The sequence below is a fragment of the Pocillopora verrucosa genome, chromosome 7 (assembly GCF_036669915.1).
Source record: "Pocillopora verrucosa isolate sample1 chromosome 7, ASM3666991v2, whole genome shotgun sequence".
NCBI lineage: Eukaryota > Metazoa > Cnidaria > Anthozoa > Scleractinia > Pocilloporidae > Pocillopora > Pocillopora verrucosa.
The window spans coordinates 15619708-15691796 of record NC_089318.1 but is presented as its reverse complement, the minus strand read 5'-3'; the positions used below and the strand labels follow the sequence as shown (position 1 = coordinate 15691796).

The following is a 72089-nucleotide window of genomic DNA, read 5'->3' as shown; positions in this document are numbered from 1 at the left end:
GCTTATTTTTAGTGTCATGAGCTGTGTTTCTTGCAGGTAGCTCTCCACATATACAGATAGCTCATATATGTTAGACCTGCAATAATCATTGACATCTGGTTCACCTTTTGTTGATGTAAATAGAGACGCATTCTTTTTGTAAAGATATCGCTACCGTGAATACTGAGAGAAACAACTTTAAATAAAGAAGGAGCTCGAGGGATGATAATTTTCAGTTTTTTAAACAAATCTCATCTCAACTGCATCATTTTTTCTCAACTGCGTATGAATTTTGTTCATCTTCTGGTAAATAACAGGTCCTTCTTACCTTATAATCCCTGCGGTAAATGAATGAATTTAAAGAACTGTAGATATATTCACGCCCGTTTTAGACCAGGTAACCGTTTTGGACTTCTACTTTTCTAAATCAGAGCCAAGCTAAGTTAACCACTAACTGCATCTATTACCTCAGCAGTCTTCTGGCCTTTAATTTTCATTGGGAAAACAAATGTTGAAGGAATCAAGATTTTTGCCCTGGCATTTACTCGAAATATATTGATTCACAAAGCGATGAGATTTAAGACTCCTGAGGAAGATTTAGCAGAAAAATGCCCTGGTTATGTCGTTCCATTCATATCATATCGCAGAAAAGTACGTTACGTATGACAGCGGCAAGTGATTTACAAACTCTCAATGTCCTAGTTCAGGTTTTTGCCACCAAATATGACTTCGCAGTAAGCAACAATAAACGTCATCGTCAAAACATTGCACAACGTAAACTGTTGCGGTAAACTTAGCGAAAAATGCTTTCTTTGAATATGATTAGGAGTTCTATCACGGTCTTATAACGAATTTCGGCTATTAAATGACTGTGCAGTGTCTTCGCTTGTTTTCGGTCAGTTCATGGTTAAGTTAATTACTACAAATCAAAGTCCTTGTGTGATATCGTAAACGGAAGGGGTCTAGATCGAGATTTGCTCCTAAAATAGAAATAAGCATGCCAAATTTTACAAAACTTTATACATGCCCGGGGAGTTGTTACGCTGTTTATTAAAAGATGAAAGCCAGCCAACTGTGTTTTAACCAATGAATCTTATTTGTTAATCCCCCCCCTACATGGAGTAACCATACCAATGTATTGTTTCATACTTTATTTAACTGATGATTTTAAAACATTCCATTTAGGGAGTGATCTAGAAAATACCTCAACTGCTTTACACAAGAGCGCTGGTTAAAAATTTATCATCTACCTTACCATTTCGAAGAAGTTTCGGTGAAGAAACTGTTAAAGGCAGAGTCAATGCTTTTAAGTTGGCGATAGACAGATAAAATTGTGTTTAAAACTTCCAAAATCAAGCAAGTATGCAAACTTTAACATTTCTTTATGGAGCGAAGGTGAGTTTTCTGTTTTCAAAGTGCGCGAATTGAAGTTTCGCCGGATTAAATAAAGAAAAATATGAAATAAGCTTTCGTTGGACTTTTCAAACTTTTATTTCATATTCAGCTACTCGTCAGATTAAGTTGTGCGTCAGGTAAATAACCACAATGACCTTCGGTATTTCATTTTTAGGAAGTGGCTCTTTTCATTTCCCTCAGATCAATGATAGTGATCATGAATGCTGCCATCAATAACGCAGGTTTGTCTACGATTTCTTGTAAATGCGCTATATCCATGAAACATACTTATCTCTTTTTTCCTCCATATTTTTGTTATTAATGTTGAAACATATTAAATCCCTAGAATAATCTTTACAGAAAGTACTATGTTAACCTTGGCTGTTTGTATTGGTATCTGGGGCTTCACTTCCACTTAGTGTTTGTTTAGTTTTCATACACACCTTGTCTTAATTTGCATAGGATTACTTCAATTTTCCATGATCATTATTAAAACGACGAAAGGTTCGGCACTAATATTCGCACCTCCTTTGCGGACCAAATTTATTTTCAAAAAGTTTCCAAATTTTCAGTGAGTTCTCTTTTGATCGTCATATCTCCAAAATTATTTAACATGTTTTGATAATTCTTGTACCGGTTTACTTGTAATTAAATTTTTATTCTTAAAAACAAACATGTGATTTCAAAGAACGTCACTATGATGTCATAAGACTGGTTAATATTTAACCAGAAACAAAACCTTGACTAATTCTCCTATTTTGCCATAAAAATAAATGAAAAGTGATAAGCTTGAAAAATTGATTTTATGGCCAATTCTTTTCTACAGCTCCTGACTATTCATTTGATACCAAATACACTAAGTATATACATATATAGAGAAATAAAACTTCCACTTTTTCCGAACAGGGTCATCGTCTAAAAAAAACTGAAAAAAGAGGTAAAGCAATACAAGAGCTGAAATTTTTTTCTGTCATGTTTTTTTTAATCTATACTATCAATTAACATTAAAATGATCAGATGCACAAAATCTCACTGATTGGAAGTATCCCCGTCCTTTTGTTAATTTTGCTGGTGATAAATTAGACAGCATGGGGCAGCAAATAATCCCACATCACAATCAGGACAATAAAAATTAGTTTTCCTCTTTGTTATGTTGGTTGTGCATACTATGCACCTCCTTTCAAATCTCTTCCCACTTTCGTTGCAAGGAAGATAAGAAGGAAGATATCTTTCCACAAATCTGGCCTGAGGCTATTCAAGGGATGCTCTACCCCTCTTCTGACGAGCTGAAAAACTGCCAATCAGATCTTTCACCGAATAAAATCGAAAGCTATTTAGTTCTTTCTTCCCATGGTTTGGCAATTCATTATGGAGAATAAGGCTATTTTAGATAGCCCTGTCTGTGAGGTCAAATGACAACCTCGTCCACCACATCTTCTAGAGATAGAGAGTTGTTAATACGACTTCATCTGATCATTTTTGTTGACCCAACCAATATACTTGTTGTACATCAATACTATGGGTGGGTATGTCACTGCCTGCAAGTTTCCATCCTTAGCCTTCCTTTGTACTTCTGAGAGATAAGCAGGAGGAGTATGTAGAATGGAGCCTTTCATTCTTCACAACGCACTAACCCGAGGCAAAGTCTTTATTGTGATCTTGTGGAATAGTACACAGGGAAATCCCTTTCAGTTCTGTCGGACAGTTCCACAACAAAGTGCTTTTTAACTGTACAGGTTTCCCATAAGTTTTCAAGAAGTAAAGAAATTGTAAAAAAAGACAATACCATTTGCTCGTCATGTTTTTCCAAAGACTCCACACAACAGTGTAGCCCAAGCCATGCTGAACTCTGCTGGGCTGTTTACCTGTATAAACATCAAATGCACACAAATATCCGGTTATGCTGTCTGCTCGACACCATAACTTGATGCCTCTTTTCATGGGCTTCAATGACATGTATTGCTTCAAAGAGGTTATCCCTTTCTGTGTCACCATCGCCTTATCAACAGCGTGCTGCCGGTGAGGTTTCTATTACATTGACCCAGCAGCTGACATTTTTTAGTTGCCATCTACATGCATGTTGTATAGCAAATCAAGAAATCGTGTTCGAGTCATTACCTTTGTGAATGCAGGCATGCCAAGAATCCAATCTTCACTCCTCAAATCTTTCAATGAAGGTAGAGAGTGGAAATTCATTGCAATAAGAGGCCCTAAGAATGCTTTTACTCCTGTCAAATCAACCCGTCTTCAAAGTGATGAGTCTTTCCCAGACTCTTCCAGCTTTTGTTTCGCATATTATCTTGTTTGTTTCAAGAATGATTTTGTTTAGCATTGTAATGCATTAGGACAGCGGTAGTTCGCAAATGTATCCGGGAACTTAAAGTATGTGCGAACTTAAGCGTATGCCTTTTGGCGTGCATTTGCTTCACCACAATACAAGCATCCTGTCATCCACTAGCAAGGAGAAAAGTCTTTTGCTGTAGCCTTAGTAGGGCCGACATTACTTCTCGAAATTCAGGAATATCGAACTAACTCCTCTCATCACTCCACTCAAACGTGCCAGAAGGCCACGCTCTCTCCCTTCTTCAGCAGAATCTCCGTTGTTTTCATCAGAGTCATCGTCTTCATCTTCACTGTTGTATTCAGGAAACCGTGGAAAATCGTCTTCATCCTCTTCCTTTGGAATTGAATCTAAGGACTCTGCCGCGTCAGAAAGATCGTCTTCGAAGTCTTCGATGTCCGATCTGGCTCCGTCACAAGGAATATCAAAGATTCCCTCGAAATGGTCGATCAAATTTTGAGTAGTTTACATTATTCTCCTTCATGACATGTTGTAAAAATGTCACTGAAGATCAAAACCCAGCAAATATTGGTAATATTTGGTAATAATGAAAGAATCGCGAAAATGCTCGCAAATGAAAGCTGCAGGCGTTGTAAACAAAAAATAACCGTGGAGGCCTGGTAACATTTATTTAAGATAGCCGCTGAGAGAAAAACTGCAGTCACGCAATATATACGATATATCGGACATTGGTCAACAAAGGGTTAAAAACTTATCGGTTTGAGGAAGGTAGAGAAAACTCGGAAAAAATAAAAAGATGATGACAAACAAAGACCAAATTCTCAGCGAAGGATTTTAATAATAATAGTAATGGTAATAAAAATGATAATAGCACCAGTGATAGTGATAGTAATAATGATACTAATGTTGATAACAATGACAATGTCGATTTTGATAATGACGATAAAATCAAAACGACTACTACCAGAGATAATAAAAATGATAATAATATCAAGAACAACAATAACAGAAACGACGGCATTAACGTAAATATTATTTGCAAATTGACTAAGGCCAGGCTTAAAATTGGCAAACTTTCTCACTCCATACCTGCGCAGAACTCTTTTTGCATTAGTGAAAATGGCTCAACAAGTCCTCGAGATCTCTAAAGCTGAGTTATTCAGGTATACACATATAAGACGGCTAAATCGGAACAGATCTAACTTGGAATCTGTTTCTTTTCTTACTCTGGAGACATATTCTGAAATTGTCTTTTTTAAAAGAAGCTTTAGTTGAAGTGGGTAATTTTAAATTACTTTTCCTCAGATTCTGATGATGTCCCAGATGAATGTACATCGTACAACGTTTTCAATAAGCCGGGCAGATATTGGAGCAGTACTGGACATTCTATGATATGCGATGATAATCTTGCCAGTGATCATGACGGTTGGTACCGCTTCGAGGGTGCTGCTGGAATAATGATGGCTACTCATTGTATTCCAATACAAAGTTGCAATAGCCACATGGCGGGTTGGATCGGTGGTGGCGATCACCCCTCCTCAGCTTACCAGAAGGTGACGAGAACAGCGTATATGCATTACGGCTCAAGTTGTGAACATGTGGCTTACCCCGGGACGGAAATACGTAACTGTAGTGGATTCTACGTTTACAAACTGCAATCAGTTAACGGCTGTTACCAGCGGTATTGTGGTGTTAATGGTAAGTGTCACATCAAGAACATCAGGTTTTTTTTTTTAAAGAGCTGCACTGCATTGAGCAACTTTTCTGTAAATATTGTTCACCAGCCTTGTCTCATTGCTGGAGGTCGCCTGTGGGGTAGATCGCTACTTTCTCGGCCACCCCGTTTTCAATGTTGTTACATACTTTGGAGCGGGGTGGAAGGGGTGGGGGAAAAATAATGAACAAAGTTCGAGAAAGAAAAATGGTTCGATGGGAAATTAAAAGTCATCTAATTAAAAGGGTCACATCGACGCAAGAGGTACGGACCCAAAGATCCAGTAATATGGTAGATTTTTCTTTATAAAGAATTATAAAATGTTCCACTTTATGCAGTTTCAATTGGTTCTTGCGCAAATTGATGAATAAGTGCGAAGCATAAACAACCTTAGTGTCCCAAGCTTTTTTATAGAATTTCTTCCAATAATATTAACATAGGACTATCAATATTAAAAGAAAATCTACACATATTTTGTTGTGGTAAGAGTTGAAAAAACCTTGATCAATACTGATTTGGTATGAAAAAATGAAGCACTTCTAATGTTTGTGGGTACACGTGAGCGCTGTAGTGTCTGGTTTACTCATGATTAGTTGGGCATTAAGCCATTAAGTCATTTCTTAGTCAGAATGATTTCGTCTTCAACAGATGAGAACGATGCATGTCATGCCAATCCTGGCTCAACTGCATGTACCTGTCCATCTGGTTATTCAGGCACTCCTTGTCAAGGTACGTGTGTAAAATTAATTGATGGTAATCACTTACACTCCTTCATAGAACTTTAGTGTAGAGCCTTATCGTTCAGAAAAAAATAGAAAAGGTGTTTTTCTCCCTCTCATTTGCTAATTTGTTTTTTGTTTTCGTACTCAGTGCAAATTTGAGTAAATCTTCTCACTTTAGATTTTAAGTCAATCCTAGTGAAACGAGAAAGTTTGATCTTTAATGACGATAAAGGATAAGAGGCAATGGCCGTTGTGATTGATTTCTTCCCCGAATAAGGTTGTGTTCGATACCGATTATATCCCAATTTTTCCAACCTGTGGATTATATGAGTTAAAAAGATTATTGAATTCCCGCCGTTAAGAATTCACATAATTTCCCCACCAGTTTTTTTAACCATTCACTTTGGCCACGTCATGGTAAGGACAAACTTTTAATTGGTTGGTTGTATTTTCCGTGTCATTAGATACCAATGAATGTACCTCAGGAGGCCATAATTGTCACTCACAAGCCATATGTTCCAATACTCCTGGCACATTTACATGCTCTTGTAAAGCTGGTTTTACTGGCGACGGTGTATCTTGTAGCGGTTAGTGTTTGGGCATCTCTTACATCTTTTAAGGTTCTTTAGAGAATCAAGCTTAAAATGGTAGTGAGGTCTCCCCACATGCATATTCATCAACAATTCATATTTGGACAGGAAATAAGTTAAAATTGAAAGCTTGAAAAAGGTGATGGCAATCACTGGTGTTACAGCCACACATGTCGAGAAATCCAAGAATTTTGGTAGATTAAGCTGATTAAATGAACGGTGCAAGATGCTGAAAAAAAGGAAACTAGGAGATATCGTGAAAAAAAGTGACGAGGGGAAAGAAGAGATTCTATATATTATCGGCTTCTGCTGTGGTGTTATCTTTCAGAGGATTGTGGTATGTCCGAAGGTGAAAATGAACTTCTCTCATATGGGAGATCAGGGATTGATTGCCTGTAGCCAAAAGCGAGTTCTTCGGCCGGTAGATGGGAAAGATTGTTCGAAGATTGTTAATAATACTCAACCAAAACGAACGGGTGGAACTAAAAATAGCAGGACTACATTAAGATTGGTTGTTTGCTTATTTGCTGAATCACTCAGAGCTGTCAATTCGTGCGTAAATAACAATTGATAGCTAATAAATGGTCCACTTATGCTTGAGAGTGAAAAAATAGTTTTGGGGTACGTTATTATTCCACTCTATTCATCAAATTTCTTCTTTTAATGCAGAGTGAGTGATAGGCTGTAAACTGTTTATTAAAGCCATCATCATTCCATCGAATAGATATTGATAAGAGAGGTATTAGCAATATAAACTTACATAACCCTTGTTCTCATTATCTAAGATATCGACGAATGCACTAATGGTGCCCATGACTGTCACCAAGATGCTGATTGTGAAAACACAGAGGGTGTATTTACTTGTAGTTGTAAACATGGATTCACAGGAGATGGACGTCAATGCACAGGTGATAAATTCATAACTTTTATTCTCTCTCCCAATATAGGGCACTTGCATATATTTTGATCTTTAATGACTGAAAGGGAAAAAAAAACCAAATCAGCAATTTCTCCAGTTGGAGGCCGTTGGCAACAGTGTATTTTGCAGTTACTTAAAGGTTTTGAAAACGTTAAAAGGTCGATAGATGACCTCTTAGTAGCAAATCTTGATCCTAGATCTCAAAAATCTCTGAAAATGTTGATTCTTTCCTTCGATTGCAACACAGAAAGTCAGAGTTACACAAGTGTTATAGTTTGTGTGCACGGGCTGATTATATCTCCTTGCCGGTAGATGTTGATGAATGCACAGATGCCTCGCATAACTGTTATGCGAAAGCAGATTGTTCTAACACTCAAGGCTCTTTCGGCTGTGCTTGCATTCAAGGATATTCAGGAAATGGTGTTACATGTACAGGTATGATAGCATAAGAAAATTATTCTTTAACTATTACGGTCCGCCATTTATGCGCAACTAGTTTATTTGCCTGTAACGCGGTATATTGACTTTTTTCCTCAATTAATCTGAACCTTAAGCAGACTACACTGGCGACGTCAACAAGGAAATGGGAAACAATCAAATTAATTGGGTGGAACAATGGTTCACCTCGTGCTTTTACAACTTTGTAAACTTGTTCGCCGTTCTTTGAAAAACAACACCGTGAAATCAACCAAATTTTCGAAGGGAAACCCCCGACCAAAAGTTATCTAAGTTTCCACTTGAGAATCAATGTTGCTCTTACTTGTTTTGGTGAAGTTGAAGAGTGCCGCCTTACGAGACACATAATTCTAACAAAGCATATACATTTATTTTTCAATCGTCTTACTCGGTATTGCTGTCCAGATTGCTTAAGATACCCATTGATTAAGGGGAAACATGTGCCTACTGATCGCTTTATGTGTCCCGCTTTCCTCTCTCCAACCCGGAAACATGAAAATCACTGGAATATGTCTCTTTATAACTTCAGATATCGATGAATGCACCAGCAGCATTGATGACTGCCACAAAGACGCAGAATGTTCCAACACCGATGGTGCGTTTACTTGTAGTTGCAAAGGAGGATTTTCAGGAGATGGTCGACAGTGTGCAGGTGCGGTATCCTCGTATTTTCTTTCCATTTTCATCATCTTTTCTTTTCGTATTCTTCTTTTTTTAATCACTATCGTAGTAAACATTGTAGCAACAATATCATCGTTATAGTCTCGCTACGCACTAGACAATGCACAGGTGTGAAATCCTTAGATTTTATATCCATTTTTGTACTTGTTTTTTATTAAACTTTTCCTTTTTATCATTTTCGTTTTAAGACACTGTAGCAGCATTATCATCGCGTAAATTTCGCCCAGCCCCAACTGATATTAAATACCTGGATATCACCCCGATTTACATTGTATTTGGCGTATAGAGGGGAAAAAATCAGCAAAAACGAAATAAAACAAAACAGGACCACATTTTATTTGATAGGTATACTTAATTATACTTTGTCCATGTTAACTAAAAATTCCCAAATAACCAAATGTACTAAGCAGGCATTGCAGGTACCGTTTCCCTTTTGAATGTCAAATTTTGTGTAACGAGGTAATGCTGTGTCTGATTGCTTCAGATATTGATGAATGCACAGATGCAACTCACAACTGCCATTCAAATGCGGATTGTTCTAACACTTATGGTGGGTTCAACTGTACTTGTTTTCAAGGATATTCAGGAGATGGTGTTACATGTACTGGTATGAAAGTTGTTATAAATATTATCAATCTACAGCCATACAGCCATACACAGTGTACCTTAATATTTTTGATCGAGATCTCTGGATACTGAAAGTCTTTGCGGTCTAGAAGCTGCAGTTAATGCCTACAATTACCGAATGATCTGCAGAACAAGCGGAATAGTAAGCTATATGAAAGAAACAACATACAAACAAACAAACAAAATACGAGGAGCGAAGAAAAACAAACATGAAAAAAATAATTTACCGTTTTCATCGGCATAATTTATAAGCAAGTTTTCCTTCTACCTTGCCCACGATGCTGTATGGTTTGTTGTTATGAATTAGAACTTTGAACTAAACGATACAATCTCACAGATATTGATGAGTGTGCCACAGCAACTCACAACTGTCATGGTGTTGCTCACTGTTACAATAATGATGGATCATTCACCTGTGAGTGTAGGACTGACTACCAAGGAGACGGTATTTCTTGTGAGCCCTTTGGTGAGTGAGCTAGTTCTTCGTTTGATCACCATAAACTACAATTGATAATAACCCCCCACAAAAACTTATGATATATATAATATGTACTTTAGTTCATGCTACACAGTTTATCTCTTTTTCTCCTGATTGATTCATAAGAATACGTTTAACCCGTCCATTGGATCTTGTTTTACAGGAGATTTCTCTGTAACGATTAAAAACATATCCAAGGACAAATATTTGGCAACTACTGTCAAGCGGTCTGAAAAAAGTATCCATCAGGCAATCATCGAAGATCTTCCAGATAAACCTGTGTTGGAAAGTGTCATGGAATGGCGTTTAATTAGTGAACAGGAGCTGGTAGCTTCTGAATCACCAGTGGGAACTTTAGTCAGTCAGGGAACTGCACAGTGGACCATAAATAGGCGATCCGTTCCTTCTGGAAACTATCAAGTAAAATTTACTGCGTCTATTAAATTCGGTGATTCAGTATCCTCAGAAACTCTCAAGGCTTTTGATTACGGCTTTATCAAAGTTATTTCAGCTCCTTTGCGAGCCATAATCGATGGAGGAAGTAGCGTTCTTTGGGGCTCTAAAGACACTGTTACAGTGGATGGATCCCTTAGCTATGATGGAGATATTGGTCCTGGAAACTACAGTGGGCTGAAATTTACCTGGTCCTGTTATCTTCTTGGAGCTAATACTTCTTTCAAAGACAATTGCTTTGGTTCTTTCAAGGGAGACGTAACTCTAACATCCATAGGCATTATCCCTGATGTGCTTTATCTTAGAAAAAAATACGTTCTCAGACTAACAGTGTCCAAGGATGATCGAAGTCATTTTGCCGAAATTATTTTTGAGATAGCAGCTGGTGAGATACCTCAAGTTAGCTTAAGGTACTTTAAAAGGATTGTTTTATTCAATTCTTCCTCTCTTTCAGTCATCCTCTACACACAATCATTCTGTTTTGGTGAAACATTACAAAGTGGTGATTGCAGTGGCTTTGTTCTACCTTCAACCAATCACACGCAAAGCTGAGGCTTTTCTCGACTTGGCCTCAAGCAATGTTGAGTGGGTCAGGAATGTGACCCGTCTTTCATATCGTTGTTGTTGTTATTATTGTTGTCTTTTCCTCAGATCAATGCAAAATGAATTATAACAATCAATCTATTTTAATTCTCTTATTTTCATGCAGGTGTTTTGTGGATTGTGGTAAAATAGTCTCTGCTTCGAATAAGTTTCGAGTAACATCAGAGTGTCTCAATTCCCCCTGTATTGGTTCAGAGTATCTATGGCAATTAATGAGATTCAATAATGATTCAAATCAACTGGAACTCATAAATATTCTACCCAATATGACATCGACTGCTATAAATGCAACCAACATGATTATCAAAAAGAATTCCTTGCAGTCAAGCTCGAAATACACTCTGAACTTAACTGTGATACCCCCCGGTGGAACAGCTGGATTTGCAGTGCTCGAGTTTGAGACAGCTGGGCAGCCCCACAGTGGCTACTGCGTGCCATCAGCCGTTGTAGGTTTCTCTTTGGAAACAAAATTTTCATTTGAATGCTTTGAATGGCAAGATAAAAGTACACCACTATCTTACGAATTTCGTGTTGGGGACGAGCCAATATCCTATGGCACCTCTGCAAAATCTGTTTCGACAGTCTTGCCCTCTGGATTACCGGAAAACGATTATCAGCTGTCAATCAACATTATTATCAAGAATGCTGTTGGTGTGGCCCTTGTGGAGAAGCTCTCTGTGAAGGTAATGATAAAAACTGTATGCCTCTGACGGTTTCTCTAAAAGGACTATGGAATCTATCCAGTGTCACATGAGCACAACTATGATTGATGCGTAGAGTTGAATAGCGTACAAAGTCCTGAGGGATTGTTGCACCCTCCGCACCCAAGTATTAAGAAAACACAGACGTAGACTAAACGGGAAAAGTTTCACCACTCCAAAATTAAAGAAGGAAAAGAAGAATCGAAGCAAAACAATCAAGAAACGAGTAGTTTGCTGATTTAATAATTTTAGTGACCACTTTTGTTTCAAGTACAAGTGAATTTGAGCAATATGAGATTGCTTTAGTAGTCGAAAGGCGCAAAATACTTTTATAAAAAGTAAACTTTCATCCGCCACCTATTAAAGCTTTCAAACATTTGTTCTGTTTTCCACAAGGTGGTGCCATCATCCCAACTCGATCCTTGCCGTTCATCGGTAGAAGAAGTGTCTAAAAAATTGAAAGGTTTCGTCATTGGGGACGACAGCGACTTGGATAAATTTCTAAAGAAGGGTGAAATTAGTCAAGCCTCTCAACTTGCTATCACTGTTCTCAAATCAGCCAGCGAAGAAACAGAGTGTGGGCAGACGCTCAGCAAAGATACCAAAACACTAGTGGGTCCACTTACTGTAATGTTTTTTTTTATAAGCAGTGGAGAGCTGTGTGTTTGTTTGTTTGATTGATCATTTGTTTGCTTCTTACGCCATCGACAAGAGATTATCTAATACATGTATGTAAAAATTCGTTGTTGTATACCTGATATTAATCTGAGGTAACAATTTCAAAATTTTTTACTCCTTTTAAGCTTTTTTTAGCTCCCAAAAACTTTAGATATTTCATTTACTGGCGTAGATTTCAAGTACGTTAGTGGAAAAGTTTACCTCCATAAGGCCGGAGGACCTTCAGATGTCCCGAACTGTTATGGGTGTAGTCAAACTAGCAGGTGGTAACCAAGATGCTCAATCTTGCAATGACTGTGGAAATTCTGCGGTAAGAATCTAGCCTTCTCTTCTCTTACACAAGAACAGCAAAGTATTACAAAATACATGTACATTGTTTTGATCGTAATCAAATGCCTTTCTTTAGAATGAAACTATGAAACTAACGGATGCCACAACAGAACTACTTAAGTCTGTCCTTGGTGACTTAGAGGAGCCATTTTCTGATGAACTAGAAGAATCGGCTGTCAGTATCACCACGTGTCTAAAAAACGTTCTAAAGTCTTCCCCTGAATCAAGCAAAGAAAGTGGAGATTTAAGAAAGAGCACTGAATCTGAGAAGGTATGACAAAATTGGATTCACGAAATTAAGTAAACGAGAGTAACTCATATTATGTTATCCTGTACATATCAAGGAGTTTCACTGAAACGACATCTTGCGTAACTTAACTGCTCCAATTGTTTGCACGGAGATGAGGGTGTTTCTATCAAGATGAAATTTTCTGACCAAATTAAAATATGTGAGCACTAAAAATTAGCTACCACAGACAGAATCAAACAAATAACGCTTGCAAATTCCTAGTCAAGAAATTGATTATCGCTCGGAAATTACATTTAGTACAAAATTTTAACAGAAACTCTTTTTTACCACAGGAGAGTGTGAAGCAAGCTGCTAAAAAACTGGACGCTATGAACGACGCATTTTTCGCACGCCTGGTTCCCTCTGAAAATCTTGTCCTAAAAACGCCTGGCTTGACATCGACCCTTAAGAAGGTATCTGCTGACGGTATAAAGGGTCTTAATATGGAAGATGGACCAACAAAATTTAGACTACCAGGAAACCTAGGGAATATGGCTGATGGAAACATCAATGCAAAGGTATGGAGTTTTAAAGCGTAGATATACAACAAACCTGGCATTTTCAAAATTGAATGTCATTAGCAACTATCTGTCAACGCTTTTGACGTTTAGCGTTGCATCAAAAGTTTGAACCTTTTATTTTAAATTACTCTCCTTACGTCACTTATTGCTGCGAAATTGTATTCGATCCAATTGCTTTGATGACTAAGCGTTCCGAAACAATTTTTTTGTGTTTCTCAGTTGCAATGATGGCTTACACATTCTTTACTGCAGTATTGTAGAAAAGTCATACACACAAACTTCGAAATGTTTCTCCAAATACGTTTTATTTTCAGAATACGTGCTGGGTATATCACAGCAGGACACTGATTCTCAAAGTGTGAAACTAGAGGCTTGATCAACTGAATTGGCCACCTCAGATAGTTTCTAAACCTGACTTTTAGAGCGTCAGCCCTTCGTAAGAGCGAATAGTCTCGTTAGTAAATTATGCCTTTTAGTTGAAAAAGTATATCCTCTGTGTTCTGTTTTTGCAGATGAAAAGTGCTGACTTTAATCCCTTCTCTTGGGACAATAGCAGCAAGAAAGTCCAGTCCAGTGTCATTAGCCTCGAGCTTCAAACGGAAAATGCAACAAAACTGAATGTTTCAAACCTCGATAGTAACATTGAGATAGTTATACCTATTTCCACCCCACCTTCAAATACCAGCAACGGATCAGAGCATTATTTTCTAAAGCCAAACCAATTGACTATGAGGAGCTATTACGCCGACCTAGCAGATGTACCTGTTTCCATCAGCCTGGGTGTGGCAAAAGAGGAAACATTAGTTAAAATGTTTGTGAAATTTGGGTCAAGACCTTCCACAGAGGACTCTGACCTCAACTTTACGCTAAAGCTCACGTCAAAGTGCGGAAATGTGACAAAGAGCGCGGCCAACGAAACTTCGTGTATTCCAGAAGAGAGAATCGTTACCATACTTCCTATCGAACCAAGTCACATTTATATAGGTTTATTATATGAAGAATCGAAAAATGTAAGCGAGCATTCCAGAGAGACACGGTCATGCTTTGGCCATAGTCGCCAGAGACGATCATGCGTTGGCGTCAAAGATCCACCTCCGAAAGGGATCCTTCAGACGATTGTACCTCAATATAACCCACAAACTGATGTCAACTATACGTTTACTATAACCCAATCAAGTTGTTTGTATTGGTCTGAAGATGAGGAAAAGTGGACATCCGATGGTTGCAGAGTAAGTTTCAATAAAATCATGATTTCAAAAAAATTCTTAGAAAACAGGATAACCAGCCACATTACCCTACAAGGTGAGCTAAATCCTAGAAGGAAATCTATCGACATATACTGATGGCAGGTGTTTTTTTATATTTCCATGGCAGGTCGACGTGGGCTCTAATACCACACATCTCAAATGCCTCTGCAACCATCTGACGTCTTTCGGCGGAAACTTCATTCAAGCTCCCAATCCCATTGACTTCGACAAAGTTTTCACGGAGTTTGCTCGACTTAGCGAGTCGGGCAACATTTCAGTGCTCGTGACAATTGCATGTGCGTTCCTTATTTACTTTGTAGCTCTTATATTTGCAAGGAGGGCTGACAAAAGAGATGAAAGCAAGGTATGAATTTAAGTATTGCATGTAATATTTACGTACAAATCATCCCGCAGTAGTAATACAGTTAAGTGCTTACGATGAGAAATATGACCTTTTCCAATTTTTACTCTATACCAAAGTGTAGCTTTCTTCTTTATTGTCTCTTACATCCAAAGAAATGAAAGAATGTGTCAAGCAATGTGAAATCAAATTGAAACAGTCTCTTTAAGTTAAGGAGGTGTTTTCGCTGGACATTTCAATTGTTTAGCGGGGAAATAATCGAAAGTTCGGTCTCCCATCATCAGCTCAATGACGTTACTCTTTGTGTGGCACCACTACCATATTAACAAGGTAAACTATGTTATGTTTACTTGTTTTCGCAGATTTTCTCACCGCTACAAATAAATCTTGTTGAAGAAGGAACATACTACTACGACATGGTTATCAGCACTGGCGTCTGGAAAGATTCAGCAACAACGGCAAACGTAACGATGAGCATTAAAGGAGACAACGATGAACATGATCTCATTACTCTTCAAAAACATGGTGATTTACAGGAAGTTTTTGGTCGAGGAAGTATAAACGGTTTTGTTCTGGTTACAAACGAGTCATTAGGAAATCTAAACGAATTAACTTTGGAACAAGATAATTCAGGCGAAAATCCATCTTGGTTTGTAGAAACAGTGGTAATCAGAGACAGACAAACAGAAGAACGCTGGGTGTTCCCCATAAATAGATGGCTTGCACTTGAAAAACACGATGGGCAGATAGAAATTAGTGTAAAAAGCAAAGCAGTTACATCCTTTTCGGCGGAGGTGAGATCGCGTTTTGGGAGAAAGATAGCTGACAGCCATTTGTGGATGTCAGTCTTCAGTAAAGCGTGCAGTAGTACATTCACGCGCGTGCAAAGAGCGTCGTGTTGTCTTTCAGTTCTCTTCAGTGCAATGATAGCCAATGCCATGTTCTATAATATCGGCGGGGAGTCAGCGGGAGCAATACAAATTGGACCTTTCAAGTTTTCCTGGAGACAAATAGTCGTTGGAGTACAGAGTGCTATAATAGTTGCACCTGTAAACGTTCTGATAGTGTTTCTGTTTAAGTCTAGTAGAACAAAGGAGAAGAAAGAAGACAAATATAAAGATTCATTTCAGGCACAACAGCTCGTCGATGAAGTAAATGGTCAAGGCTGTATGCTACCACATTTCTGTGTATACATCGCTTGGTTTCTCTGCTTTGTCACCACTATGACAGCAGCAACATTTACGTTATTTTATAGTTTAATGTGGGGTAAGGAAGTCGCTGAGCAGTGGCTGGCCTCCATTCTTATTTCCAATGGACAAGACGTTTTTGTTATGCAACCAACAAAGGTCATGTTAGCAGTTATTTTAGTTTCCTTTCTTATGACTAGAAACAAACAGGATGATGTGGAAGAGGGAGATGTAAAAGATGGTGAACTTCGTGACGATAACGTGGATTTTTTAAGTGATAATCCTAAACAACGCTTTAAACAGAGCCTCATGGAGAAAATGCGCATACGAAGCAGAAAAGAGGCTCAGTTAGCAAGTAAAGCGAGGGAAATTGTCTTCCATTTATTATTTGTGTTTCTGCTGTCTGTAGTCTGTTATGGCAACAAGAATGAGAATCGTTTCTTGATGACAACAGAGATGAAAAATATTTTCGCAAGCTTTGATCAGGTATGAACCACTTTGTTTTTATATCTTTTAGAATTGAAAATCGATAACATTAAGGATAACAGTGATAGTGATAATAATGATAGAAATAACGATAACGATGATTAGTAATGGCAACTGAACTGAGTGGAGTCCAATTCGGTTTGTAATCAAGGAGTGATTTACTGCTTACCAGTATTAATACTGAGTGAATTGGGCGATATAAAATTTTGTTAGCAGAATTCAAACTATGACTAACTTTGAGAGAAAAACTCGGCATCTATGATTGCTTTGCAAAAAAAAAAAGAACAAACAAACAGACAAGCAAGCAATTTTTTTCTGACGAAATGCGCGACAATGGCGTGCACATATGACGAGTGCTATCTAATTACACAGGCAAGGCGCGCACACTGGTAAAAAAAACTGTGCAATTAAAAGCATGGCACTTACATTGTCCTAATTAATACCCAGACCGGGATGATGAGAATCAATCACGTTCGATAATTCTGTTACAAATAGACTTGATTACAATGATCATGATGAGAGTTATTTCATAATGAGTTAGAGTGGTGTAGTGAAGTAGGGAATGGTGTAGTCGCAGTGTATTTGGAACGGGTTTTTGTCGGACTTGATCAGACAAGGCTAATGAAGCCTGCTAATGATGATCTTAGTTCCCTCCTTCTACAGTTCTTATCATTTTCATTCATCTTTTTATTAGGTGAAACGAAGTAAAGGCGGCAGTACTAAATGCAGTGTAGAAGTTTGGTTATGTTAAGTTTCTGAATAACATATAAATCACTCCCTTTTACTTAACTTAACTTAACCCAATACAAGTCAATATTTAGTTCCTCAATCTAATTATGTGAACTTACTTTTGTGTTCCGTGTTAAGGTGACTGATTCGCGAAGACTGTCGAGATGGCTGGCAGAGAAGTTTCTACCAAACGTATACAACCAGGACTGGTATAATGGCCTCGAAGAACCAAATGATGTTTACATCGCCAATAAGATGTCCATACTGATTGGCATGCCTTGGATGCGACAGTTAAGAATTCTTAAAAGTACGTTTGATGATAATTACATTTGACTCAATTATAATACTATTTTTATACGATTAATTTTATTACGATTCGTTTCAAACTTCTGATTCCTTTTTTTCGTGTCCTGAAGGTCATTGTAAGTCACTTCCTGCAACTATACCAGACTGCTACTACGATTACTCTCCAGAGATAGAGGACACAACAGAGTTGAGTCTTCCAGGCTGGCGGCCACTTCCCTTTAATACATCCTGGCCAAAGGCACTTCGAATTTGTCCAAAACCCTGGCGTTACCAGACAGCTGAAACGCTGGACACTGATCCTGTAAAAGCCGTGTACAACACTTATGGAGGAGGTGGTTACGTAGCCGTCTTGGGATATGATGAGCAAACAGCACGTGGCGTTTTAGATGAAACCATTGGCCATGGATGGCTTGATCGAAGTACTCGATCAGTAATTGTGGAGCTTGCGACGTTCAATATCAATACAAATTTAATTAGCATTGCTACGTTTATCTACGAAATGATTGCAGCTGGTGCAGCCTACACAGTTATGAGAGTGGACACCCTTGAGTTGTACAGCACAGAGTCGGGGGCTCTCATGTTTTATCTCATTTGCCAGTTTTTATTCTTGGCAATGGTGCTATTCTACCTCATCATGATGTTGTTTCACCTTTACCGACAACGGTTGGGTTTTTTCAAGTCTGTCTGGAATATGGTTGATTTCTTGATGATCATCTCTTCTACAACGTCCGTTGCGTGCTACATGATGAGATCAAAGAAAATCTTAAACAGCATCAATGCAATTCAAAAAAATCCTTTCGAAATAATTCATTTTCATTCTGCTTTAAATTGGGCCAGCTGGGAAAATGCTTCTATTGCTCTCGCGATTTTTATGGTTACAGTGAAGCTCCTAAATCTTATTCGTTTTAATCCTTACGTCATATATTTGTTTTCATCTTTCCGCCAGTCTGCAGGCTACCAACTGTCCTATTTTGTTTTCTTTGTCATAGTATTCAACGCGTTTGTTATATCAGGAATGCAGCTTTTCGGAGGAGTAGTTTATCATTACTCTAGTTATCTGCATGCTGTCATTTCGCAATTTGAATTTCTGTTGGGTAAAGCAGTCCCAATTGCTGATCTTCGCAAAGACAAACCTTTTATCGGTCCAACTTTTGTTTTTTTTTTCATGTTAATGATGACGATATTTCTTATGAATATGTTGGTATCTGTCCTGAACGAATCCTACACTGACGCTAAGGATAACGCAGAAGGAAGTTCAGAAGAGCTCGAAATGGCGCGCTTCATTGGGGAACGTTTCATGGACTTATTTCAAGAAGGAAAAAGGCGACCAGAATTTAAATTATTTTGTGACGAAACAACTTTTGTCAACATGTGTCGTTCCGAGGCAGAACCGTTCTGTTTAAATTCTCAAAGTCTTCTTCAGTGCACGGAGGAACGGTTAGGAAAACTAGATAAAAGAATAAGCGCAGTCATGAGACGGACAGAGAACATCGATGGTGATGAACTAGAGGAGGAGGAAGAGTTTCATTCTCTGCTCTTGTTATTGATTAATTCTCATTAGTATTAAGATACGTTAACCTTCATTTTGAGCCGATTTTAGAAGGAACCAACTTTGTGAGATCTCGATTCTACAAGGCTTCAATTCTTTAAGTTTGAAGTAGTGACAATAATTTTGTCAGTGGACAAGCACGATCATCCCTACAACAGGAACCTAGAACAAGTTCGAGTTTATTGATTCTTCATAATAGGGTGCTTTTGGTTCCCGTACAGCTCTGGCTTATTTGGCTCACAATCGCAACGTTACTTATGGAATTCCCACATGATTTTTCAGATTAGATATAGGAAATCTGAAACTGAGTAAAGCAGGTCCATGCTCGACGAACACAAGGCGTATAAGTAACAGAACACACATTAAAAACGATCTCGTCAAGGCGCGCATCCCCTCCAAGACCCACTTCCTGTAAGATATGAAAATTCATGCAAAACTTTCGTAATCGCAAGAACTTCCTGACTGTATTTTCACCAATGAAACCTAAGTTTTACCGCATTGTCTTTTGTTAAATATCATGACGTCATTTGATATTGTGTCAGCAAGCTATGTATTCAATGTTGAGGTTTTTTTAATTTATTTTAACTAAGCGTTTAAGGAGTCGATTCAGTCGAGATAGTAATGAAAAAATAGCTGAATTAGGCAAGAGATGAAGGGAAATACATGCTTCCGATGGTAGACTTGCCCATTTATTTGTAGAATTAATTATCAGAAAAGGTTATGCCCTTATTAAGCCTAAAATCGACTATCGACCTGGACCACGACCACCTAACACATTCTACGATAACTCGTAATGTTGACTGCAAAGGAGATTATGAGACTAATCAGCCAGAATTGGAGGTGAAGCAGGAAATTTAGACCCTAAAGGTTTTTTCATTTGTTTTGCTTTGTTTTTCTGGTTAGCCTTTGACTTTAGATTATAACGAAGTACTTTTCTTTCTTTCCTTTTTTCCTCTCTGTTTTTTGCTTCGTGGCATAAATGTTATCATATCAAGTAATTTAAGACTTAAGTGTTAAAAGCTTATTGTAGAGGGGCAAGTTAAGAAATTAGCGCCTTCCTCTCAATAAGTTGGTACCATCGGTGAGTAAGGAGGTGGCCGATCTTCAAATTGAGAGTGCTCTTTCGAGATGTTTCCAATCTGTATATCACGCGAGATACGCAGAAAATTTTTGTTTCATCGGCCGATGTTGTCCTTTATATTTTTTTCTTTAAGTATATAGTTAGACATATAATAACTTATGTATCATTAAGTCCGACGATTAAAATGATTTTAAGATGATCATTTACTTTCAATTAATGTTACGTCATCAGTAATATGGTAACTAAATATTACGTAGTGATCGGTAGTATTGTAAATTAGGTAACTTAATTAGAGACACTGCGTAAGTGTTTTATCGTAGATTGTATTAGTCTTATATATTCCGCTTTATAAATAGTTTACAATGGTAATAGGATCGAGTGGAGTCGAAATCGGTCTGATTATTAAGTGATCATCATGAGTGATTAATTAAATCGAGCTATGAGTTCAAATGTGATTACAGATAGAATTGATCGATCTTATGAGTAGAATTGAACTGATGAGTTCGAGCATGATTTCAGATAGAATCGGACGACACGAATTATCATAATTGATTATAACCGTTACAATTTTAGAAAAAAAAAACAATATATTTAGGCCAAACATCTCCAGTAGAGTTCATGTTTAAAGTCAAAAATTCCCCTTTTTTTTTAGAACAAGTATTTGCTGCAATGGTTATTGAGTTCAATTCTGTGATTAGTAGATTTAGCTGAGAAGACTTAGCGTGATTGGCTGTTTCAACTATCCGATCACAGGTGTCCGATTACAGCCAACAGTCCGATTACATTGTCCGATTACAATTGTACAGAATGATTAGCGAACAATAAAGCAGCTAAAGCACCATTCACATTTGAGGAAATTGTAATGGTTAGGATTAGTTTTATAATTGGTATTTCCCATATGCTAAAACCTCAAACACATTATTTGTTCAGGTAGGATGAGGTCTTGCCTATTGGTTTATTTCACTCTGAAGATCGTTTAGTGAGTAAACAGGTGCATTCATTGGGCGCACTGTACTACATGATCCAGATTACCTTACGGAAAGGAAAACAAAAAGTTTTATCTTGACTAATTTGCACCCCTAAAAGAAAACTAAAATTGAAGGCATTGGAAGTTAATTTATCTAATAATCTGTCAAATGTTTGAATATTAACATTTAATTTGAGCCCTGTCGACGTGATCCTTGTACCAGCTAACTTTTTCTCTGCCATGTTTTCAATGTTCTTTCATAAAGGCATATTGATAAAAGGTGTCAGAAAAAAGGCACAGAAGGAGGAGAACAAGAGAAGGAGCACGGGAAAGGGAGCGGGAAATGATGATATTTTTTTCATGGTGGCATAGGTTCAGGGTGTGTAATGTTTCATGAAGCACCTTTGTAAAGAGCACGGACTCAATGAAACGATAGGATAAAGGATTTCGGTAAGAAGAAGAATGGTTAGAGAAGTTTTTCAGGAGCCAAAGGATTAGATAGTTCAATTTTGGAGAAGGGGAAAATAATAAAAAGAGACCAAACAAAAGCTACGGAGGCAAATGGGAAGAGATGTTTACAACCTTTGTAATATGTTAGAAGCTGCACTATTAGCATTTTGCTAGACATTTATCAGAAGGAGAGTGAACTTCCACCGTGGATTTTTCCGCCATTTCCCGATCTATAACCCTCCACAACTTTCATATGTAGAGTATCACGAGGCTTTAGACAAGAAGGGCTACCATGAATACCAGTTTTCAAAGGAGTTGAATAACCATTCCACAGATTGGAGTCTGCAATGTTGTATTTCTATCAAGGATTCATTCACCAGTTCAACCAGAGGAAACAGAACAATACAATTGGAGTATTTCAATAGAAATTAACTGATTCCATTTTGGGTAGTTTTTCCAATGATCATTAGGGCAACAAACTCTGTTCTATCTTAATAGTGATGATAATTAAAAGAGAGAACAGATGTAATAATGTCTCAAAAAAAGATGCATTATGCAGAGATCACCTCATCTTAACTATATATAATGATATTTAAACAGGAAGCTCTCTCACCCATACGTGATCTACAGAGAGGTCCTAATCCAAAATTACATTAAATTGTTAAAAGTATATAAAAATTGCAGATATTAAAAAAGTACAAAACTAAGCTATAGATTAAAAGATTTAAAATTTTTTTTCCTAAACTGACATATAGTGCCAGAGTTCTTCAAGTCACTGTCCAAGGCATTCGAGTCTTTAAAGGCATGATAACAGGTTCTTTGTTTACCTCAGTTCCGTTTAACTGATGGAAGTCTAAGATGATCTTTGCAACGAGTGTTGTATCTATGTACATCGCTGTTTCTAGATAATTCCAATTTGTAAGATGTAGTTCCATTCACGCATTTATAAACATACAAGCAGCGATGGAAGTGCCTGCGTTGTTTTAAATTTAGCCAGCCGAGCTGATTGAGAGCATCGGTTGCAGAAGAGTACAATGGTTTATCTAGAACAAGTTTTGCCGCCTTATTTTGCAACACCTGCAGATTAGGGCGGCAAAACTTGGTCTAGTTGAATTAAAATTAATTTTATTTTTCCTCTTGTGAATAGATGATCTTTTCTACCTTATAATCCTCACGGTGAAGGAATGAATTTACAGAGGGACTGTAGATATACTCACGCCCGTTTTAGACTAGGTAACTGTTTTGGACATCTATTTTTCTGAAACAGAGCTAGGCTATCTGTATCTAATAGTTCAACAGTCTTCCATTTGAAATGTTGAAGGAATTAGGAGTTCGAAAATAACCGCCGTTTTGTATAGTTTGCCTTGTCATTGCGACAAGAACGCTTTGAAGTTGCCATTATTACATTTTTTGCGGCTAGAAGCACGTCAGATTGGACACGACGTCAGCTATGACGTAGCAATAGTCCAACTTTGTTCGACGTCTTGTCATTGTTGACCTCTTTAACCTTTGTGACAATAATTTTGAATAGTTGAACTACGGTGAACTGTCATGATGCTTGAATCTCAAAATAATTATTTAAAAAACACAGATAAAGGCGTAAGCTTCCACAAGCTACCGGAAAGTGAAATGTTAAAGAAAATATGGTTAACAAAAATAATGCGCGAGGGTGGCTTGCCAACTCCTGAAAACCAAAACAACTACCAAAACAAAGACTTCAGGTTGTCCTTGTTGACCTTTGCTTCAAACTGAAAGCTATGTTAGCTTTTTTTATATTCAATAAAATTTAATCTTATCTATTCCTTTAATTAAAAAATATGTATATTTATTGTTTTTTTAGAGGGCACGGTAACGAATCTTGCAATCTGATTGGTTCTTTACCCGGTCAGTATTTTCCTATCTCTGCCCACGGGCCACGGTAACGCTTTCGTGAGTCGCCGAGTACATCCCAACTTTCGTTGTCATTTTTCATAAATATACCTCGTTTTCCGGCTGGGCAGTATTTTTAAGCAAACACGTCGGTCACTACCTCAAGCCGATAAATAACTTATGCATCCTCTCTTTTCTCTCTATCAAATCACTTTGGTTGACAGAAAAATATTGGTTTCAGAATGAATTTGTATAAACAATAGTGTCATTACGTTGGTTGACAAGCGGCCTAAAAACCTTCTACAATTAATTTTAATCGTTCACAAAAAGTACCCAGAAAGTTGGAACGTGAGGTATTTGGTTACAGTTAAACTGAACGATGGAACTTTCATTCATTTAATATCTGAATTTTCTCGAGCAATTTGTTCATAGTGAAAGAGCGAGCGAAGTTTTAATTTAAGTTCTACAACAAATATACGCTCCTGGTGAGTCTTTCCAATTCCGTTCAATTTGGACATTTGTACCTTAAATTGCACAACAGAAATTGAAGGAATTTTTTGAGAAAAGGCCGCATTACATTCCCTTGTGTCTTGTTGGAGTGTGCTGTTCGAATTTAGTTTTTGTGAAGGAAAGATCAGAGTTAAACACGCCATTACAGCAAACAAACGAGCAAACTCTCACAACTTCAAAATAAAAAGATTGAATTTACTCACAATTAATTTCCTCGCCGTTTACTTAATGAACAGAGGTAAATCTTCGTACATGAATGGATCGTCGATGAGAGTGAATAATACTTTCCGTTAGATCATTAACTGATTTTGAAGAAAACATTGTCGTGACAGTCCTTGCCAAACTAGTTCTATTGGTTTTCAAATGTTCCTTCGCTTTTCTTTTTCATGTGCGCTCTCTAATTGACAGGTGTCAGTTTGTGACAGATAATTGTAAAAATAATGTTTCAAAGTTTGTTTGGAAGCCTTTTAAATCACCTTTATCGTTACGGAAATGAAAATGTTTCGCTGAGGCATCTCTCTTAAATTTGTATCACCTCTATTTTAACTACCATTTACCCACTCAAATATTGTTCAGTTTATGGAAGATCTTGCCGTATTTACGGCCATAAATCATTCGGGTTCTTTCGGAAAGAATATCGTCAAGTTTAAAAACAATAAATATGTTATTTACCGGCTAAGGGTCGGTCCGTATGGTGAAAAACTGTGACCTCGGTCTTGAAAATGCTGCCCTCGGCCTACGGCCTCGGGCAGTATTTTCAAGACCTCGGTCACAGTTTTTCACCATACGGACCTCCCAGCCGGCAAATAACATATATGTATTTCTTATTGGAAGTGAATAAATTGAAGCTCAAATGGTGATAGACCATGTGTGGTAAACTCTAAGTCGCCCCCTATGATCAAAGCCGATTTTTAACCTGGTACGCTTTTCCCAAGCATTGGATAGACATATCTTGTCTTTCCCAAATCTGTACTACGTCCACTAAATAAACTATCTTTATCTCACCGATCGCAAACTCTAACGAGAAAAAAACCAATCGCCATAGAACACATAGCCGGCAAATTACCGGGCAAACGCGGTTGCAACATGCGAACACAAATTATTCTTCGCTAAGCAGGCTCCTATATACGATTGGACACAATAAAAATTATACAACAATAACTTATGTCTTCCAACTAGCTACTTGGCGTAAATACCCAGTACTGATGCTTTCAAAAGAAATTGAAAGTACGATTTTAGGTTGATTTTTAGAGCGGTAAATTCTAAGGTAAACATCGGTTGACAGAGGAGACTCTTTGGCGCGCGTCGTAAATAACGAAGTTCTGCTTCACACAAGTCACAACACTTAAAACAGTTTATAATGGAAAGTCTTCCGATGAGGCTCATTCTAAGCGCGAAAGAATACAACACCACTTGCAACTTAAAGCTTAAAGCTAGAAACAAACAAAATTCAATTCGTAACAACTCCTACATTCTGTCTGCATTAATTAATTAATTATGGAAAGTAAGTGTTTCTAATGAATTTTGTCGATCAAAGTTTACGCATACGAAGGATGATCTATCATTTCTTACTTGTTGGCAACCAGGGCTGTTCTTAAGTCCAAATGACTCGAGCTCGATAATACACCGAAGCTGGGTTCCTGAAACTGTACTAATAATTCATTCTATTCAGTCAGCAATGTGAAATGAATCCGTCTTGGGCACTGCCGTCCTCTTTAATGAAATAACTGTCACTCTAGGGAACGGGATTAATCGCAACAAACATATTTTAAGCTCAAATGAGTGGCCAATTAGTACAATGTATTTTAGGAACTTATGATTTAGTTGAGCTTTTTGTGGACCGTATTTTCCCTTTAAATGAATATCTTCACAGGTTTTCAGTCAGCTCATCGTTAAGTTAATTATTACAAATCAAAGTCCTTGTGTGATAACGTAAACGGAAGGGGTCTTAATATAATAAAAATAAACATGTGGTATCTTACCATCCTTTTATAACTGCCCAGGGAGTTTGTGTCGCTGTTAATTAAAAGATGAAAGGCAACCAACCGTGTTTAAATCAATGAATCTTATTTTGTTGATGCCCCCTATACGCTGTAACCATACCAATGTATTGTTTCCTACTTTATTTAACTGATGATTTTAAAACATTTCATTCAGGAGGTGATCTAGAAAATACTTGCACTGCTTTTCTCAAAAGCGCTGGTTAAAAATTTATCATTTTCCTTACCATTTGGAAGAAGCTTCGTTGTAGAAATTGTCAGGCAGAATCATTGCTCTTCAGTTGGTGATAGACAGATGAAATTGTACCTAAGACTTCCAAAATCAAGCGAGCATGGAAACTTTAACATTTCTTTTTGGAGCGAACGTGAGTTTTCTGTTTTCAAAGTGCGTGATTTTACGTTTCGCCGGATTAAATGAAGAAAAAATATTAAATAAGCTTTCATTGGAATTTTTAAAGTCAACTAGATAAACTTTGATTTCATATCCAGCGACTCGTCCGATCAAGTTGTGCGTCAGATAGATAACCATAATGACCTTCGGTGTTTCATTTTTAGGAAGTGGCTCTTTTCATTTCCTTCAGATTAATGACATTGGTCATGAATGCAGCCCTCAATAACGCAGGTTTGTTTATGCTTTCATGAAACATATTCCTCCTTTTTTCTCCCATGTTTTTTGTTATTAATGTTGAAACTTATATTAAATTCAGTATATATATATATATATATATATATATATATATATATATGAATGTGGGGGTAGAGTCTACCTTGGCATAAAGTGCTCAATGCTGTGGTAGCAGGGTTAAGTATACATAGGTTAAAGAATTATAGAGGACGCATCGATTCTCTGTGACTCTGAGTTTCGCGCCTAAGCGCTCGTCAGACAGAACTTTGTTAAATGAAGAACATACCTCCTTATATACAAATTAGATAAGTAGCCAATTAATTCACTAGAGTGATGATCTAATCTACGTGTGAAATAAGATTCTATAGAGCTATTGTTGGCGGCTTTTGAAATTTGTTAAGTAAAACTTATTCTCGTGGCGACATTTAGACATATTTTGAAATCGTCTTTTAAAAGAAGCTTCAGCTGAACTGAGTCATTTTCTATTACTTTCTCTCAGGAAGTGGTGCTGTCCCAGGTGAATGCAAATCGTACAATGTTTTAAATGAGCCGGGCAGATATTGGAGCAGTTCTGGACATCCTCTTTCATGCGATAAGAACCTTACCAGTGGCGGCTGGTACCGCTTCCAGGGTCCTGCTGGAAAAATGATGGCTACTCATTGTATTCCAAGACAAAGTTGCAACAGCCGCATGGTCGGCTGGATCGGTGGTGGCGATCACCCCACTATAGCTTACCAGAAGGTCACGAGAACAGTATATATGCATCATAAGTCAAGTTGTCAGTTCTTGTCTTACCCTGGGACGGATATACGTAACTGTAGTGGATTCTACGTTTACAAACTGAAATCAACCACCACATGTTTCCAACGGTATTGTGGTGTTAATGGTAAGTGTCACATCAAAAACATAATTTTTTTTAGCTGTATTGCATAGAGCATTTTTTTTGTGCAGATTTATTTATTTTTATTTTAATTAATTTATTTAATGATTATTTGAACACGGTAAAAAAAACCACCAGGTAAAAAAAATTCCAATTCAATGACTAATATCCTAAGAACCTAAAAATCCTAATCCTAACATTGTTTTAACTTATAACAATGTGCCATTTAAAATCTTGATTTCCAGGGATGCCGTGTTTAATAATTATGATTGAGAAGGTGTTTAAATTTGTTCTATGAACCAGACTCTCTTATGTCACAGGCCCTAAGCTATTCCAAAGGATCGCGCCGCTATAAATAAAGCTATTTTTCATGTAGTTAGTTCTTGGAAAGAGGCAAACAAGTTTGTTTACCAAGTCCTTCAGAGGATTGTCTGATTCATTTCACTTTATAAAATTAGACTTGAGATATTCGGGAACCAGACCTTAAAAAGACTTAAAAACCATCAAGGCTTTCTGAATTTAAGGTTGAGATTTCAAGTCTTTCCAACTGAGTTTGTGAAACAAGAAATCGGCATATACGTCATAGTTTGATGAAGTTATTAGACGCGCAGCACAGTTTTTGTAGTTTTTGCCACAATTACCCCAGATTAGGCCGCAGTAATCAAAGTGAGACTAAACTAGTGAGTTGTTTACATTAAGTCGAGTGGATTCGCTTTATGGCTTTATGGTCATTTTACACAGTTTATCAACGTAGGAATACCACGCTTAATTTTCACCGATATATATTCCAAGGGATTTCGCAGAGGAAACTTTTTCAATCGGAACATTATCTATGGAAAGTTCGAGTGTATCAGATAGAGTACTAAATCTTTGACTGGATACTGTTTTCTCATGGCTGGAGGTTGCCTGCGGGGTAGACTGGTATTCTCTCCGCCACCCCGTTTTTATTGGTGTTCATACACTTTGTAACGCGTGGGGGTGGGGTAAGGGGGGTGTAGGGGAATGTAAAGGACAGCTCGAGAAAGAAAAATGGTTAGATATTACACGTTGTACCATTTATTGCAAAAGTAGGCTTGAATGTCCACATTTCCGGGCAGAATAGATGTCTGGTAGTATTGCTTTGATCCAAATTTCTTACATTAATTGTAAAATTGGGAAGTAAAACAAAATCAAGTTGAAAAGGTTACATATACAGTAGAGATACGGGCGGCTCTAAGTTCCAGTGATATGGTTTGGTCTTTCTTTTTAAAAACAGTGTTTCTCTTTATGCGGTTTTAATTATTCTTAAGCAAGTTGATGAATAAAGAACACCCAGGCAAATAAAAGTGCAAAACAATCATGGCGTCCCAAGCTGTTTTATGGAATTTTTCCTATAATATTTAGGTAATTCTATCAATATCTAACGAAACTGTGGACATACCATGTTTTGGTAAGATTCAAAAGTACCTTTATCAGTGCTGATTTAGTATGAAAATTGAAGCACTTATGATGCTTGTGGGTACACGTGGGCGCTTTAGTATTTGGTTTACTCATGATTAGTTGGGCATTAAGCCATTAAGTAATTTCTTTGTTAGAATGATTTCGTCTTCAACAGATGCGAACGATGCATGTTCTACCAATCCTGGCTCAACTGCATGTACCTGTCCATCTGGTTATTCAGGCACTCCTTGTCGAGGTATGTGGGTTATAAAATTGATTGATGGTAGTCACTTCCCTCTAGGAAGCTTGGTTTAGAGCTTCATCGCTTAGAAAAAAATCGAAAAATCGTATATTTCCCTCCCATTTGATAGTTTGTTTTTTGTTTTCGTACTTAGTGCAAATTTGAGTAAAGCTTCACATTTTAGATTTTAAGTGAATCCTAATGAAACGAGAAAGTTGAAATACTTTGGAAGGAAAGCCATTGGTCGTTAATGACGCTAAAGGATTAAAGGGGATGGCCTTTACGATTGATTTCTGCCCAGAATAAGGTTTTGTCCGATATCGATTATATCGCGATTTTTTCCCATCTTCCGATTAAATAAGTTAAAAAGATAATTTCATGGAATTCCCACGGTTAGGAATTGACATAATTTCCTCATTAGTTCTTTTAACCATCTGCTTTGTCCTTGTCTTAGAAAGGACAAATTGTTTATTGGTTTGTTGTCTTTTCCTTGTCATTAGATAACGATGAATGTACCACAGGAAGCCATAATTGTCACTCACAAGCCACATGTACCAATACTCCTGGAGCCTTTATATGCTCTTGTAAAGTTGGTTTTATTGGCAACGGTGTATCTTGTAGCGGTAAGTTAGTTTTGACATCTCTTAAATCTCTCCAGGTTCCCTAAAGCTTCACGCTGAAAATGGTGATGAGGTCTCCTTATATGCAAGTTTAACAGCATACCATATTTGGACAAGAAAAACAACAATAGGTAAAAATGAAAAGCTTGAAAAAGGTGGTGGGAATTACTGGTGTTACAGCCGCAACATTATTTCGAGAAATCCAAGGATCTCGGTATGTTAAGCAGACAAAATAAACCTCTCAAGATGCTAAAAAAAAAGTGGGGGTGGGAAGGGGGCGACTAGGAGAACAATGACAAGAGGAAGGAATTGATTATATATAACTGGCCTCTGTTGTGGAGTTATCTTTCAAAGGTAAGTGGTATGATCAAAGGTAAAAATCAACTTGTCTCATACGGAAGACGGAGTGATTGTTCGGAAATTATTAATAATGTTCACCTAAAACGAACGGAAGGAACTTGAAAATCCCACTTATGGCAGAACTCCGCTACAATTCCTTAATTGCTAGATTGCTTTTAATGTAGAGTTAGTAACTTAAGCTGTAAACTTTTCAGTGAAGAAATCATCATTCTATTGAACAGATATTGATAAGAGTGAGGTATTAGCGATATCAATCTACGCCACCCTTAGCTTGTTATCATTCTTTTAGATATCGACGAATGCACTGATGGTGCCCATGACTGTCACCAAGATGCCGATTGTGAAAACACAGAGGGTGAATTTACTTGTAGTTGCAAACAAGGCTTCACAGGAGATGGACGTCTATGCACAGGTAAAACATTCATACCCTCTGTCCTCCCTCCCGCTATTGGGCGCTTGTTTATCTTTGTCGACTAAAAAAGGGAAAAAAAAGTTCAATAGATAACTTCGTTTAAATATTTTGGCAGCCTATGTTCATCCCAGAGCTCAAAAAGTCTCTGAAAATGTGATTTTTTTTTCCATTTCCACGCAAAAAGTTAGAGTTCTCAAAATGTTATAGTTTGTGTACACGAACTGATTACGTTTCCCTGGCGGCAGATGTTGATGAATGCACAGATGCCTCGCATAACTGTCATGCCAAAGCAGATTGTTCCAACACTTATGGCAGGTTCAACTGCACCTGTTTTGAAGGATATTCAGGAGATGGTGTTACATGTATTGGTATGATAGTTGTTATAAATACTTAATCTACAACCATGCAACCATACACAGTGTTCCTTAATATTTTTGATCGAGATGTCTCTACATTGAAAGTCTTTGTGGCTTTGCCGATACAGTTAATGCCCACAATTACTAAATGATCACCGAAAAAAGCAGGATAGCCAGCCGTATAAAAGAAACACTTATGGCAGGTTCAACTGCACCTGTTTTGAAGGATATTCAGGAGATGGCGTTACATGTATTGGTATGATAGTCATTATAAATACTTAATTTACAACCATGCAACCATATACAGTGTTCCTTAATATTTTTGATCGAGATGTCTCGACATTGAAAGTCTTTGTGGCTTTGTCGATGCAGTTCATGCCCATAATTACTAAATAATCACCAAAAAAAGCAGGATAGCCAGCCGTATAAAAGAAAAAAATAAACAAACAAGCAAAAAATGAAGAGCACAAAAATACAAACAGGAAAAATAAATTTTTTTTTTTTACCGTTTACATCGGCATAATTTCCAAGGAGGTTTTTACCACCCCTTGAGTTTTCCAGGACAACCATTAACCTTACCCATGATACTGTATGGTATGTGGTCACGATTTAGAACTTTGAACTAAAAAAATACAATCCCACAGACATTGATGAGTGTTCCACAGCAACGCACAACTGCCATGGTGTAGCTCACTGTTACAATAATAATGGATCATTCACCTGCGAGTGTAGGACTGATTACCGAGGAGACGGTATTTCTTGTGAGCCCTTAGGTAAGTGAGATAATTCTTCGTTTGACCATCACAAACTAGAACCGATAGTAACCCCCTACAAACGCCTATGAAAAGAAAAAACCTTCGAGGCATACAGGTTATCTCGCTTTAGTGTGATTGACTCATAAAAATGCGTTTAACCAGTTCATTGTATCTCGATCAACAGGAGATTTCCCAGTAACGATTAGGGATATATCCAAGGACAAATATTTGGCAACGACTGTCAAGCGGTCTGAAAAAAGTATCCATCAGGCAATCACCGAAGATCTTCCAGATAAACCTGTGTTGGAAAGTGTCATGGAATGGCGTTTAATCAGTGAACAGGAGCTGGCAGCTTCTGAATCACCAGTGGGAACTTTAGTTAGTCAAGGAACTGCACAGTGGAACATAAATAGGCGATCCGTACCTTCTGGAAACTATCTAGTAACATTTACTGTGTCTATTAGAGTCGGTGATCCAGCATCCTCAGAAACTCTCAAGGCTTTTGATTACGGCTTTATCAAAGTTATTGCAGCTCCTTTGCGAGCCATAATCGATGGAGGAAGTAGCGTTCTTTGGGGTTCTAGAGACGCTGTTACAGTGGATGGATCCCTTAGCTATGATGGAGATGTTGGTCCTGGAAACTCTAGCGGGCTGAAATTTACCTGGTCCTGTTATCGTCTTGGAGATAATACTTCCGTCAGCAATAACTGCTTTGGTTCTTTCAAGGGAGACGTAACTCTAACATCCATAGAAATTATCCCTCGTGGGCTTAAAATAAGACACCCATACGTTCTCAGACTAACAGTGTCCAGAGATGATCGAAGTCATTTCGCCGAAATTATTTTTGAGATAGCAGCTGGTGAGATACCTCAAGTTAGCTTAAGGTATTTTAAAATGATTGTTTTATTCTATTCTTCCTCTCTTTCAGTCGTCTTCTATACACAGTCGTTCCGTTTTGTTAAACCCTTAAGAGTACATTACAAATTGCTGATTACAGTGGCTTTGTTCTACCTTCAACCAATCACACGCAAAGCTGAGGCCTATGTTGACTTGGCCTTAAGCAATGTTAAGTGTGTCATCAATCTACTTTAATTCTCCTATTTTCATGCAGGTGTTTCGTAGACTGTGGTAAAATAGTGTCTGCTTCGAACAAGTTTCGAGTGACATCAGAGTGTCTCAATTCTCCCTGTATTGGTTCTGAGTATATATGGCAATTAATGAGGTTGAATGATGATTCAAAACAACTGGAGCGCATAGCTATCTTACCCAATATGACATCAACTGCAATAAATGCAACCAACATGATTATCAAAAAGAAATCCTTGCAGTCAAGCTCAAAATACGCCCTGAACCTGACTGTAATATCCCCCGGTGGGACAGCAGGATTTGCAGTGCTGGAGTTTGAGACAGCTGGACAGCCCCATAGCGGCTACTGCGTGCCATCGGCCGTTGAAGGTTTCTCTTTGGAAACAAAATTTTCATTTGAATGCTTTGAATGGAAAGATAAAAATAAACCACTATCTTACGAATTTCGCGTCGGAGACGAGCCAATATCCTATGGCACCTCTGCAAAATCTGTTTCAACAGTCTTACCCTCTGGATCACCGGAAAACGATTATCAGCTGTCCATCAACGTTATTATTAAGAATGCTGTTGGTGTGGCTGTTGTAAAGAAGCTCTCTGTAAAGGTAATAATAAAACTGTACGCCTCAGAAGAGGGTTTCTCTGAAAGGACCATCGAATGTACCCAGAGGCGCAAAAGCACAACTAGGATTGGTACGTAGCGTTGAATAGGCTACAAAGCCCTGGGGAATGGTTATGCCCCCTGCACACCAGTTACAATAAAGTTGATGAACCACGAGTACTGGGGAAAGCACAAACGTAGGCGGATAAAACGGGTGAAGTTTTCACCAGTCTTAAATGGAAGAAAGGAAAAGACGAATCAACGCAATAAAAAACAAGTAGTTTTGTTGATTTAGTGACTTCAGTGACCACGATTCGTTTTAAGTACAAGTGAATCTCAGCAAGTCGAGATTGCTGAACCAGTCGAAAGGCGCAAGATATTTTTGTAAAAAGAAAACTTTATTCCGCCATGTATTAAAGCCTTCTAACGCTTGTCCTGTTTTCCAAAAGGTGGTGCCATCGACCCAACTCGATCCTTGCCGTTCACAGATAGAAGAAGTTTCTAGCAAGTTGAAAGGGTTTGTCATTGGGGATGACAGCGACTTGGACAAGTTTCTAAAGAAGGGTGAAATTAGTCAAGCCTCCCAACTTGCTATTACTGTCCTCCAATCAGCTAACGAGGAAACAAAGTGTGGGCAAACGCTAGGCCAACATACCAAAACACTAGTGGGTCTACTTACCGTGATAATATTTTTTTCAAATTAGCGGAGGAGAGCTGTGTATTTGTTTGTTTCTATGCTTTTTTTCCCGATAATCTGCTTGTTTTTTTTAATGTCATCCACAAGTAAGCATCTCATACACTTATATACAAATTAGCTGTTGTATAGTTGATATTAATCTGAAGCATTAATTTCAAAATTTAGTTATCCCTTGTAAGCGTTTTTAACTCCTCAAATCTTTAGATACTTAATTTTCCGGCGTAGATTTCAAGTACCTTGGTGGAGAAGTTCACCTCCATAAAGCCGGAGGACCTTCAGATGTCTCGAACTGTAATGAGTGTAGTAAAACTAGCAGGTGGTAACCAAGAAGCCTCATCTTGTAATGACTGCGGTAATTCTGCGGTAAGAATCTTCCCTTTTCCTCTTTTACACATAAACTGCGACGTATCAGAAAACACATGAATATTGTTTTGATCGCAATCAAATGCCTTTCTTAAGAATGAAACTATGAAACTAACGGATGCCACAACAGAACTACTAAAGTCTGCCCTTGGCGACTTAGAGGAACCATTTTCTGATGAACTGGAAGAATCGGCTGTGAGTATCACCGCGTGTCTAAAAAACGTTCTAAAGTCTGCCCCAGGGTCGAACAAAGAAAGTGGCGATTCAAGGAAGAGCACTGAATCTGAGAAGGTATGACAAAATTAAATTTACGAAATTAAGTAAGTGAGTTGTATTATGTTACCCTGTACAAACCAAACTTAACTTCTACAATTATTTGCAGGAGGATGAGAGTGTTTGTGTGAAGATGTAGATTTAGCCAAGCCTAAAAGGGGAGCTCTTGTTAATTTATTTTCCATCCCTTCGTTATCCTAAAAACTGTAATGAAACTCTTCGGCATAGGCTGTAGAAGAGTTTCTTCAAGGGGATTTAGGGACCAGTCCGGGAAGGGGGGGGGGAAGATGTTCTCACAACTTGCAAAGTGATCGACACATGCATGCTGGTCAGCGGTATCTTCAAGCAGCTAACGACCTTCGTTGTTATTCCTGATGTCGAAGGTAGTGTTTTCTACTTCAGATGACGTGTATGACGCAAGCATCAGTCGAAATTATATTGAGCGTGACGCTTAGTTTCGGTTTGGGAAAATGAGCCAAAATTGAAAGATACGACAGTAAACCACTTCGCGCTAAGACGAGAATTCGACATCACCGGTCGACTGAAGAGTATATATGTGAGGACAGTGAGTCAGAGAAACAATACGCCAGAACCGTATGGGCTTCTCTTATATCTTCTCTTTCAGTCGCCAGGTATGACTGCTTTCCCCAACGTTTTTCCCTAACATTCCAACCTCCTCTGATAAGCTTAGAAAATTAAAAACAAAAATCATTTTCCACTTGTGTTTGAACCTGTTATTTTTTTTACCTTTTCTCTTTTGGCTATTCTTGTTTCATGATCGTCGACTGTCTGGAAATACCCGGCGTCTTTTATATATATATATATCTTTCTGTTATTTAATTCAGTGACCTCTATTGTAACTGCAGATAATTTCCATGATCTAAGCCACTCTAATTACCGAAATACGAAATTTGTCTAACATGTTTCTCACGTTGCGATAGTTTGATTTAAAGGAAGACAAGCTAGAACAAAAAATATCATAATTAAAACTTGATGACAAAGAAAGGCTTAGGATTCAACCATAAAGACATGCAAAAAATTTGAGATAATACATGGTTTTACACCTCAGACCATGTTTGAAATGTCAATCCGTAATAAGTTATCTGGATTGGGCAGGGTGTGCGTGAGAATAAGCTCTCTTGTCTGTATCATTAACTTGCTAATCGCTCCTGTTGCAAATGTTTTGATGAGGTTGGGCTATCAGGACAAAGGAATTGAGGATTTTTATAGGCGGTGAGTTTATTCAAACCTGGAAACTATCATCGTGAAAAGCCAAACTTGTGCCTGGTAACTTATTCTTATTTTGATAAACTAGTTTTAAGGATACAATGTTTTATTAAATAACTGATGTATAGACTGTGCATAAAACTTTAATTTGACTATACTTTTATAGCCAATTTCAAACCTAACACACAATAAATTGTTAGTAGGATCAGAGGAAAATTGATGTGCGATACATCTGCAGGAATTCAGGTAATTATTTTAGTTACATGAAGATTAACTGATAATAGGAGAACTAAGAATATTCAGAAGAATATAAAATTTGGTTGAAAAATCAGAATTCGGCACAGGCCGGATAAATAAGATTCTCAGAAAAGGAAATCTGCATTAATGAAAAAGCCAAATAAACTTTTTTAACACCTGCCTGTATTTGTATCGCACGTAGTAGAGTCATTTGACATATTGGTAATCCTGGTTTTAATTTTGAAAACCCACGCGCATGCAGATTTACTACAAACCTGTAGTTTAAGCCTGCAGTGACTACATATTTTTGATGCACACCTCAGAAGGAGAACAAATAAATTTCAAGTTTCTATTTATTCAGTTTTGGTGAATTTGAGTCAAACATTCATACGACGACAGATTCAAGAAATTTTCACAGCTAATTTACAGGGTTAGCCTACCTGGAACAATAACTTTCACGTACAAATGAAATCCCTGTTTAACAAGAAAAAAATAATCAAGAGTTGGTAATTATCAACAACCCAGGGTCTGCCTTTAATTTAAAACTTAAGAGAGTGCTTAAATATAGAAATTTGCTCATGCGCAAAGGAACTATCTGTAGTAAGAGAGCAGGCTCTCCTTGCTTCATTTAAAAAATACCGAGGTTATCATCTTTCCACAAGGTCAGTGGACAATAATGAGAGTGAATGAGACTGATAGTGTCTATGTTATTTGAGCAAATATCCAGAGGAGGTTTAAAAGTAAGATATGGTCTGCATAACTCTCCTATTTTAAGTTAATTATGAACTTATAAAGCTAAGACATTTATATTCTTGCTTTGTGCATTATGTGGTCATATGCCTTGTGACGAATTCCTCACATCAAAGTTATTTTTGGTATAAGCAATGGCAAGAAACACCATGCACTGTTACTATTTGAGCAATAGTATTTAATGCAATCTAAATAATAATATTAAATGTTACAATGTGGTTACTTACACAGCCAAATTATATAATAACACAATTCCGAACGAAGGAAGTCAGGTTATCGACTCACCTGCTTCAACTTTTGAGTGCTTAAGGTGCAGAGAAATAGATACGGTAAACAATTACACTTAATACAAAGCTGAAAGTTGAAAACCTAAAAGACACACATCACAATCATCAAACCCTATGCATCCCAGCAAAAATAGGGTTGTTAAGCGAAGAGGAAGTGGCTCCATGCTTTGTGAGACAAATCATTTCCTGAGCTCGAACGAATCGAGTAGAAAGCATGAAAATATGGCGCTGAAAAGTACCATGACCAAAAAATGAAATTCACTCCTCCCGCAGTAGGGCTAATACAATTTTATCCGTCAGATGTTTTTCACCACACACTTGAGGTCAGTAATTTAATTCTCAGATTTTTGACGGGCTCTCACATGAAAAATTGACAAACACAAATAACCGTGCTATAATTAATTTAAAGATAACCCTGTAAATTAAACATCGCTGACTCAATCTAATTTTACTTCAATTTTAGGAAAGGCCATTACTTCGGTCTTAGGGTAAAACACACATCTTCGCTCTGCTGGTATCGTTGCTTTGCGAGTTGATCATAGATTGCAGAATACTGAGAATTACTGTTAAACTACAACCTCACTGGTTTGATTTCCTGCTCAAAATATGGGTTACAAATTATTTTCTTATGCGGCTTACATCTATCACCTACGCGAGGCCTCCGTGTTATACCTAGCTGTGTGGTACGCTGCAATAAAGTTCAGCGTTCGAGTATGCTTACTTTATTATCCTTTGCCGGTGTCTTCTGGCGCACGCTAATTGGGTATCCAAGTTACTCACACAATCGCGCCTGCGCATTACCTTCTCCTTCACTCTTCCATTACGTAATGGCTAATGCCGTTCTCCGCGCATATGAAAAGTAGTAAATTGTTCAGTCGGTCGTTCGGTCGTCATAAGTCCAAATTTTTCGGCCTGATGGGTTACTAATCCTATTATTTCCGATAATTATAGGACTACGCTGCGCGCACTGTGAGCTCAGCTATTACGACAAACATTATTAAACAAATAACACTTGCAAAGGCTTAGTCAAGGCTTAGCTAATTCCTCAGACATCACATTTAGTGGAAAATTTCATTAGGTTTTTTTTTACTACAGGAGAGTGTGAAAAAAGCTGCTGAAAAATTGGACGCTATGAATAATGCATTTTTCACCCGTCTTGTTCCCTCTGAAAATCTTGTCTTGAAAACGCCTGGCTTGACATCGACCCTTAAGAAGGTATCTGCTGACGGTATAAAGGGTCTTAACATGGAAGATGGACCAACAAAATTTAAACTACCAGGAAACCTAGGGAATATGGTTGATGGAAACATTAATGCAAAGGTAAGGATTTTTAAAGTGTAGATAAAGAACAAACCTCGCATTTCCAAATTGGATGTCATTTGAAAATATCTGTCAACGCTTTTAGCGTTGCATCAAAGGTTTGAACCTTTTGTTTAAAATTACTCTCCATACGCCACTCATTGCTCAGAAATTGTATTCGATCCAATAGCTTTGATAACTAAGTGTTTTGTAACACTCTTTGAAGTTTCTCAGTTACAATGAATAGCTTACACATTCTCTACTGCAGTACTGTGAAAACGTCATGCACATAAACTCTGAAATGTTTCCCAAATACATTACATTGTCAAATAATACGTGGTATATATATTGAAGCAGGTTAAGTTTCTCTTTTGATAAATTTCGTTTAATATTTTTGCCTTAAATCAGCAGAATATTGATTCTTAAAGTGTGAAAATACTGGTTTAATCAACTGAACTGGTAACCTCGGGGAGTTTCTAAAGCGGAGAGTTTCTAAAGCTGATTTTTCGAGGGTCAGCCCTCCGTCAGAGCAAATAGTCTTGCTAGTCAATTACGCCTTTTACTTGAAAGAGTATAACTTCCGTGTTTTTGCAGATGAAAAGTGCTGACTTTAATCCGTTCTCTTGGGACAATAGCAGCAAGAAAGTCCAGTCCAGTGTCATTAGCCTCGAGCTTCAAACGGAAAATGCAACAAGACTGAATGTTTCAAACCTCGATGATTACATTGAAATAGTTATACCTATTTCCACCCCTCCTTCAAATACCAGCAACGGATCAGAGCATTATTTTCTAAAGCCAAACAAATTGACTGTGAGGAGGTATTACGCAGATCTAGCAGATGTACCTGTTTCCATCAGGCTGGGAGTGGCAAAAGAGGAGACATTAGTTAAGATGCTTGTGAAATTTGCGTCAAAACCTACCACAGAGGACTCTGACCTCAACTTTACGCTAAAGCTCACGTCAAAGTGCGGAAATGTGACAAAGAGCGAGGCCAAAGAAATTTTGTGTATTCCAGAAGAGAGAATAATTACCGTACTTCCTACCGAACCAAGTCACATTTACATAGGTTTATTATTGGCAGAATCGAAAAATGCAGGCAAAAATTCCAGAGAGAAACGGTCATGCTTCGGGCATGGTCGCCAGAGACGATCATGCGTTGGCGTCAAAGATCCACCTCCGAAAGGGATCCTTCAGACGATTTTACCTCAATATAACCCACAAACTGATGTCAACTACACGTTGACCATAACCCAGTCAAGTTGTTTGTATTGGTCTGAAGAGGAGGAAAAATGGACATCCGATGGTTGCAAAGTAAGTATGAATCCAGTTATGATTTCAAATAATGACTTATAAAGGGAGAACCGACTACATTATCCTACAAAGTGAGGTAAATTTCGGTACGAAATCTATAAACATGTACTGATGGCACCTATTTCTTATATTTCCTTGGCAGGTCGACGTGGGCTCTAACACCACGCATCTCAAATGCCTCTGCAACCATCTGACGTCTTTCGGCGGAAACTTCATTCAAGCTCCCAATCCCATTGACTTCGACAAAGTTTTCACGGAGTTTGCGCGACTTAGCGAGTCGGGCAACATCTCAGTGCTCGTGACAATTGCATTTGCGTTCCTTATTTACTTTGTAGCTCTTATATTTGCAAGGAGGGCTGACAAAAGAGATCAAAGCAAGGTATGCATTTTAATTTTGTATGTAATATTTACGCACAAATCATCCTGCAGTAGTAATACAGTTAAGAGCTTACGATGAGAAAATCAGTAGTCTCGCGTTCTTTCTTCCTTTCTTTTCTTTTCTCATTACGCTGTGTACCAAAGTGCAGCTTTTTCTTTACACTTATCTCTTTATTGCCCTTAAATCCAAAGATATTGAAGATTCTATCAAGCGATGTGAATGGAAATTAAACTGTCTTTTATGTAGGTGTTTTCGCTGGACATTTTAATAGTTTGGGTGGGGAAAATAATACAAAGTTGTATCTCCCAGTATCAGCTCAATGATGTAACTATTTTTATGGGACCACCACCGGGTTAACAAGGTAAACTATGTTGTAATTACTTGTTTTCGCAGATTTTCCCACCGCCACAGATAAATCTTGTTGAAGAAGGAACGTACTACTACGACATGGTTATCAGCACTGGTGTTTGGAGAGACTCAGCTACAACGGCAAACGTAACGATTAGCATAAAAGGAGACAACAATGAACATGATCTCATCACTCTTCAAAAACATGGTGATTTACAGGAAGTTTTTAGTCGAGGAAGTATAAATGGTTTTGTTCTGGTTACAAACGAGTCATTAGGAAATCTAAACGAAATAACTTTGGAACACGATAATTCAGGAGAAAGTCCATCTTGGTTTGTAGAAAGAGTGGTAATCAGAGACAGACACACAGAAGAACGCTGGGTGTTCCCCATAAATAGATGGCTCGCACTCGAAAAAGACGATGGGCAAATAGAAATTAGTATAAAAAGCAAAGCAGCTACATCCTTTTCGGCGGAGGTGAGATCGCGCTTTGGGAGAAAGATAGCTGACAGCCATTTGTGGATGTCAGTCTTTGGTAAAGCGTGCAGTAGTACATTCACGCGCGTGCAAAGAGTGTCGTGTTGTCTTTCAATTCTCTTCAGTGCAATGATAGCCAATGCCATGTTTTATAATATTGGCGGGGAGTCAGCGGGAGCAATACAAATTGGACCTTTCAAGTTCTCCTGGAGACAAATAGTCGTTGGAGTACAGAGTGCTATAATAGTCGCACCTGTAAACGTTCTGATTGTGTTTCTGTTTAAGTCTAGTAGAACAAAGGAGAAGAAAGAAGACAAATATAAAGATTCATTTCAAGCACAACAGCTCGTCGATGAAGTAAATGGTCAAGGCTGTATGCTGCCATATTTCTGTGTATACATCGCTTGGTTTCTCTGCTTTTTCACCACTATGACAGCAGCAACATTTACGTTATTTTACAGTTTAATGTGGGGTAAGGAAGTCGCTGAGCAGTGGCTGGCCTCCATTCTTATTTCCAATGGACAAGACGTTTTTGTCATGCAGCCAACAAAGGTCATGTTAGCAGTTATTTTAGTTTCCTTTCTTATGACTAGAAACAAACAGGATGATGTGGAAGAGGGACTTGTTAAAGAGGGTGAACTCCAAAACGATGATGTGGATATTTTGAGTGACAATCCTAAAGAACGCTTTAAACAGAGCCTCATGGAGAAAATGCGCATACAAAGCAGAAAAGAGGCTCGGTTAGCAAGTACGGCGAGGGAAATTGTCCTCCATTTGTTATTTGTGTTTCTGCTGTCAGTAGTTTCCTATGGCAACAAGAATGAGAATCGTTTCTTGATGACAACAGAGATGAAAAATACTTTCGCAAGCTTTGATCTGGTATGAACCACTTTTTTATATCTTTTAAAATTGAAAATCGATGAAATTAACGATCACAGTGATAGTGATAATAACGATACAGCTATGATGGTGATAGTGGCGCTAATGATGATGATATCGATATTTATAGATAGAAATAACGATAACGATGATAAGTAATGGCAACTGAATTGAGTGGAGTCCAATTCGGTCTGTAATCATGGAGTGATTTATTGCTTACAAGTATGATTACTAAGTGAATGGGACCAAACAAATTTCTGTCCACACAAATTATGACTAAATTAGAGAAAAAATTCAGCATCTATGATAACTTCTCAAAAGAAAAGAGCAAACAAAGAGAGAAGCAAACATTAGTTTTATCCCAAGAAATGCGCGGCAAGGGCGTGCACACATGACGCGTCCAATTATACAGACAAGTCGCGCACACTGCCCAAAACATTTATGCAATTGTAAGCATGACGCGTACATTGTCCTAGTTAATACTCACATCGGGATAATGAGAACCAATGAAATTCGATAGTTCTGTTAAATAGAGTCTTGATTACAATGATCATGATGACATTTATTTCATAATGACTGAAGAGGTGTACTGAAGAAGTGAACGGTGTAGTCGCAGTGTGTTTGGGACGGGTACTTGAGAGACCTGATCAGACAAGGCTAATGGAGCCTGCTAATACTCATGTTAGTTCGCTTTTTTCAGTTCTTACCCTTTTCAATCGTTTTTTGATTAGAAGAGGCCTCGTCATAGGCTAACATAAGTAAAGGCGGCAATATTAAATGCAATGTGGAAGCTTGATTATGTTAAGTTTCTGAATAACATATCAATCCCTTTCATTTAATTTCACCTATAATACAAGTAAATATTTAGTTCCTCAGTCCAGTTATGTGAACTTCTTTTTGTGTTCCGTGTTAAGGTGAATGATTCCCAGAGACTGTCGAGATGGCTGGCAAAGCAGTTTCTACCAAACGTATACAACCAAGACTGGTATAATGGCCTCGAAGAGCCAAATGATGTTTACATCGCTAATAAGATGTCCATATCGATTGGCATGCCTTGGATGCGACAGCTAAGAATTCATAAAAGTGCGTTTGGTTATAATTATAGTTGAATAAATTGCAAAACTATTTTTAAATAATTAACTTTTTCCCGATTCGTTTCATACTTCTATGATTCCTATTTTTTGTATTCTGAAGGTCGTTGTGAGTCACTTTCTGAAACTATACCAGACTGCTACTACGACTATTCTCCAGAGATAGAGGACACAACAGAGTTGAGTCTTCCAGGCTGGCGGCCACTTCCCTTAAATGCATCCTGGCCAAAGGCACTTCGAATTTGTCCAAAACCCTGGCGTTACCAGACAGCTGAAACGCTAGACACTGATCCTGTAAAAGCCGTGTACAACACTTATGGAGGAGGTGGCTACGTAGCTGTCTTGGGATATGATGAGCAAACAGCACGTGGCGTTTTAGATGAAACCGTTGGCCATGGATGGCTTGATCGAAATACTCGTTCAGTAATCGTGGAGTTTGCAGCGTTCAATTTTAATACGAATTTAATTAGCATTGCTACGTTTATTTACGAAATGATTGCGGCTGGTGCAGCCTACACGGTTATGAGGGTGGATACTCTCGAGTTGTACAGCACGGAGTCGGGGGCTCTCATGTTTTATCTCATCTGTCAATTTTTATTCTTGGCAATGGTGCTATTCTACCTCATCATGATGTTGTTTCACCTTTACAGACAACGGTTGGGATTTTTTAAGTCTTTCTGGAATATGGTTGATTTCTTGATGATCATCTCTTCTACAATGTCCGTGGCGTGCTACATGATCAGATCCAAGAAAATCTTAAACAGCATCAATGCAATCAAAAAAAATCCTTTCGAAATAATTCATTTTCATTCTGCTTTAAGTTGGGCTAATTGGGAAAATGCCTCTATTGCTCTTGCGATTTTTATGGTTACAGTGAAGCTTTTAAATCTTATTCGTTTTAACCCTTATGTCATATACTTGTTCTCGTCTTTCCGACAATCTGTAGGCTACCAACTGTCATATTTGGTTTTCTTTGCCATAGTATTTAACGCTTTTGTTATATCAGGAATGCAGCTTTTTGGAGGAGTAGTTTATCATTACTCTAGTTATCTGCATGCTGCCATTTCGCAATTTGAATTTCTGTTGGGAAAGGCAGTCCCAATTGCTGATCTTCGCAAAGATAAACCTTTTATCGGTCCAACTTTTGTTCTTTTGTTCATGTTAATGATGACGATATTTCTTATGAATATGTTGGTATCTATCCTGAACGAATCCTACACTGACGCCAAAGATAACGCAGAAGAAAGTTCAGAAGAGCTTGAAATGGCGCATTTCATTGGGGAGCGTTTCATGAACTTATTCCAAGAAGGAAAAAGGGGACCAGAATTTAAATTATTTTGTGACGAAACAACTTTTGTCAACATGTGTCGTTCCGACGCGGAACCGTTCTGTTTAAACTCTCAAAGTCTCCTTAATTGTACGGAGGAACGGTTGGGAAAATTAGATAAAAGAATAAGCGCAGTCATGAGACGCACAGAGAACATCGATGGTGATGAACTAGAGGAGGAGGAAGAGTTTAATTATCTCCTCGTCTCATTGATTGATTCTCATTGGTATTAATATACGTTTACCTTCATTTTGAGCCGACTTTAGCAGGAACCAGCTTTTTCAGATCTCGATTCTTGATAGCTTCCGTCCCTTAAGTGTGAATTAGTGACATAATTATGTTGGTGGACAAGCACGATCATCTCCACAACAGGAATCTAGAACACGTTCAATTTTTTTTTTTTTTTTTTTTTTTTTCGGTTTTTGATTCCTTCATCATAACATGCTTTTGGTTCTCATACAGCTCCGGCTTATACGGCTCACAATCGCCACGGTACTTATCGAATGCTCACATGATTTTTGTAGCTAAGATACTGGAAATCTGAAACTGAGTAATGCAAGTCCATGCTCCATGAAATTTCTTTATGTATTAAACGGTCGCCCGAAGAGAATGACGGGGAGACCGCTCAAAGCCATTTTCTACCTTAATTTACCACTGATTTCCAAAACCTTGCTCACAAATACTACAAACACTGATTTCGGGAGAGAAATATGCATGAATTTTACTTCAAATATATATTTATTGGAGTGTTTCTACTTTATATACAATAAAACAGGCCGTTGAGACTCACTCAAATGCGTTTACCGCCGCTTAATAGACGAGACCGCTCAGTATGGATAAAAATTACAGTGATTACTGAATAAAAACTCTGAAGTCTGACGACCGATCGTTTAATACTGGATGACCGCTTAATACGGTGCTGCATGATACGGGTTCGACTCTATATCAAAATACCATGGTTTTTATTAAACTGATATGTTTTAAGAATAGTTCCGCCTTTTGCCAAGATATCAGATATCAGGAAAAAAATCAGTAAAATGAAAACTTAATGAAATAAAATATAATAAAAAAAACGAAGAAACAAGCTTAGCCTCCACTTGTATTTTGCCTTTTAGGTTGTTCTCCCTGTGTTGATTGTATGAAAGCAGTTTGCTTTGGGTCGGCTTGTGCCGACTAATAACGATTAAAACTCCTCTCAATCCAGTGAAGTTGACGCGGAAGTCCAAAATACTAGTTTGACAGCTCTGGAGATGATGTCATGTTATCGATGCTTTTTCATTTGCAGGCCTAGTCATAACAAAACTTGAGGCACCTATTTTCATGGTTTTGCAATCGATTAGTTATTTGTCTATGGACTTGAATATCGTTGTCATTTTAAAAAATCACCAGTTATCTCTTGTCCGAGAATGGGCAGAATAGATTGAAAAAAGTGCAGGGCCGCGAGAGTCCGTTGAAAGTATCTACTTGCGTTTTACTTGCATAGCAAGACGTTGTGAGAAAACCTCGTAACCATATACAAAATTATGGAATGAACGAGAACGGATCAAAGTAAAACAAAAGAAAATTAAACTTAACAAGTTCCTTAACATATTCCTAAAAACTCGGTACCTATATAAACTTAGGGATTCATATGTTGCTGTAAAGAACTAAGACAGATTGCTCGTGGTTAACTTGTGACTCTGATTCGGGCGGTGTGAATGGTTAGATTCCCAAATCTGTAGTTTCATAAACGCAAAATGTACTGGTGTTTGGGTATAAAGGGTTAAACGACTTGCCGGTGTTAAACGATAACTATGATTGAGAACGATCACTTTCCCTTCAGGATCCCCGCGCAGAAATAAATAATGGTGAAACTAATCGAGCAAAATTGCAGAAGCTGACATCATAAGGCACGAAAGTAACAGAGCACACATGAAAATCGAACTCGTCATGGCGCGCATCCCTTCTTCCAGAAAATATATAAATTCATACGGGAATTCCGTATACAAAATTTTCGTAATCGTGGGAACTTCCTGGCTGTCTCTTAACCAACGAAACCTGAGTGTTACCTCGCTGTCTTTTGTTTAAATATTATGATTTCTTTTGAAATTGTGTCTGCAAGTTATGTATTCAATTTATAGTTATTCAAGTTTTTTTACTAAGCGTTTCAAGGAGTCAATTCAGTAAAAATAGTATTGACAAAACGGCGGTTCAAGTCTGTAAATTAGATGAGAGATGAAAGGAAATAACTATATTCGTCACCAAACATTGACTGCAGAGGAGATCATCAAACTAATAAGCTAGAATTGGAGATGACGCAGGTGAATTTATGCACCAAAATGTCTTTTTGCTTTGTTCTGTTCTGTTTTTCTACTTAGCCTTTTACTTTAGATTGTATCGAAGTACTTTTCTTTCTTTCGTTTATTCTTTCTCATTTTTTTCATCTCTTCTTTTTTTCTTTGTGGCATAAATGTTGTCACATCAAGTAATTAAAAATTTTAAATGTTAAAAGCTTATCGCGGCGGGGCAAGCTAAGAATATTAGCGCCTTCCCCTCAATGAGTTGGTACCATCGGTGGGTAAAGAGGTGGCCGATCTTCAAATTGAGAATACTTCTTCGAGATGCTGTCAGTCGGTATATCACGCAAGATACGCCAATTTTTTGTTGATCGGCCGAATGCTGTCCGTTTTTTTAATTTAACTACACTGTTGAACAGATAACTACCTATGTGCCATTAAGTCCGATGATTTTCATGATTTTAAGATGATCATTTACTTTCAATTAATGTTACGTCATCAGTAATATTGTTACTAAATTTTACGTATAGTGATTAGCAGCATGGTAAACGAGGTAACTTAACTAGAAACATTGTGGTAAGAATTTTAACGTAGATCATATTAGTCTTACATTTTCCGCTTTACAAATAGTTTATAGTGGTGAGAGGACCGAATGGAATCTAATTCGTCTGTAATCATATTAGTGATAAACAAAACCGGACAACCGCGAAGCGGGAATTCAATTTGTCGATCACGAGTATGATTACACATAGAATAGGACGACACGATTAATCATAAACAATCATAACCGTTACAATTTTAGGAAAAAAAATACATTTAGGCCAGACATCTCCGGTAGGGACCATGTCTAAAGTATCAAATTCCACCGTTTTAGAAATTCCTCAGTTTTTTTCTTCTTCCTTTTTTCAGTAGTAGTTTAGAAAGTGGTTGCTGCTATGGTTATTGTATTCAATTGTATCAATTGGTAGACTTAGCTGAAAAGACTTAGTTTGATTGGCTGTTCGAAATGTCCGATTACAGCCAACTGCCCGATAACACTGTCCGATTGCAACTGTACATTATGATAAGTGATCAGTAAAGCAGTTAATGCACCAATCACATTTGAGGAAATGCGATGGTTATGATTAGTTTTATAATTGGCATTTCCCATAAGCTAACACTTCAAATGCGTTATTTGTTCTGTTAAGATGGATGAGGTCTTGTGTATTGTTTACAATTGTTTACTTTCATTCTTTAATTATTGAACTGGTGCACTAATCGGGTGCATTGAAGTACATAATTCAGATTACCTTACGGAATGCAAACTAAGATTTTTCTTGACCAATACATACACCTAAAAGCAAACTAGTTGCCTAAAATTGAAGGTATTGCAAGTTAAGTTATCTAGTAATCTGTCGAAGTTTTGAATATTCATATTTAATTTGAGCTCTGCCAACATGATCCATGTACTAGCCAACTTTTTCTCCGCCACGTTTTCAATCTTCTATCGCAAGGGCATATTAACAACGATTGTCCGAAAAGGAGCACAAGAGGAGGAGCGCAAGAGAAGAAGCACGTTAGAAGGATTAGGAAATGATGATATCATTGTTTCATGGTGGCCGGGTTCAGGAGGTGTAATGTTTCATGAAGCACTTTTGTTAAGAGCACAGACCTAACGAAACATTTTGGAAAGAGGATCAATGGCTAAAGAAATATTTGAAGAGCTAAAGGATTGGCTATTTTGGTTATTAGGGAATGGGAAAATAATAGAAAAAGACAAAACAAAACCTATGGGGGCAAAAGGGGAAGAGATATTCACGACTTTTATAATATGTTAGAAGCTGCACGATTAAGAAAAAGTCTCTGTAAGAATCTTTTCTTTTCTAAAGAAATTAAAATTTTCAAACCCCCTTCAAATTTTGCATGCAGTTAGGCACTCAGGGGGGATGCACAAAAATGCCCTTTTTAAAGGTCGCAGCACTCTTGTTGCCATGGTAACAACGGCTGCTTGTTCGAGGCCTGGGGCCTCTTTTTCATAAAAAAGGTCGCAAAAAAAGAGTAAAATGTTCATTTTTCTATCTCAAGCTAAATACAAAATAACAAATTGGCACGTCTACCATATATAGCAACATCATTTTTCTTTACTTCGATACATTTAATTTTCCCTGAGAGTGAATGTGAACGCACCAATAGATTATTTATCACCGTACAGTTTCGGTCATTTTTGTTGTCCGAATTTCTCCAAAAGTACACCGATTCTGGAACTAAAACTACCCACCTAGCTGGTTATAATATTCTGGTTTTTAAATATATAAAAATCTCTGAGGGCCTGCCTCTACTTTTTATAGGGGTAATTCGCGAACAAAGCTAAAAAATCAGATATTGCAAATTTGGCGATGTTTACATCTAATGTTCTCAACAACAAATGTTTCAAAAGAATGAAACGCGCAAGGCTTTGAAATAATGTTATCTTATGAGCAATATCTCGAAGAGAAATCTCATATCGTCCAGATTCCGAGTGCTGCACCTTCTATCATAGGAATTTGAGCGATCTGAAGTCCTCTGAAGACACACTGTTATACTTGTATGTCGTTTAAAACATGTTGAAGTCGGCTGTATTTCTCCATGTAGTTTCCATCGGTCGCCCCAAAGAAGACGAGAAATAGACATTTTTCGATATATCAGCAGGTTTCCGCGCATTTTTAGTGAAAACAACCAAAAAAGAAGAATGAAACCTCGATTGAACGCTCGTAAACACTGAGAACCTAAGAGCAGAAATCGCAACTTGTCAGCGGCAGTATCACATGTAACCCAGTCGCCACAGTAGCAATTTATTTGTACGACTCACGCGAAAATCATCACCAAGTAGAGATTTTGCACTACTCAGTATCCCTGTAGTACAGCAAACGGAGCAGGGATTTCATCACAACCAATTTCCAAAAATTTACCTTTTTCCAGGGAGTCTTTGACGTGCTCGAACGTTATGTTGGCTTTGAGCCTTGAGATTTATTTCCCTTGACAATAAAATGCTATGGAAAGTGCTTACAAAATTACAAAGGAACTATTTTTAGTGTTGCTTGGACCGAGAAATACAGATTTGAAATGATTAATGCTGTCACTGATGAACCAAATGGCACAATCTTCTCAGTTATTAGCTTGATAATCTCTACAGACCAACGTTATTGGACCAAACGATCTCCTTTTTCTTCTTGGTGAACCGGCCACCTCAGGGGAAAATTAAAGAGACTTTTGATTTCCTCTCGACAACAATTTTTTTTCACAACTGGGGGCACAACTGGGGGGGGGGGGCTAAGGTCCGTCCTTCCCTCAGTTCCTTCCTCTGCGCGGTCCCTGTTGTTCCAGAAACTGCCAACAACAACAGAAACGAAGCTAAAAAATACAAGGTCATCGAAAAGATAATAAATTGATCTCACGACTTCAAACCTCTCCTTGTTTTTTATGCCCCCCCCCCTCCCCTTAGTGCCTGTCAATCAATGGCTGATTCCCCCCAACTAATTACACGGCTGACTGGGACTCAGAGTACATTAATTAACAGAAACGATAAAGCCAGAATTAGAAAGTTCTCAGTTAAATCAGTAACACATTTCATTCTTTCTTAGACGGTCGATGCAATTTCTTGCGGAGATCCACGCTATTTGAGACCTTTTCATACTGTTCGCTGATTTGTGTCTCTTCACTTAAACAAAAAGATCTTATACCGAGAATATCTCCCCCAAAATACCAATGCCAAAAAAGGTGTTATATCACATCTTCTGTTTATCTGTAATGAAATAAGCCCAATGCTGAAACTGTTATATTTCCGCATCGATCAGAGTTTACATTCCTACACAAGTTGAGACATAGGGTGTTTGCAAAAGATCCTCAAAATGCACTATTCATTTCCAGTTTGTTTTATCGCTGATTTCGTGATATGCGTTGCCCTGTTACATGTTGCGAGATCTTCGTTGCTCATAAGCGGTAACGAAACACCATCTGTCAACATTAATCACTGCGACAAGATCTTGGTTTGTAACTGTGACTTAAATCAAGACTCTAATGTCAGCAAGGCCATAAAAGCGCTTGAAACAAAGCTGGAAAAACTCATTGCTTTGGTTAACAGAACCGCGCCTCCGCAACCACAACAAGCACCAGGTAATCCGCTATGAAATAATTGATCAACCTTCTTCAAACTTAGGCTCATTAAGTTTTCTTTATCACAGTTTCAGTAGGCCCCTTCTCCCCTTGCAAGGAACAGTACGAGAAAGGAAAGTAAGCTCATCGTTTTGATCACAAAATACCATTTTGGCATGCTGCATGCTATATATTTTTTTATTTAGTTGCAGTAAATTAAAAAAGCCTTATGATTGTCACTTTGATGTTCTTTTTGTTTACTCTTTACACCCTAACATCAGTATGCATATTCTCCACACTGTTCTCTACACATCTCTGGACAAGTGGCTGACAAGGAATAATTGTTGAAGAACTTATGTAGTCGGTGGTCATTTCCTTTATTCTCGTCACTTTATTGTGTGACTCAGAGATGTTATTGTAGAGAGAAATAAGATGTGAATCACTCTTAGGGGCTAAAGGGTTGAATACGATGACAGTTCATAGATGAGAAAAAAAATAATACTGCAGAAAAATGAGAAAATTTGGCGTATCATATAATTTCACCACCACTAAAAGAAAAGGAAGTAATTTCCAAACGAAACGTAAAGGCCTCTTAACACTCGAAGGGCCAAACTCAGTCTTATAGAGAATTTACTAGTGATTTATAACGACCATATCAAACGAAGTAAAAGAGTACTCAAGGGACATCCAATCTCATTTATTAGCTCTTTTATTCTTAAAAGTAACTTTAAAAAACGTAATCTTTTTACTTTTGAAAAGCATAGAAATCTGCTCTACCTATTTAGTTGAAGCCAACGGAGACTTTCTAGTTTAACGTCGGCTTCGGCGTGTCGCGGTTGTAAGCTGTGGTAGAATTTTGCTATTGTTGGTGATGCACGATGAAAACAAACGTGGGTGTCACGTGGAGCAAAGAAGTGTGTCTACCTCGGCACTGAGTGAAATGGCTCACTAGCGAGTGAAATAACACGCAGTCTAAGCGAGCAAAATGACACGGTAGCCGTGTCTGCGCCTTTGTGCTTCTCTCGCCCTGCAATCTAGCCGCAAGCATTTAAGCAAAGCTTGGAAGAAAATCACAGGTCATTCGCAAATTTTCAGTTGAGGTAGTCGTCTTTGTATTTCTTTATCGTACGCGCGTCTTTTTGCGCACGTGTCATAGCTCACGTCAAGCATGACATCTAGCGCACTGGTTTAGCAATCATTTAAAATCATTTAAAGCAGCAAAACTGAAAAAAAAATTATAAAATCGATCAAAACCGAAAACTGCATGAGATCCTCGCCGTCTCTCCTCTACTCGTTTAAAAAAGGGGGGGCGGGGGAAACGCGGATGCCTATGTTATTTCACCTAAAGGAAGTTATTTTAGTAACATTTGGTTTGTCATGCATTCCTATCAATAACATTTGCCTTTCGAGCCTCATTCGAGATCAGTGGAGGTGCATAATTGTTGCTCAGATCGAATCCAAATAGGAAAAAACCGAAAACCGCATGGAATTCCAAATCCCAAAACCCGTAAGTATTTTGGACTAAACCGAAAAGCAAATGCTAAAACACCGAGAAAACGATAAAACAAATAGCCAATACCGCAAAACCAAAAATCCCAGCACTCCCCTGGTTGAGACAAAGACTTGTGCATGCCACATAGAGGGTGCCAGGCCAGTCTTTGTTTTGCCCGTGTAATCCATCTTACTCCATGCGCATTTCTCTCACGCTGAGATGCGCTAACCCAAATTGTTTCTAATTTGCGTTAGCTGTCAGAAATTACCTATTTCATTTCTGGCACACTCCTGAAGTAGTTAACATTTTGCTGAAGTGGATGTCTGCGCGTTTGTTTTATGCTTGGTAAGCTTAGCGGTGATGAGATGTTGAGAAAATAAAAATTAGCATTTTTTTTTTAGTCATGTTTTTTTTTTCACTTTTTTGATGTTATAGCTCTCTTCAGCTGTTTGCTAATTACAAAAGACAAATGCTTTTTTTTTCTTTGCCGACATTTCGAAATAAGAAATGTCGGCAAAGAAATCTGCAAAATACTTTTACAACCCTACAACCACTGTTTCACTCATCAAAACTTTTCCTTCAGGAATTTTTTTATTCCTCGTCTGCCATCGTTTTCGCTTGTTCGTTTCTGACTTTCTAAACTGATAAAACGAAATAAATAGTCGTCAAATTTCTTTTAAATATTAGTGATAACAATTATATTTCTTATTCCTTTCCTTTAAGGCCAAGACGAAGCCAAGTGTACCTGCTGAGGTTTGGTTCACAGGATATTGCTGTTTACTGTCACATCATTTACATCAATTAAACAGATCTTATAACTTGAGACGAAGCCGGAGAACCTTATTGCACGGGTAGACACAAACAATGTTTATCAGCCGGGACATGTGATAAGTTCCAAATAGTCATTGTTGTGTTTCCTAACAACCGGCATCGTCAAAATAAACACGAGACAAATAAGCACGTTCATAATAATTTTAATCTTGAAGTGTAAATTTTAATACTTGATTAACTGAAGTTTAAGTCCATTTTGTGTGATGATTATGAGTCTTATTTTAATTTTAATTTTATACTGCTATTATTATTACAAAGGAAATGTTGTATTTATAGTGAATAAAGCCCTACTGTTTTTCTTAGCCTTCGTTAAGTGTGTCATCGCAGAGATCCAAGTGTATACGCTAACACTTGGTTTGCAAAAGATTTCTCTCCGCTGTAAAATTGAAAACGTTGGATGATGGATGCTGACCACAGGGATGGACGGCACAAAGGCCAAAATCTTTCTGCTGTGAAAGTTTTATGACTCGTTTTATTTTAAACCACTGTAACTCCAGAATTGGTATTCGCAGAGTAGAACTCAATGATAATGATATTAGTGGTTTCCAAGCAAGATCCTGATCGGTTAGTGGAAATGAAGACATCAAATCCACCTGCTACATTCTGTCAAATTTTACCCGCCAGCTAGTTCAATGCTAAACTACCACATGATCATAAAGACCTCTTTAGACAATTGAGCAACCAAGGGATATATAACGGTAGGTCGTAAAATGTGCGAGTTACAGATGAGCTCTCTTTAACCAAATTGTCAACTAAATTACTATTTTTTCCATTGTTATAGAACGAAATGGGGTAATTTGAAAAAATTTTTCTGTTCTCAAAGGCTGGGACCTCATTGGCTAAGAAAAGTCATGCTCATGACAGAACGTTGTTAATTAGCTTTTACTTGCATGCTAATTTAGACATGAGTTTGCGAGAGTTTTTCAATTAAGTTGTTTGCCACGATGTTCATACATTCAAGTGGTATCTGTATCGCTTTGGTGTTGTGCAGAATTGCCTCTGCAACTCAAGGTAAATTACACTTTAACCCATCACTGAAAGATAGAAATTGAGCAGAAAAATATACTTTTCCTCATTTTCTTCACAAACATTGTTTGATATGTTTTGTAGCTTTGGAGGTATATCTGTACAAACAAAACAGTTATCTCATTTATGAAATACGTGTATTTCATGAGACCACGGTTTGTCGGAACGGAGCAAAGAAAATTTCATCGTCTTTAGTCTAGGGGATTCCAAATACTCATGTAAAGCTATTTCCGGCTTAAAATTACCAAAACGTTAAGCCACATGAAGTTACTGAGCATTAAGTGGAAAAGCGCGTTGTGAAATAAGCAGTCTGAAAAACTTTTGGAGGCTTTTTGACCTCTCAGAGGCATAACTGCAAGATTTCTCCAATATCTTTAAAAAAAAATTATGAATTTTCTTTTCAAATGTTATTGAAATGAAAAATGGTTTTCCACTAAGTACGTGAGAGCGTGTTCTGTCGGTCGCCTTTTGTAAAAATGTTTAAAATTCTTACAAGTATATTTTTAAAATATTTCTTTATTATCCAATGTGGCTCTTTAAGGACATCTTTTAAGATCTTTTTCTTTCAAATATTATAGACGTAAAAAATTATTTACCACTAAGCGGCGAGACTTCGCAACAGTCGTCGCTTTCCTGTTTCAATAAAATTGTCGCACTTTGCAATAAAACTTGTCGCAGTTTGTGTTGAAACAGCTGTCGCACTTTGTAAAAATTAGACCCTTGCGCTTTGCAACAAATTAACGTGGCGCACTTTCTAGCAACGTTTCTCGCACCTTGTTACACGTAACTGTCATTCTCATCACTATTATTGTTTTGTTTGCGTGGTAAGTTTGGACAAGACAGTTTTTAGTTTCAAAACAACCAGTTATTTCATGGGCTAAAATCATGCACGTATTTACGTATAAGATCGGTCCATTAGACCCGGCCCGCGTTAATCAAGTCACGCTTAGAATTACAGAGAAGCAGTTCCTATCGTAACAATTGTTATTATCATTTTCATTCTCGTCACTATTAACATTACTTTTGCTCTCATTAGTTATGTTATTATTACCGTTTCTATTGCTTTTATTATCATTATATTTTACTATATTATTAGAATTATCATTATTATTAAAGACAATTATTATTTTGTCTTATTGTGCTCTGACAGATTTTTAATATAAGTTGCGACAAGTGCTTTTACAAAGCACAGCAAGTGGTAATACGAATTGTGAATATTTGGAGAACTCCAATAGTTAACTGCGATCACTTTAATTTTGGCTTCAACACTCATACTGAGTTTATTTTGAATTCTATAAAGACTTCTGTGACGCGGACCAATGCCGCACCTTGGAGTTTGCACCTGAAAAAGCATTCGATGGTATACGGCTGATCAATCATTTGATCCGCGTCGTCGAAGTCAATGTTGCAAGATTTTGTGAGAACGTCTGCTACATGGAACCTGACTGTGTCAGCATTAATCTTGATAAAAGGGCAGATAGAAATGGAAATTATAAATGTGAGCTGAATAATGTAACTCGTGAAGGACACAAGAAGGATCTGAGGGAGGAACAAGATTTTTTTCATCATTCAGCTGAGGTATGTATTGACTGCTGATTTATCAATCAAGAAACGAAAGAAAAGCATCAAATTAATCATTCAAATTTGTTTCAATTTCTAATAAAAATGGTGGGGCTGACCGCCGATATTGTTATTTTTACTGGCTCTGTCTCAGTCTCAAGAGAGACACAATGCTGAGGATACAAAGTGAAGGAGTACATTTAAAATATCTATATGCAATCATTTTCTTGCGTAATATAATATATAGATTTAGCCAACCCTAAAAGCGGAGCTCTTGTTAGTTTATTCTCCAGCCCCTCGTTATAATAAAAACTGTAATAAAACTCTTGATTGCTGAACCACTTACAATGTAGATTTATTCTAGCCAACTGCCCATGATATAAGCACCTCTAGCTAATGAAGTACGAAATTTGTCTAACATGTTTCTTGCGCTGCATTCTTGTTACTCATTATCCCTTTGGCTGCAGAGCGCCTGTGTTACAAACCACTGTAAGAATAATGGCACTTGTCAGAGCGGTTTTACTGACAAAGGTTATCGCTGTTTGTGTTCTGCTGGATACAAAGGTAGCAACTGTGGTCAAGGTAAACAGTACTCTCTCCATATAGAATACATATCTATAGAATGCACATCTATGGAGTACGAATCTATAGTAGATACGTCCAATCATAATCACTGCTGAAAGAGAAAATTTGTTTCCGGGGCTTGTTTATTCCTTTTCATAAAAAGGAGGAGATCGAGCAGAGGCCACTTTTAAATTCCTGCTGCAATAACTCTTTCAACGTGCATGGGTGTAGAGTATTTTTGGGACCTACCCACTCGTTCTTTATCAGAAAAAGATAAACTGACGAGTTTATTTTGCCAAAAAACGAACCGTTTCCATGCTCTATCTGAATAAACTGTGTGTGATTATGGCCAAATTTAGGGTTCGATTCAACCAAATGTCGCAAAGCAATAACCAGATTAGTCATAACAGCGACATTCAAGAAAAAAAAAGAGAAAAAGCAGCAAAAATAAATTAGGCATCAAAGAGGGGACGAGCAAAGTATCCCGTGGGATACTTTCAAAAATCAAAACGAGTGAGGAAGCCACAAGGGGTTTGGAAGCTGCTAGTTTTCGTTGCTCCGAAGTCATTGTATTAATAAAACGACTAAAATCCAACACCTTTGCACGCAGAGAAAACGCGAGTGACCGAGCTTTAGTTGCGTTGATCCGTTTTTTTTTAGGGCTTAGCTAGAGTATATGGGCAAATCACAAAGTAGAAAAATCACACATTCATATGAAAAGCGTTAATTGGAGAATTTTAACAGCTATCGAAAATTTACGATGCATATACATGTATATATATATATATATATATATATAATTTTTTTTCAGACGTTGACGAGTGCGCTAAAAGAACACATACATGTAGTGCCAATGCTGTGTGCACCAACACCAAGGGATCGTTCAAGTGTACATGCAAAACTGGATACTTAGGATATGGAAATATTTGCACTAAACGTAAGTTTTTTCTTGTGATGTTTTCATGGGGTTACTTTGTGACGATTTTTTCTAAAGAAACGTGGGTCTTTTGTTCCTATGTTAAACGCTTTGCATTTATATCCTCTAGAGAGGCTTGCACCTGATAGCATTTTGCAGTACCACCCATTTAGGGTTTGTCGCTTCAGAAAGAGTGCTTTGTTTTGATATGCAATTATTCGTACCCTTTCAACTAGTTTGTATGTTTTGGTGCATTTTAAAGGAAACCTGATAATTATAACTACAAACAAGGCTCAATATCATTTACAATTTTTTGTTTTAGCCTCAACGTGCAAGGAAATCTTCGATCATAATATGTGAGTAAATAATTCACTGATAACCAAATAGAATGGAAAAAGATGATAATATAGAGATTTAGCCAAGCCTAAAAGCGGAGCTCTTGTTAGTTTATTTTGTAGCCCCTCGTTATAATAAAAACTGTAATAAAACTCTTCAGCACTGGCTATAAAAGAGTTTCTTCAAGTGGATTAAGAGACCAGTCCGGCGTCTTTTAGAGATTCTTTCTGTTATTTGATTCGGTAACCTCTGATGTAACTACTTACAATGTAGGTTTCTTTAAGCCAACTGCCCATGATCTTAGCAACTCTAGCAAATGAAGTACATGTTGTGTCCATAGAAAGCGTACGGGATTGAGGAGGGTGTATGTGGGAATAGGCTCTCTTGTCTGTATTGTTAATTTGCTAATCGCTCCTGTTGCCAATGTTTTGATGAGGTTGGGCTGTCAAGGTAAAGGAACAGAGGATTTTAGTAGGCAGTGACTTTTTTCAAACTTGGAAACTATCATCGTGAAAGCCATACTTGTGCCTGGTAACTCATTCTTATTCTGATAAACTAGTTTTAAGAAGGATGCAATATTTTATTACAAATATTTGATGCATAGCCTGTGCACAAACATTTAATTTAATTTTATAATTATATCGCCAATACCAATCCCTACGCATGATGAAATGTCAGTAGGATCAGTGGAAAAATGTACCAAACATCTGCAAGTAATAACAATTACGTTTCCATGTAAACAACCCATAATGAAGCATGATATGGATAAATTTAATCTCACACAGTTTGAATGTAGAATCCGAAATCTAATAAACTTAAAAGTGAATAGGAATTTGAATAGAATTTCCTGCTTCTGTCATTCTAAATATCACAAATCAATCATGCCACCACTTAAGTGTGATTTTTTTCAAGATGTGTACTTTTTCTTATGGTCATCTGTTTTTAGTATCCATCTTTTACCAGCTGACATCTGAGAAGAATCAAGTCCACACTAGTGATTTAACACATTGTAAGCAAACCCTACAACTGATTAAACTTTATTTGATCAAAAACATGAAGGGCAACAGAGGAAATTGGCTAGCACAATTCAAGTTTCCTTTCTTAAGCATTCTGTGATCATTTCTTCTACCATAGGGTAAAGTTCACAGTTTTCCTCATTTCATTGTCTTCTGTTCATCTGTTTGCTTTCCTAACAATCTTAACTATTGAAATTGGATGATCCTCGCAGCTAAGAACACTACTGAAACTAGTAGTTGTAGGTAGGACCTGAAAAAAAAAAATTTCAGGCCCGTACGGGATTTGAACCCATGACCTCTGCGATACCGGTGCAGCGCTCTACCAATTGAGCTAACAAGCCAACTGGGTCAATGAATTGGGTGCAAATAAACATGTTTATCGCAGAGGTCATGGGTTCAAATCCCGTACGGGCCTGAAATTTTTTTTTTTCAGGTCCTACCTACAACTACTAGTTTCAGTAGTGTTCTTAGCTGCGAGGATCTTCTAATTTCATCTTTCCACCGCAGTGCAAATATGTGAATTTTTCATATATCTAAATCTTTAATCTTAACTATTGTTGCCAACAAATGTGAGGAGCATATAAAATGTGTACAGTTATTAACACTTTAATTCCAGATAATGACTAGTATCTAATTTCTCCTTTCAATATCAACCTTAAACCAAGCATTAACGTCATGAGAATAAATGAAATAATAATCAACTGAAGAACCTCTTGATTGTTAAACAAATTCTCCTTCCCAGCACATCAGGAAATGTATAGAGAACAGCATGGAGAATATGCATACTGATGTTAGGGTGTAAAGGGTTAAAGACATCATGTAATCAGTTTTATATATGTAGAGTATTGCTTGAATATATAATTGTGGTGAGTGCAAGTGCCTAGTAAACATCATTCCATGGTTTTCTACTCTTCCACCTTGGAGGGTGCCTTATGTACATAAAAATTGAAGTTCAGTGCCTTTACAAGCTTTTTTGGCTACAAAGATCAACAAAGAACAACAGTCACACCAAAAAATATTTTTCATGAAAGACACCTCTACAATGGTAGGTACACACAACTGACATGTTTGAGTAAAGCATGTCAAGCATTAAGGTATGATTGTCAGTTTGCTTTTCATTTCTTGCAAACAGCTTATTTCTACCAGCTTCGAAAACTTCTGTATCCTTGCTTTCAAAGAAAACCATTTCCCATGAACATTTAAACATTAAAGACATAAGCTACCAGCAACAGGTTTTTCCATTGTTTCATAACATCAGATTCTCATCACATTTTTTGGTTACATTTGAAAGCATAAGAAAATTGTAATCATTACAATTAATTAATGAAATCCCACATTTTAACTGTTTTAGTCCCACTAGTGACCAAGACAGAATTTCTCATTACACTATCAGTACAGTCATTACAATATCAAGCAGAGGAATGATGAGAATAAAGAAAAATATCAATTAGAGGATAATTGGTTGATCCAATTCCAAATTCTCTAACCAAACATCACATAAATTGTATGGCAGACAGTAAAGAGAATTACTAATAAAATCTTAAAAGTTATAGGGTTATGTTATAGGGTTATAACATACTCCAGTAAAGTGTTCTTATGTACAATGAAGTTTCAAACTCACTGAAATGAAGTTGGCTTCATGATTCAGATTTTAGTTTAAGAAATGTGTAATATCTCTTTACATGGATGAAGAGAGAATGCCATTTATGAATTTTAAAATAGTAAATGCAAAAAAACGTATGGATGGAATTTTAAAACAATGATAAAATATGGCATGTCTATTCACTGAGATTTTAATCACTGGCTGGCACAGAGATATAAGAGAGGCTTTGTGAAAAAGATTAGGGCAATAAAATTAAAGATTCAGGAGGCGCAATGACATCAACTAGTTTACCGATGTTCTCACCTGAATTCAGTCTAAAAAGAACTCTGCAACACTTCTGTTTTATCTTCTCACTCTTGAATTAAGACATAAAACTTAATTATTGTTTTTTTAGAGGGCACGGTAACGAATCCTGCAATCTGATTGGTTCTTTACCCGGTCAGTATTTTCCTATCTCTGCCCACGGGCCACGGTAACGCTTTCGTGAGTCGCCGAGTACATCCCAACTTTCGTTGTCATTTTTCATAAATATACCTCGTTTTCCAGGTAGGCAGTATTTTTAAGCAAACACGTCGGTCACTACCTCAAGCCGATAAATAACTTATGAATCCTCTCTTTTCTCTCTATCAAATCACTTTGGTTGACAGAAAAATTTTGGTTTCAGAATGAATTTGAATAAACAATAGTGTCATTACGTTGGTTGACAAGCGGCCTAAAAACTGTCTGCAATTAATTTTAATCGTTTACAAAAAGTACCCAGAAAGATGAAACCTGAGGTATTTGGTTACAGTTAAACTGAACGATGGAACTTTCATTCATTTAATATCTGAATTTTCTCGAGCAATTTGTTCGTAGTGAAAGAGCGAGCGAAGTTTTAATTTAAGTTCTACAACAAATATACGCTCCCGGTGAGTCTTTCCAATTCCGTTCAATTTAGACATTTGTACCGTAAATTGCACAACAGAAATTGAAGGAATTTTTTGAGTAAAGGCCGCATTAAATTCCCTTGTGTCTCGTTGGAGTGTGCCGTTCGAATTTATTTTTGTGAAGGAAATACCAGAGTCACACACGCCATTGCAGCAAACAAACGAGCAAACTCTCACAACTTCAAAATAAAAAAAATTGAATTTACTCACAATTACTTTCCTCGCCGTTTACTTAATGAACAGAGGTAAATCTTCGTACATGAATGAATGGTCGATGAGAGTGAATAATACTTTCCGTTAGATCACTGACTGATTTTGAAGAAGACATTGTCGTGACAGCCCTAGCCAAACTGATGTTTTTCAAATGTTCCTACGCTTTTTTTTTCTTGCGCGCTCTCTTATTGACAGGTGTCAGATTGTGGCAGATACTTGTAAAAATAATGTTTCAAAGTTTGTTTGGAAGCCTTTTAAATCATCTTTATCGTTACGGAAATGAAAATGTTTCGCTGAGGCATCTCTCTTTAATTTGCATCACCGCTATTTTAACTACCATTTACTCACTCAAAAATTGTTCAGTTTATGGAAGCTCTTGCCGTATTTACTGCCCTAAATCATTCGGGTTCTTTCGGAAAGAATTTCGTCAAGTTTAAAAAACAATAAATATATGTTATTTACCGGCTAAAGGTCGGTCCGTATGATGAAAAACTGTGACCTCGGTCTTGAAAATGCTGCCCTCGGCCTACGGCCTCGGGCAGTATTTTCAAGACCTCGGTCACAGTTTTTCACCATACGGACCTCCCAGCCGGCAAATAACATATATTTATTTGCAGGCAGGTTAAGGAGGAAATTAAAGGAATGGATATATGTTACATAAAAAGAAACCTCTTACGATAAAAATAAAGCAGAAGCATATTACCTACGTGTCTTTGCTCCTGAAGAAATCTACAATATGTATTTTTTAAGCAATTATCTACATAATTATGTAAACCGGGTGCAATATACGGTCGTAAAAGCAATCATTTTATTCTAACCTTCCTCCTTTAAGGGTGCCTTGTGTATCAAATATATCAAGTTCGGTACCTCCAGAGTCATAAGCCGAGCTTTTGGGGCTATAAAATAATAAAATAATCAACGCGTTATGGCAGGTCAATTTATTGAGAGTCGATTAAATATAGTTTCCTATAATCATATGGAAAGTTTAAAATGTGCCTCACTTGTGTTTCATATTCGGATTTATCGCTGTAAATTACTGATGAAATTCCGAGAGTGTGACTCAATTAATTCAAAAGAAAATATCCAAGTAGATTACAGGAATGGTTCACGAATTGTAAACTGATAATGTGTAAACAAAACCTCCCTAAATTATGGGGCCGATGCGAATTTATCGTTCATAATCACTTATGAAATTCCGAGATTGTACCTCAATGAATTCAAAAGAAAATATCCAAGAAGGTTACAGAAACGGACTCTCAAAAACGGCTCTCGAATTAAAAAACTGTAAACAACAATTGTTTACCCTGACCATGTGCTTGTGAGCTCAAATCGCCAAGACCCCGTTTAATTACACGATCACAGCTCCGACGCTTCTTGCAAAATGTGATGGCTATCGATTTCAGAGATCAATTCTTTAGTTTCCAGCTTAGGGAAAAAATATCGCATTGCAAGCATGTTCATCATAACACGAGCAGTATGTACGCCTCGAGATGTTGAGAGAAGAGGGAGTGGCTCCATGTTTTGTGAGACAATCGAAATGATTTCCTGAAGTTCGTACGAATCGAGTAGAAAGCATGAAAACATAGCGCTGAAAAGTACCATGACTGAACAATAAAGTTCACTCGTTCCGCAGTGGAACTAATTCCATTTCACCCGCGAGTTTGTTCGCACCACATATTTGCGGTCCGTAATTTAATTGAGATGTTTGACAGGTTCTCACATGACATTAGTGTCAAAATCAAATTATCGCGTCAGACTTAATGTCCACATGGACATCGCTGGCTCAATCTCATTTTATTTGAATTTTGAGAAAGGCTATACCACTTCGCTCTTAGGCTAAAACAACACTTTTTCGACAAAGCGCGATTTTTTTTTCATGAACAGAGTAAATCCTGCGATAGTTGACTGGAGAGAAAAAGAGGTAGAAACTTGCGCTCGCCGTTCGCTATCATTTGAAAACTTTCGTATAGGTCACATGATTTCGAGTGCAATTTGGAATAAATAAGCACTAGTAATTTTTTTTTAAAAACTAACAAAATTGCCCGTAGGGCGAGTGCAATTTGTGGTCTTTGAAAAAATTAACAAGTGCTTGTTTATTCCAAATTGCACAAGAAAAATCATGTGATTACGTGTTAATAGTATACATGGAAAAATTACGAGATGGCTCATCATAATTAAGCATAAGCAAAGCGCGCGCATCAAGTGCAAAAATAATTTATTCAAACCGTGCATTCGGTCAAAACAACTGCGTACGATCAAAACATTAATATGCAATGATATCTTCACATCTTTAAGGTGCAAAAAAGTTCAAAGTCCGGCTAAACAGTTCAAGGAATTGTTTAGTCTGTGTCCGAATCACTTTCGATGAAATGGAATCGTCGTTTCCGAGGTTTAACCATGTTTGTTTTTAATTTCGGCGTTGGATCACTCGAGCAAAGTGTTAAGTTGGGTCGGCTCGTTATTTTCGATTTCCTCGGCAATTCCCTTCTCTGAACACCGCTTTTTCCAAACCGACAACCAAAAAGCAGTACTTTTTACAGTGTTTTCGTTGTTTGAGCTGATTTTCAGCTGCGGTGGCGAAAGAAAACCTACTTAAAACGCCGGCCATTGTTCGCTCGCAAATTTTCAAATTTTGTTGCGACATCCAAGGCTCGCATTTGATTGGCTATCTGCGAGTTTCTTTGGTTATTGACCGATCAGAATCATCATTTATTTTAACCAATCAGAACTGAGTAATTTTTCCATGTATATTAGTATAGGTAAAACAAAATCCGTGAGATAACTTCTTTTCCATTAACACCACGACTGTATAAAACATTCTAAACAAAAAGACAAGAAATACCTTGAAGAATATGAACAGGCGCAAGGGTTTTTAGGCGATGAAGGCCAAATCCATTGTTTTATCGAGACGTGATTTTAATTATAAACTGAAGCTAGTATCAAACGACGATTGCTAAATAACGTTTGCATTTTTGTGGGCCTTAGCGTTAGAGAAAACCCAGATAAGACACGACTTACCTCCTCGTTTTTCTCGGATGTTTTGTAGATCGTTTCTCTTTGTTGATGACCTCTTCTCAGTCTGTTTTCAGTAGCGTCCTTGTATTTCCTTCTCGCGTTACTCTTCGCTAGATATTGGCCTTTTTGCTTTTGTCTTTCTCGTTCTCTTTCGCGTTCCTTTTACACATTCACATCCGCGGTTTCACATCCACTAGCCCACGTGAGGCTCTCGTACAATGCCTAGCCGTGTACCCGCGGTACGCTACACTGAAGCTCGACACTCGAGTATGCGCACTTCATTGTCATCTGCCGGTGTTTCCTGGCGCACACTAATAGGGTGTCCAAGTTACGCGCGCAATCGCGCCTACGCATTATTTTCTCCCTCGCCCTTCCATTACGTAATGGCTAGGCTTGAGTCGATTGTGCCAGTATAATTTTTAGCATAATTTGGCAAAACGCGCATAATTTTTAATTTTTTTCAAAGAAAAGCACTGCCGGAATAATTTGCATTTTTACTTTCACGATGTGAACAATTTTGGTAATTTTGTATTGAATATACTTCTCTTGACTGAATTATGTTTCTAGAATGTTGTTGCTAATAATGAATTGCGCTTGCGGTGGATTCACTGCGGTCGTTGTAACGTTTCCTGGTTTTAGGCCCTACTGGTACGACTCGCTAGCGAGTTGACTGAGATCCAAGATAAAAGACGGCGTCCACCTTGTCGAACACTTTTAGTTCTTCAGGTAATGTCTCATTAATTAACTCCTCTTTCAACGATTAGCAAGACCATGCTCCAGGAGATTATGTTCGGGCTGGTGTTATGCTTCAGTACAATAAACGCTGATAAGCGTATTACTCTGCATCCTTACTTTGACTTAAGAAGCTCCATTGATTGAAAAATGATGAGCAGCATGTTTATCGATTCTGAGGAACAAATGCAGGGGAAACATGCAACGACACAATGTTTGATAATTGGTTTATTAAAATAATGGGCTGCAGTCACCAGTGTTTACCCCAGTGCTCTGCCTTTATTTTGCTTAAAAATCAAGTAGCATAATTCTGATGCCTGGAGCATAATTTAGAGAAACGAACATAACTCATTAATAAATTTCATAAATTTTGAGCATTGCTAGGAGCATAATATGCCAGTTTTACGAGCACAATCGACTCAAGCCTAGTAATGGCTAAGATAGTGCCCGTAGAAAAGTTGGCCGCTCATGCTAAAAGTAGCACCTTATACGGTCTGTCGAACGGTCGCACGTCCAAATTTTTTCGGCTTGATGGGTTACTACTATTTCGTATAGTTATGGGGCTATTATAATATAATATTACTGCTAGTTAAAAGAGGAAAGAGAATAAGATGAACCATCAAAATGATATAAGCGATTAATATTACAACAATTTAGCTCCTGATCCTTGATAATAATCATTTAGGCAACTTTTTGTTTGAAAATAATTGAAACCTACCCTGTGTCTTTTAACAAGTTATATATATATAACGCACTGAATATGTACAAGTCTCAGACTTCATCAGCTTTTAAATGTATCTCCACTTCTAATAAAGTATTTTATTCAACAGATCGAACAAGAGTGGCAAGGTTAATTTGCACTTAGACTCAAAACCAATTTCTATTTTCTGTCACATGGGAGACTTTGGATGCGGAGATGGAGGATGGACGCCGATCATGAAGATTAATGGCAACAAGGTAACAATTTCTCCGCGAAGAAAATTCATTGACGATACAGAGAAAAAATAGATGGGCGAAAAATTTCTGCTGAGTCCTTAATAACCATCGAGCATCGCTCAAGCCTATTTTTTGGCCCTGAAACTAAAAGATTAGTATTTTGTTGTCAGTAAAGTATAAATTCAGTTGCAAATTCATTGACGATATAGATCAGCATTACAAGCTAAAAAGGGTAGGGGCAAAGTTGGCTGTGGTTTCCGTAACAACCGCCAAAAGTCGTCTTTACTAGACGAGCCACCAAGAGTCCCTCACGCATATTTGATGACTCTGAGCTTAAAACAGGCTATTATTGATGCTATGTCAACAATTTCAGTATACCTTCCATTACTCTTCCCATTTCTGGAAGGACAGAAGGACCTATCAAGATGCTGCTGGCAAGAATGGCTTTGACTTACAGGAAACAAAGTTACCAACCTACTGGAAAACACCCTTCTCCAAGATCTGCCTCGGTATGAGGATTGGACGACGACTCAGGTTCATCTTTATCAACAAGACAGCGAACTCTTTGTATTCATTGATCGCTGACGGGAAATACCGCGCCACCTTACTGGGCCGTGACACGTGGAAGAAGGTGGTTGGTTCGCAAGCCTCTTTGCAGCGAAACTGCAACAAGGAAGGGTTCAATGTTGTAAGTGACAACCGTGGTTTCTATAGAGCAAGAATCGGCATCATTGCTAACCAGCAGAATGACTGCTTTACTTGCAATTCCATAATCGGGTTTGGTACTGCAGGATATCTTTTTTCGTGCGGAAATAAAGCAAAACATCAGCCTGATAATGGAGACAAGAACATCCGAGCCATGGGGTACATCTTAGTGCAGTGACGAGGCACATGATTCACATTTAAGCCATGAAGCCGTTATTGATTTTAAAAAAATTAGTTTACTAACTCAAACAAAGTAATAGAGCAATGTGTTCAAACTTGTCGTCTTGTTTTGTCAGATCTGTCTCAAATATTACTTTTTAACTCCGGTCTTTGACTTGATATTCGTGTGAGGTTAATTTAGGTCGTGGAAACGAAGAAGAAATCGGCAGTGAAGCCATATTAGATTTTTGTAATATTTTCCGAATTTCACGGCGTGAAAGTTCGTGAGTTCCTGGTTTACCTGTAGAACAAATGTAATTTTACGCGCTTCTCAGTCGAGCTGATACAAGTGCGCGGCACTCACGAAGAGCAATTCACGCGCGGGAGAAGGAACATGTAAAACGTGAGCTGTTTTTCTTTATGGTAAAGTATCAAAACCCTTGTAAGACGTAGTGGCGCTTAGTGAATTCAGTATATTCTGACAAAATATGTCCTAATTTTAACAAAGCAACTAGTTGACATCAACGTTTTTTCGGTTAAAGTAATTCAGGCAGCTTAAGAAGTCCAAAACATTTTAATACAGCGCGATGTCTTGGGAATTCAGTCTCAGGAAGCGACCTGCACCATTAAAAAAATTCGGTGTGAATCTCTTTTCTGTTACTTTTCTACCATGTCATGTCTGTTTCGGTCCCATGGCAAGGTTAGTTTCATCTAATTGTTCACTCTTGAGCAGAGAATACTGACAGGGTTGAGGGGTAACCATGGGTAACATTTAACACCTGCTCTTGATTTAGGGAGGTACCACAATCCTCATCTTCATCATCCGGAGAGCTTCTCTTATTTTTCACTCTTCATGTGAACTATTACTTTAAAATACCAGTTCTTAAAGATGGTTAAGCAATTATGTCATAGTTGGATCGATGGATGGATGAATGGTTTGCACGAGTAAATGACTTATAAATCTCATTTTATGTAGCTGAATTGCGAATGTTTTTCACGTTTTATCAGACTCCAGATTTATTATCGCACTTGCTCATTTACTCTAGTTTCCATTTGTTTAATATTTTCTGGATTTTAAGAAGTAAAAGATCCATACTTGTGAATGCTCTCATCTGAATGAAGAGGTTTATCCTTTTATTATGCTTTACTTCTTGTTTGTGTCCTCTGCATGGTTGCGCTGATGAATTACTTACGAAAAGGTTCTTATTTTGTAAGAGAAAAATACCTAAAACGGAGGTATTAATACGTATACATCCCGAGGGCTGTAGGGCCGAGGGACGTATATAGATTAATACCGACGTACTCTTAAAGCCTCAATCTTAATTTGCTTTTCTTTCGTGTTGCCTCTGTTTTGAATCACTGGAACTCTATTCATTACTATTAAAGGCGCTTTAAACTTAAAATGAAACTTACCTCTTACTGGAAGGTTCTTACTTAATACAAAGCAGAAAAAACTGAAGTGATTTGTAAGGTTAATATAAGCCCCAGTGATTTCTCCAAAATGCAAACAAAAATTTAACAGTCTGGATTAATGCACCTGCGTTACCATAAGAACCCGCGGGTGGCTCCTAGAGGGAGCCACTGATGACGCATTTCATGCGTGCTACTTTATGCACAGAAGCCATATACGGAAGGCAATTCAAACAATCCTACAAGTCTCAAACTGGTGTTTTTAGCTCGTGCAGAGTTTCCTCGAAATTTCGATTTTTCCCTGAAAGATTTTTGAAAAATTGGCACACGCCTGTTTAATAAATGTCCAAGTGCCTTCACAACCTCCAGTTAATCCAAGAAAAGAAATACATTGCAATACTATTTACTATTTGTGACAGCAGAACAATGTTTAATTCCTTAGGTTACGATAAATTGAAGCCTTACGGCTTCCCCATCCATAGAGCTATAGATAGATACAGCCGTAAAATTCTCTGGTTAGAGCTGACAAGATCAAACAATATGCTAGAAAATTTGGCTAAATTCTATATGGAATGTGTTAAGGGAAATGGCGGATGTCCACTTCCACTAAGAACTGACTTTGGAACGGAAAATGGCGTAATGTCCGGGATGCAGTGCTATTTTCGCCAAGATGGAGAAGATACGTTTGCTGGGGAGAAAGCACATAGGTATGGGTCCTCCCCTGCGCATCAGCGAATTGAAGCATGGTGGACTCATTTCCGGCGAGGCAGAGGGTTGGTGGATAGACTTTTTTAAGGACATGGTAAGTGGTGGACTACCGGACATTGGTAATGTATGCAAATGAAAGCATTATGGTTTTGTTTTGAGGCAGCCCTACAAAATGAACTTGACAAAGTGAAGCAAAACTAGAATACACATCGTATTAGGCGCTTAGGCCATGGCGCTATACCAGGAGTGACTGATGTATTGTTCCACTTACCAGACAGGTCAAGTGCTGTTGACTGTAAATGGGTGGTGCAAAGTGGAAATATTGATGAAATGGAGCAGCATTTAAATGTGGAAAACAATGAAAGTGGAGCTGACATTTACCAGGAGTACTTCCATTATGTCATGAATCACCAAAGCACGCAGCTTCCTTCCTCGATTGAAGAGGGTTTTAATCTTTTTTCAAAATTTGAAATCTCTATGTAAATATGAAATGAAGGCTTTACAGTTTTCTCTATGGAACATTCATCAATTCATCAACCACTAGGCCTAGATGAACAAAGTCGGCTGCTTTCCCACAACGTCTCTTTAGAGGTTATTTTTTTAACTAACCAACAACTTTTTGTAAAAAGCAGAATGTAAAGAAATGCTGTTGAGATGAATGTCAAAATTGTAAATATGAACTGTATTTTCTACATTACAACAACAATCTGTTGTTGTTAAAACACTAACACATCAGCTATTGCCAACAGTGACATTGTTCCTTTTCTGAAGTTTTGTTTTGACATTGTTCCTTTTCTGAAGTTTTTTTTATGTCACTAACAAGTTTTTTCTTCCTAAGTAACAATAAATCTGTGACCGAACTGTAACTGAGCACATTATAATGATGTCAGGGACAATGTTGAATCAATCTTGGACTATAAACATAGTACATCTAGATTAAGCCAAATCCATAAGAATATTTTACAGCTGAAGCAATCATGTCCTCCATGGCTTTTTCATTGTCAACATGAACAGGTAGCTTTATAGTAATATCACAGGTTGATGTTGTTGGTCGACAACAACAACCCTTGAGACAACCATGAACAAATTCTACCATGAACTCCTTTGGAAACCCTAGAGGTGGAATTTGAGAGGATCCAGTCATCCACTTGACAAGGTCCATTAAGCTGACATCTTCAATGCCTGTAATGGAAAAGGGTGGATGCTGAGCAATGCATGCACAAAACAAGAAACTCAATGTATCATAAAATGGAATGATGGGGTTGAGATGTAAAGGGAATTACCGGTATAAAATAGGTAACAAAGATACCTCCAGCATCGGTGGATGCCATAACATCACTGAAGAACCTGAAAGTGTTTATCTCTGCAACCTGCGAATCACCGAAGTTTACTATCATCTGGTCTAGAAATTAATCTGCAGTAATAGAAAAATAACTCCCATCTGCAAAAACAGGTTTCCAGGTTTCTGTATTTCTTCTCAAATAACTGAGAATACCACATTCATCCAATCCACTTTCAATTTGCACCAGTAGGGATAACTGATCTTTGATACAAATTGACCTATAAGAAAAGAAAGGCAGCAGGTATTATGTACCTGAATTCCCTTGTGGGCAGAAGAAGGGAAGGAGCTTTGATAAAACTATTTATTACAATAGTCACTTACACATAAACACTTCTTGAGCAGTGTGAGGCAAGTAATACTGTGCATATGTAAAGTATAACTACCAGAATCAAAATTATAAGACAGTCTGCTTTGAAAAGTTCTCAATGGATAATGGGTTGTATTCCAGACAGAGTCTCCTTTGGGGAATGCCTGAATAGCCTATTGATTCTAACACGTCAAGCATGTCATCGTATGTAAGAGCTGCTGTCACTATCTCATCTGTATTTGCATTTGCCAACTGAAAAACAAGTTGAAATACTAACTGTTGTTGTTGTTGTTGTTGCTTAACACTGTGGATTTAGAGTAAGGTTGAACTGACACATGTAGTCGATAATGATGACATAATTGGCATGTGAAGTGAAAACGCATTTGGACACAAAGGTGGTATACTTTTTTATGTGTTATTATTTTCTAGATTGGGCATGAAAAATGTTTCAGATCATAGATTACTTTAACTTACTCTTTCAGCAGCTGTCCTAAGTAGAGGGTCTTGGTTTAATAATGGAGAAAGTGGTTCCCCAACCAGATAGGATGCTATTTCTGGTGCCAAAAAGTTGGGTGCTGGTCCACCTTGCAAAATTGACATCCCCATGCCTTTCCCACATGTCTTAAAGTCGCCTGCATTCAAAGCAACCGTAGAGTTAACAGGTTTCCCATTCTTAAAAAATTTTCTTCTGGCAATCATCAACAACTCTACGGATTAAACCATTCAAATGCAACCAACCATCAATGATATCCTATTAGTAGTTCTGGTATCTCCAAATCACTACTATCAATAACAAGGGGGGTTACATGTATTTACAACAGGATTGCACCTATCAAATTTGTGAACTAAGTCAAATTAAAACTTTGCTCAAGCAGTATTCAACAAGACATGGTTTGATGCTACTCTGGTTTACAGATTTAATGAATGTAACCGAAAAAGTTACAATTCATAGACCCAACGTTTCGACACTCCTGTCTAGTGCCTTCATCAGGGGTGATCTAATCGCTGCAACAAGAGGTCCTTTTATATGATCACTAATTAGCGACCTTTTTTCTGACGAGGTGTAAATAGGCGTCAGGAAGCAAACCGCCATCGTCACGATTTAAAGGAGCGTGGGCGGAGTTAATATGCCAAGCCTCCAAACAAAGACGCTGGTGGTAACGCCGATCAGTGGTGATAATTTTAGAATTATCCCACCCAACTGTAAGGTTAGTTAGGCATGTGTGCTCCGATAAAGTTGAATTTTCCTTTTTTGCAAAAGAAAACCGCTCTTTGATGCTCTTTTAAACGTGTAACAAACTGACGTTTGGTCTGTCCGATGTATTTGTTGTCACAGTCATTGCAAGGAATAGAATAAATGCCGTCGGTTCGTTGTTCTTTCGTGACAGGATCCTTAGGTTTGGCGAAAATATGCCCCAAAGTTCGAAAA

The 72089-nt window shown here is 37.7% G+C and overlaps 4 protein-coding genes across 4 annotated transcripts in view; all 4 read left to right on the top strand.

Moving 5' to 3' along the window:
* LOC136282312 (uncharacterized) overlaps positions 1–123 on the top strand; it is a 2986-nt gene extending 2863 nt beyond the window's left edge. Inside the window, exon 6 of the mRNA XM_066169825.1 lies at positions 1–123. This exon is cut by the window's left edge and continues 465 nt beyond it. Coding sequence (XP_066025922.1) covers positions 1–40 — 40 coding nt within the window. The 3' untranslated portion in view covers positions 41–123.
* A 426-nt stretch (positions 124–549) lies between these two features.
* On the top strand, positions 550–19315 carry LOC136282554 (polycystin-1-like protein 2). The gene is made up of 21 exons (XM_066170216.1): positions 550–630; positions 1550–1616; positions 4982–5374; positions 6039–6119; positions 6577–6699; positions 7488–7610; positions 7934–8056; positions 8607–8729; positions 9243–9365; positions 9723–9851; positions 10027–10726; positions 11026–11602; positions 12017–12247; positions 12471–12608; positions 12705–12899; positions 13211–13435; positions 13951–14667; positions 14813–15049; positions 15409–16719; positions 17587–17755; positions 17865–19315. The coding sequence occupies exons 1-21, from the start codon at positions 550–552 to the stop codon at positions 19313–19315; spliced, it is 7317 nt and encodes a 2438-aa protein (XP_066026313.1).
* Positions 19316–26777: 7462 nt separating this feature from the next.
* Positions 26778–44821, top strand: LOC136282553 (polycystin-1-like protein 3). The gene is made up of 18 exons (XM_066170215.1): positions 26778–26802; positions 27305–27691; positions 29280–29360; positions 29846–29968; positions 30615–30737; positions 30983–31105; positions 31738–31866; positions 32033–32732; positions 32960–33536; positions 33982–34197; positions 34455–34592; positions 34689–34883; positions 38462–38686; positions 39260–39976; positions 40119–40376; positions 40767–42059; positions 42974–43142; positions 43254–44821. The coding sequence occupies exons 1-18, from the start codon at positions 26778–26780 to the stop codon at positions 44708–44710; spliced, it is 6936 nt and encodes a 2311-aa protein (XP_066026312.1). The 3' UTR covers positions 44711–44821.
* Positions 44822–54130: 9309 nt separating this feature from the next.
* LOC131770858 (uncharacterized) lies at positions 54131–67640 on the top strand. Its single transcript, XM_066170214.1, has 7 exons — positions 54131–54197; positions 55513–55790; positions 56240–56354; positions 57148–57273; positions 57575–57608; positions 65924–66050; positions 66403–67640. Exons 1-7 carry the CDS (start codon positions 54131–54133, stop codon positions 66910–66912), a joined length of 1257 nt encoding a protein of 418 aa, XP_066026311.1. The 3' UTR covers positions 66913–67640.
* The last annotated feature ends 4449 nt before the right edge of the window (positions 67641–72089 follow it).

Excerpts from the sequence above, each read along its gene's own strand:
- LOC136282553 (XM_066170215.1), top strand. The coding sequence starts at position 26,778 with ATGAATGCAGCCCTCAATAACGCAG. Across the intron at positions 26,803-27,304 it reads TGCAGCCCTCAATAACGCAG|GAAGTGGTGCTGTCCCAGGT; the intron begins GTTTGTTTATGC and ends ACTTTCTCTCAG. Across the intron at positions 33,537-33,981 it reads TAAAGAAGCTCTCTGTAAAG|GTGGTGCCATCGACCCAACT; the intron begins GTAATAATAAAA and ends GTTTTCCAAAAG.
- LOC131770858 (XM_066170214.1), top strand. The coding sequence starts at position 54,131 with ATGTTCATACATTCAAGTGGTATCTGTATCGCTTTGGTGTTGTGCAGA. Across the intron at positions 54,198-55,512 it reads AATTGCCTCTGCAACTCAAG|ACTTCTGTGACGCGGACCAA; the intron begins GTAAATTACACT and ends AATTCTATAAAG. Across the intron at positions 57,609-65,923 it reads GAAATCTTCGATCATAATAT|ATCGAACAAGAGTGGCAAGG; the intron begins GTGAGTAAATAA and ends TTTATTCAACAG.
- LOC136282554 (XM_066170216.1), top strand. The coding sequence starts at position 550 with ATGAGATTTAAGACTCCTGAGGAAGATTTAGCAGAAAAATGCCCTGGT. Across the intron at positions 8,730-9,242 it reads AGATGGTCGACAGTGTGCAG|ATATTGATGAATGCACAGAT; the intron begins GTGCGGTATCCT and ends TGATTGCTTCAG. Across the intron at positions 13,436-13,950 it reads ATGGAAACATCAATGCAAAG|ATGAAAAGTGCTGACTTTAA; the intron begins GTATGGAGTTTT and ends CTGTTTTTGCAG.